The sequence below is a fragment of the Capra hircus genome, chromosome 8 (genome assembly GCF_001704415.2).
Source record: "Capra hircus breed San Clemente chromosome 8, ASM170441v1, whole genome shotgun sequence".
In the NCBI taxonomy this organism is placed as follows: Eukaryota; Metazoa; Chordata; class Mammalia; order Artiodactyla; family Bovidae; genus Capra; species Capra hircus.
Genome location: NC_030815.1, coordinates 27,196,413 through 27,268,501, shown reverse-complemented (window position 1 = coordinate 27,268,501; position 72,089 = coordinate 27,196,413).

Genomic DNA, 72,089 nt, shown 5'->3' with positions numbered 1-72,089 from the left:
GAACTAGGCTCTTGATTAATTAAAAATGGGAAACTGATCAAACTGCTGAAAGTCACTTTTAGGGACTTACAAGGGGACATTAGTTATAATTAGAGCCACAGACACTGAACATTGGGTATACTGGATTGGTAAAAATTCTCACAGGCTTTCAGGCTTTACTGACTAGTTAGAATCATCCTTTCAGAAGAATTAGAGATTCCAATTCTAGTTGCCAAATCTACCAACAATTTCCTTTGTGACAATCCATATTCACTCACCTCCATTTTTCCCTCAGACTAATAATTTATGTCAGTTGGAGCTCAGTGTTTTATGAACCAAGGGTGAAATTATTAAATTTTACTGTTTGTGATTCCTTCCTTAAGTTATATTCCTATAATAGCAAACTGACTGCATTCCCCAACCTCTATTTTGAATTTATTACTAGCCTTCTTACTGCCTTTTTAAATCTCAGAAGTAAACTTCAAATATTTACAAATCTCGATTTCATGTTTTCCCTTTCATAAATCTGTGGGCAAATTCAGTACTGGAGACAGAGAGTAATAAATCTGGATATTTATGTATTGTGCCAGCAGGCACTACACAAACTTTCCCGTGTAGGTTGGTCAATGAGCTTCAGTCTTGACCTGTAACACTGGTTCTAGTCTAATCCTGAGGCTCATATTAACAGAATCATTATAAAACATCTGGTGACTTGTATATACAAAAACCTCTCCCTCATTCCTTCAGTCATAATTTGTAATTAGACAAGTTTAGTGAGTACATATGTTCTCTGTGTTGACAGAAGAAAGGGAATAAGGGCGTTTATATCATTTACTACAGTTATCTTTTAAGGTAGGGATATAATGATGACCCACCCTAGTTTTAAGGTTATGACCAAACCTGCAAGACTCAAGAAAAGCTATTATTTTTGAAGATCTCTTATTCCAAGCATACTTAATGTGCTTGGAGAAATGAAATTTGGAAGTTCTAGAAGCAAACACAGTGGAATTAAAAATAAATTGTATAGTGGAGGAGGTTTTACTATACAGGACAAGAATCCAGAAGTCATAAATAAAAGGCTTCTAAACTTTACTACAGAAAAAAATAATATTTATATGACAACAACACTCCAAACAAAGTAAAAGACAAGTGACAAACTTAGGGAAAATATATACATCCCATAGAGCAAAGGGCTATTTTTAATACACAAAAAGATCTTATAAATGAATACAAAAAGATGAATAACTCAAGTATAAATGCAGATAAAGAACATGAATAGGAAACTTACTATAAACAAATACAGATAGTGAAAAGAGAATGTAAACAGGTCTAACATTATTAATAATTCAAGAAATGAAGATACAAACAGTAAGATTTTTTAAAAACATCAGATTGGCAAAAATTAGAAAGTTGTGATAATACCCAGTGTTGGCAAGGGTGTGCTCAATAGGACCTTTCCTGTATTGTTGGGAGGAGGATAAATTAGTGAAACTAAAGGGGGCAATTTGGTAGAATTCAGCAAAATGAAGAATATAATAGTACCTTTTGTCTTGGCAACTCCCTTTTTTTAAAAAAATCTACTTTTCTTGTCTTGCATACAAATAATATATATATGTACGGATGTTTATTTCAGCATTGTTTGTACTTTCACAAAGCCTTAAACCCCTTTCCTGTTTATCAATAAGGCACTGGATAAACAGTGATGCTGCTAAGTCACTTCAGTCGTGTCTGACTCTGTGTGACCCCACAGATTGCAACCCACCAGGCTCCCCCATCCCTGGGATTCTCCAGGCAAGAACACTGGAGTGGGTTGCCATTTCCTTCTCCAATGCGTGAAAGTGAAGTTGCTCAGTCGTGTCCGACTCTTCGCGACCCCATGGACTGCAGCCCACCAGGCTCCTCCATCCATGGGATTTTCCAGGCAAGAGCACTGGAGTGGGGTGCCATTGCCTTCTCCAAAACAGTGATGGAACACTCCTATAGTAGAAAGTAGGAAATTTATGTAGCTCATTAAAAAGATTGTAAGCTGTATATGTCCAAGACTAGAGGGAATTCTCTTTAATCATTACCTGCATATTCATGTAGTGACAAAATGGTGAAACAAAACAAAAATCATTATAACATGAAAATATTCACTAAATAACTGGCTACTCAAATATCCTTCCTTGCTATCTCTGCCCATCAAATGATGAAAACAGCTCGAACCATAGCTGCATCAAATATTGACCTGATAGTCTTAGACTAATCAACCAAAGAAGACAAAAACAAGAATTAATTGAGATCCTTGGGAAGGCTGATAAAACTTAGGAATATGTTTGTACAAATGATCATCCTTTGGATAAGGTTGTGAAAATTAAATATGGGTGGAAAGAAGTTATATTAAACTATCATAAAATTTGAGGGGGAAAAAGACACACCCCCTCACTTCCAGCCAAGAACATTTGATTTATTTTCTCCTTCTAAGAAATACCATAAGGTTGCAATTATAATATAAATTCATTTTTTTAATGAGAAATAATATTTCAGGATTTTGGGGGTTTTCTAAAGTTTAAGTCTCAATCTAATTTTCTCACTGTTAACTATTATATTTTGGTCTCAGTTTGGGAGATCTTTTTGCAACTCTGGTTATGCTGATACAACCTCCTGTATATTGTTAAACGAACAGAATAGACTACCAAGGTTTTCCTCCTGCTTGGGTAAAAATGATAACGTACATATAAGTATATATATATATAGATACACACATATATATACACAAACATATATATAAGTACATATATGTATACTTGTATATATAGAGAGCATTTCTGGCAAGCTACACAAGAAACAGGTACAAGAAACCTCTGAAGCAAGAAGCATGGGGGATTGCATGACAGAGGAAATATTTACATTTTTCCATGATGTCTTTGCGTAATTTCTGTGTGAGCATTTATTAATTTTATCATTTAATAAATCTAGCTAACAATGAATTAAAACCACAATCAAAATATGAGTCAGAACTAATTCTACCAACAGGAGTTTTCAATTATTATCGAAGATCATCTTATATTGAATAGGAATTCACATAGGGTGAATGAGAAAGCAAATATTTCACTAAAACAGTCCTGTAGCTTTAATAAAAACTCCCCCAATTGTGAGGATGGGGTCAATCATTCATGTAAAATGTCCCACAGCCATGGTGAAATTTATGAGGGGATCTATACCCCTATAATTTTTCTATAGTTTTTATTTCCTACATCTCATAAATTAGTCATCTAAAACTTCCCGGTTTGAAAATGACCCCCTCCCAGAGTAAATTAGGTCTGTTTTAGAGTTCCCCAAGCTCCTTCTGGAGATGTAAGCTGTGTCTACACAGCCCTTAAGGTCAAGAACAGACACTACACTTGTTCGTGGAGGACCCTCTGCCCTTCCCTCCCACCCTCCTCACAGCAGGTGTCTGGTTTGTCATCACTGGCCTTGCCAGCCCTCCCAGTACCCAGGTTCCTGAGCCAGTCCTGAACTTGAGCTGACTTTGCAACCTGGTCCAGGTCATGTGTATAGAGAGCTTCTGTTGTTCCCTAATGAATTGGCTTGTTAATGACTAGGACAGATCGTCTTTACTGAATAATGTGCTAGGCAAGATGCTGAGTGAATTTGTTGAGATGACTTCTCAAAAATCATTCCCATTTTCCAGATGAAGAAGCTACCACAATGTGGTTCTCATCCAAGACAACAGGGGATAACTGAAGCTACTCAAAAAGCATCCCACATCTCATCAGTCCATCTGCAAATTTTGCCTAGAATCCAGACATTTCTCTTTACCCACCCTGTTGTCACACTGCTCCCTGCTGCCATCATGTCTTCCCTGAATTATTCAAAAGGAAGGGCCTCCTCCAACTGGCCTTTCGTGTTCCCTTATCTGCTTCCTTAAAAATCTTTAAATGTGAGCCAGGGCTCATGACTCCTCTGCTTCCCATCTTACCCTTAGAAGAAACAAAACGTTTACAATAGCCTATAAGGCTCAGACTGACTCTCTCTAACTTTCTGAAATCTACTACTGTTTGTCCTCCTAGTGAGACACTTTGGTCCACCCACACTACTTTTACAATGCTCAATTTATGAATTTTAGAAAACAAATTAATTCCATTTCTGTGATATGCCCAAATAACTTTAGTTTTGAAATAGACTGGAACCAGTGTTACACTGTGAATTTGCTTACTTTCTCTCTACCCTCAACTAGAATGTACTTTCCAAGGTCAGAAACTATCTGTTTTATTCACTGTTGTTTCTGGTGACTAGAATGATACCTGACACATAGTATATGTTGAAGTATTTGTTGATTTATGAGTAAGTGTGGAAAACACATGCTTGGGAATCAGATAGCAATGGGTTCAGATTCCAGCGTTATGAATTATTCTATGTGTGTCCTTGTATAATGTTTTCTGTTTGCTGAACATCAGCTTCACACTTTAGAAAACTAGAATACAGATACAGATCTCATAGGTTTGGGGGACTATTTAGTGATATCACAGATTTCAAGTGGCTGATAGAAAATAGGGTTTCAATCAGTTCAGTTCAGTTCAGTTCAGTCGCTCAGTCGCATCCAACCCATGAACCACAGCACGCCAGGCCTCCTTGTCCATCACCAACTCCCAAAGTCCACCCAAACCCGTGTCCATTGAGTCGGTGATGCCATCCAACCATCTCATCCTCTGTCGTCCCCTTCTCCTGCTCTCAATCTTTCCCAGCATCAGGGTCTTTTCAAATGAGTCAGCTCTTTGTATCAGGTGGCCAAAGTATTGGAGTTTCAGCTTCAACATCAGTCCTTCCAATGAACACCCAGGACTGATTTCCTTTAGGATGGACTGGTTGGATCTCCTTGCAATCCAAGGGACTCTCAAGAGTCTTCTTCAACACCACAGTTCAAAAGCATCAATTCTTTGGCGCTCAGCTTTCTTTATAGTCCAGCTCTCACATCCATACATGACCACTGAAAAAACCATAGCCTTGACTAGATGGACCTTTGTTGACAAAGTAATGTCTCTGCTTTTTAATATGCTGTCTAGGTTGGTCATAACTTTTCTTCCAAGGAGTAAGCATCTCTTAATTTCATGGCTGCAATCACCATCTGCAGTGATTTTGGAGCCCAGAAAAATAAAGTCAATTTTATCTAACTCTAGTCTCTTCTTTCCTCTTCCAATTTTCCCTCAAAGGAGGAGATGGGGAGAAAGGAATATTTAAAGGCAAACTGGTATTCATTGAAATCATTCAATAAATGTTTCTTGAGCATCTACTACAGTTAGACCGTGGAGATACAAAGATGAATGAGTTATTATGCATACCCTCAAGGAACTCATTTCAATATAATGGTTCATTTATTAAACCAAGAATAATAAGACCTGCAGCAGTGAAAAGTTTTCTTCATAGAGTATGAAAATATTAATCCTGCATTGACCACTATTCTCCCTTGCACCTGTGAAAATTATTACCTTAATATTCTTAGCTTTTATATTTTCAATTATGCTTTAAATATATAGCCAAATATTGAGATAAACCCAGCACTCTATATCCATTTAGCTTCAATTAGTATCATTAAATATTCAGGCTTTCTTTTTTCTTTCTAGTAATATCATATTAAATTTGAAGTTTTAAAACAAATACTATAAAGACAGCATGAAAATGTTTATCTTTAGGACTGTTGATTTATTTAATTTACAATGTTGGGTTTAATTTCTAAAGTATAGCAAAATGAGATAGCTATACATACATATATATATTCTATTTCATATTTTTTCCATTATGGTTTATCCCAGGATATTGAATATAGTTACCTGTGCTATACAGTGAGACCATGTTGTAGGACTGTTGATTTTAATGGACAAATGATGAAGGGTGCTTTTCAGTGCAATGAATTAAAAACAGATTTTATCCATCTGAAAAAAATGTTGCTTTTTAATTTACCACTGTGTATTCATTAAACAGGAAATCATGGCTCTGCACAGTCAGGAAAGTAAGTATCAGGGAAATACAGTGCACACAACAGTTGAATGGTCCCTAAATTGTTATTACTATCATTTCAATTATTTATGCAGTAAACTGTATAATATAACAATAACATTAAAAGATAAATACAGACCTTAGGTCCCTGATGCGCTACTTTTTCCTCCAGATCATATTTACAATTAACCAGAAGCCCAAATTCCAGGTCTTATGGAGAAATATTTCACTTGGTTTTAAATCGTACCAACTCCTTCTCTGTGTCTCCCTACTGTACTCTACATCCGATGAAACATTTATTTGAACAAACAAAATGCATATGTACAAATAAATACAAATGTCAGGAGCTGACACATAAATGCAAACACATGTCTTTATCCATACTCTCCATTTGACAGCATGACAGGCTAAAGAGCATTTTGAATGGAAACTACGCATAAAACTCTAAAACAAATGACCAGACAAAAGTGCTGTAATCAATTTACCATCTTTAGAAAATCTGCTTTCCTGTAAAAGAGTGATTCTTTGATGACTCATAGTGGCAGGACAGGTAAAGAAGGAATGGATGCTTGGCAGCCATGAACGGCAAGGGAGAAACTGAAAACAGCCACCCTCCAACCCTGTCACCTAACCACCATCACTTGATTGTGTTAGAATTAAGGGCACATTTCTGAATCTTCCTGCACCTGGATGCCAGGAAACCAATCATCGCCCTCCCACTTTGTTGGACCATTAACAGAGCCTCAAACTCTGTCTCTGTCCAAATGAAAGCACAAAGAAAATAATTTTTCATCTTAAGAATCATCTTTAAGATCCCCAAATGGAAAGTAAGAGGAGCAGTAAACCTCTTAAACTCCTGTTTGGCAGCTCTAACACAGGGCATTAAGGTAAGAGGGTTATTTACGGCAGCAGAAGAAAGGAAAGAGAAAAATTCCAAAGCGAGAGATCGATGGGCAAAAAGAGGATGGGAGACCAAGCTGCTTTATCCCCTGCACCATTCAAAGGAGCAGGAAAATCATCTTAAGGTCTAGGTGCCACACTCAAAGGCAAAACCTTCACTTTGAACTCAGCCACCTAGATAATGCAAGCAGAGTGTACATTTTTTTTCTTCCCAAACAGAAAATGACTGCCTTAGAATGCTCCTTACTTCTGCCTGCAAGATTTTCTCTGGGGATATCTGAAGCCTCTGTCCTTCTGCTCATTGTGCCCTCAGACCCTCATCAGCCTTTTTCTACCCACAATCCGGGATCTCAGGGCTTCCTCTTGTGCTTTCGGTTGCGAGGGTCTGACTTCCGGTTCCCTGCCTGACTGGAATTTGGGATTCGCTTTACTGGCTGATCTCTCAGATTTGAAGCAGAAAGTAGAGTAAGGAAGAATCTCTTTCAGGGCGCTATTCTTTCTCTTTCCCTTGGGAAAGTGAAAGTTATTCAGTAGTGTTCGACCCTGTGACCCCATGGACTATACTGTCGGGGGGACGCAATTGAATCTTCTTTTTGCCAAGACGCTTTCCCCTAGTGTAGTGGTCATCACAGTCGCCTAACACGGAAGAGGTCCTCCTCTCCAAACCCAGTGGAAACAACTGCTACTTTGGGGCTTCCCAGGAGTCTAGTGGTAAAGAACCCACCCGTCAATGCAGGGGATGCAAGAGACCCCGGTTCTATCCCTGGGTCGGAAGATTCCTTGGAAGAGGGCATGGCAACCGCTCCAGTACTCTTACCTGGAGAATCCCATGGACAGAGGAGCCTAGTGGGCTACAGTCCATCAGGTCGCAGAGTGGGACTCTACTGAAGGGGCTTGTGGGATTCTCGTTCCTCGACCAGCGAGGGAACCTGGCCCCCAGCAATAAAAGCGCGGAGTTTTCAAAGAGTGAGTCTTGATGGGATTATTCTGAGTTTCCTGGGTTCCCTCAGGACTGAATCTCCTCCCAGGCCTGGGAGGGCGCCTGACCTTTTCTCCTTGCCTGTGCCCCAGTCAGAATCCTTCGAATTCTCAGCCAGGCCAGCACTTTCTGCTGAATAGAGATTCTTCTAGACCCCGAATGAGGAGAATCTGGGCTGTTTCTGAGCAAATGATGGCCGTAATCATTTTCAAAGGCATCGTTTTCACCTGGGAAGGGACTTGAGGAGGCATCACGGCACTCCATGAATATTTATGACGGAGCAGAGACGCTCTCTTCGCTGGATGTGTCAGAAGGTGGCTGAAAGCTGAACTTCTGAGTTAATTAACCCCAGCCTGGGAGGAGGGAAGGGCCGGGCGCAAAGAGAGGGACAAAGAGAGGGGAGGGGGCACGTACCAGCCAGCCTGGCTCTCCTGGGAGGAGTGGCAGTGAAACCTCCCTCAGATTCGATCTTCTCAGAAGCTGGGAAAGAAGAGATGTCCTCTAACTGCTGGTGTTGGGGGTTGGGGTGGGGAGGGGGCGGAGTTTCATCAGGAGGAATCTAAGAACTTCTCTCAGACGCTTGGCTGCTAGTACCGCCCAACTCCAAACTTTGTCTGCTTTAAATACATCTTGTCTTGTAATTCAAGGGCAAATATCTAGAGGTGGGAAACTGGCCTCCATAACCTGCCGCCTCCCAGCATGGTGAGGATGACCTCTCCACTGGGGCCCTTTACTTGACAAGGGAAGAGTTGTTATAAAACACAGGAGGGAAAATGGCTTTTTATACTATTGCTGCCGGAGAAGGCAATGGCACCCCACTCCAGTACTCTTGCCTGGAAAATCCCTTGGATGGAGGAGGCTGGTAGGCTGCAGTCCATGGGGTGGCTAGGAGTTAGACACAACTGAGCGACTTCACTTTCACTTTTCACTTTCATGCATTGGAGAAGGAAATGGCAACCCACTCCAGTGTTCTTGCCTGGAGAATCCCAGGGATGGGGGAGCTTGGTGGGCTGCCTTCTCTGGGGTTGCACAGAGTCGGACACGATTGAAGTGACTTAGCAGCAGCAGCAGCAGCATACTCTTGCTGCAGATCGCCGTTGTTGTTGTAGTTCAGTTGCTAAGTCCTGTTTGACTGTTTTACGACCCCATGGAGTGTAGCCTACCAGGCTCCTCTGTCCATGGGATTCTCTAGGCAAGAATACTGGAGTGGGTTGCCATTTCCTTCTCCATGGGATCTTCCTGACCCGGGGATAGAACCGGAGTCTCCTCTCATTGCCAGGCAGGTTCTTTACTGGTGAGCCACAGGGGAAGCCTAGAGATCCACGTGGTGTTGGATTAACTTAATTATTCCAGAGGAGTGAGAGATGTGTGAGGAAAACGGGGGCTAAGAAGCTGGAACTCAGTGGTCCTTAATCCACCTACTGGAATTTTGGAACCGCTCCTTTCTCCATCCCCAGTAGTTCCCAGACTTTTGTGGGAAAATATGCAATTCTTTCTGTAAAGGTAATGGTCTCAGGAACCTTAGTATATAGACATATCAAAGCAGAGCTGCCTCAGTGGAAGGCACTGGGGGAGGTGAAGCCCTGGAGCCCCAACTCTTTTTCCCCTCTGCCTGAGGAGGAGCTAGAGAGAAATACCAACCCTAGACTCCTCTGGGAGATGCTGGAGCTCTTCAGAACAGTTTGAAAGCCAATAGACTAGATGATCTCGAAGGTAACTTTCAATATTCTCGATCTCTTAAAGTTTCTTCCTTCTAAAGTGTCCAGATTGGGACTTTCCTGGCCATCCAGTAGTTAAAGACTCAGTGTTTTCACTGCAGGGAGGATCGGTTCCATCACTGGCCAGGGAAGTAAGATCACAAATGCGGCCAAAAAAAAAAAAAAAAAAGTGCCTGGATTGATAACTGATATATTTAGGAGTGGAAGGGAAATGGAGGAGAAAGGGAAGAGAGGACTGTCCTTGTTGATTTGGGTCTCACAAGGCAGGAGTCCCAGACAGAATGAAAGTCAGGTTTCAGCAGTGTTCACCATGCTGGGTCACGATTTGTTTTGGCCTTGTTCATCTGTGTGTAGCAGCGGGGTAAATAAACGTGCTTCATTTCCTCCACAATGGGTCCCCCTTTGTCCCCTCCCCAAATGAGCAAGTAGAATGTCGCAGTGTTTCCAGGGACAGGCTGACAGTAGTACCAAATTAGGGAAAGAACCGACTGAGGATCCTGGCCAGACTGCATCCCCGACTCTCAGCCAGCAAAATCAGTGGAAGTGTGTGTAATCCTGTATAGACGAGGATGGTATGTGCTCGGCCAGCAGTGCAGGAAAAAGGATAATCAAGCGGGACAGGGTTCTTTAATAACTGTAAAACTAAACATCATTAAAATGCTGCAACACAATACCAGGGGCTGGAAGTGGTTAGGGTTGTGATTACAAAAGGGCATCAGTATAGGATGTCATTTCTTGCAAAGATCCAAGAAAATGTCTAGCATTCATTTTTATAAACAAAGCCATAGCACACTGGAGTCATTTCTATTTCAAACATATAGTCATACCACCTTTATTTAGAACACGGGCGAGGGAATTGGAATGGTATATAAATCTGGGACAAGTCTCGATATTGTTAGTTACTCCTCCAAAGAGCAAAATACAAGACCCATTCTAAACAACTACAGGGCTATTCAGCTCCAAAGCATTGTTAATCTTTTCATTAAAAGGCAGAATCGTTATGTTCCAAATCCTTCTCTCAAAGATCAGATCCAGATTTTCCAGCTCATGAAAACAATGGAGTCATTTCTACAAAAAACAGAAGAGAGATAGATACTAGACAAATATTGCAGACCAGATCCCTGTAGTCATAAAGACCAAGAGATTTGAGTGGAACACACACACACACACACACACACACACACACACACACACACACACACAGATGTAGACAATGCATTACATGGAAAATATTAGAAACAAAGTGATACACTAGCCTATGAATAAAAGGCAACATGAATCAAATATCTCCTGTAGTGCCAAACACTCCGGCTGCTTCTACAACACAGTAGAGATTTCTGTGTGTGTGTGTGTTTGTTTCCTTTCCATTTCTGGCATTGGTTTAAAAATAAAATTGTGGCTTGTGACTGTGTCCCAACATGCCAATCTAGGGTGTTGCTATTTAGAATAGTTAGCCTATTGGGAACAAAAGGTATTTGATCTCTCCTCTCTTGAAGCTCAAACTACCTAAATGTGTAGTTGGCTTGGCTTTGTGGTGAAAAACAGGCTGAACAGTTGGAAATATCAACTGAGTTAAAATCTATGGGTGCCAATTCATTGTTGGCGACCAGTTCATTGTTGGCGACTTCCCTTGGAGCAAAAGTTTTACAGACAATAGTAAGTCTGCGTTTCCAGATGCAGGTTCCCTTTGAAGGAGTTCCCTGAGGATAGAAGGTGGGGGAAAGAATATGAAGGGGTGGCCTCTGTTATAAAAACGGATGGCCTGCTCTCTTTTTCTGTTTCCTCTACTGAGCATGTGAACCCAGGAATAGTGGGAATGAAACGTTCCTACTCACAGAATTGTGAGGTGGTCAGAGGCAGAAGGAAAGTTCATTGCCAATGCGTACTTTTTGGCACCAGCAAATGCTTTTTGATGAAGTTCTAAGTGCTAGGCCTACAAGTCCCCTGGCTTTTTTGAATGGTGTCAGAGCCTTTCTCACATGTGCTGATGAAAACTATATTGAACCAGAAACTCTTGAGCATTTCCTGTGCCTCTGGGGCATAGTCCATGAGCGGAAGTAATGTGGAACTTGGGAAAATTTGGTTTTCAACCTCTCGGAGAACCAATGGTACATGAATGAAGTGTTTCATTGATCTGGCACCTATCTGGAGAGAAAAAGTGAACTTACAGAATGTCATCAATCAGTGTGCGATATATCGTAATTTCCTTGAGGTACATTGGCTTTAGGTGACATAAGTAGGGAAAAGTGAGTTGCCCTAGGTTCAATAGCAAACTCATCACAAGAAATAAGTGTATATTTCCTTTTTAAATGGTGGAAGAGGCTACAATGCTAATCTTAAACATTAAGGCCTTGCCTATAAATATTGAGAATCAAATATGAGACTGATGGGTATAAATCTGTGGACCAATTTGCCATCACATAAACTTGGCCAGTAGTGAAAGTAAGCCCCCACAAACATTCATCTGATCAGCATTTAATCCAAAACACCCTCGCTCTGCTTCCTCTGCAAATGCAGCTTCAGAATAGCTCCCCCAAACCCTTTACTTTCCAACCAGCTTTCTGTTCCTTTCTCATTTAGACATTTTGGCACCCAAACTAATCTTGTCCTTATTGGGAAAAATGATGCAACCTTGTCAAACTGGAGTGGAAAAGAGATGGATTTTTGTTATTATTATACAGGTCAGGGTCCTGACAGGAAACAGGTGGCACATTCAGTTTGGTAATTTGAGGAAAGTTTAATACAGGGAATACTTACAAAGGTGTTGGCAGGTTCTAAGGAAACTGTAAGAAATGGTGCAGAATCTCAGAGCTGTTAACAACTGGGTGAGCACCTCTAGCCTGAGCAGGTGAGGGGAAGGAGTAGCTGCTGGAACCAGAAGGGAAATCACTGTGTAAAAAGGGCTATGGGTAAGAGGATGTGCGAAGCTTCACTGGACAAGCATAGCAAACTTTTGGGTGACTCCAAAGGAATTCTTACAGGAAACAAACTATGAGAATGAATACAGCAACCTCACACTCCTCCCTCCATCCCACCTCCTACTGGTGCTTCTCATTGGCCAAATATAGTGGAAAACCAATGGTAAACTTAGACAAGTAACACAGTCCTAATAGGTTAGCCTGCAAGGCTTAGGGCAGGGTAGAAAGTGGAAAGTGGATGTGGAGAAGCAAATGAGTGCTATCCAGCATGATTAGGCCTGAATTCAAATCTATGCCTATTGATGAACTGTTCATCTTGGGCAGGTTATTTAATTTGTATTAGCCTCATTCTAAGTTGTGCATTGTATCCTTGTGGTTTATTTATTGTATATGTGGTAGTTTTTCTTCTTAATCCCCTATCTTTATCTTGCTCCTTCCTTTTACCTCTCCACTCTGGTTATTTTTTTCTAAATCTTTGAGCCTGTTTCCTTTTTATTATATTTACGAATTTGTTTTAATTTTTTAATCCTACATGTAAATGATATACAGTATTTATCTTTCACTGTCTAACTTATTTCACTTAGCATGATGCTTTCTGAGTCTATCCGTGTTCTTGCAAATGGCAAAATTTCATTCTTTAAAATGGCTGAGTAATATTCCATTGTGTGTATATGTGTATATATGTGTATACACCACATCTTCTTTTAATAGATGAATCTTGAGCACAGTATTGTAAGTGAAATGGGTCAGTTCAGTTCAGTTGCTCAGTTGTGTCTGACTCTTTGCGACCCCATGAATCACAGCACGCCAGGCCTCCCAGTCCATCACCAACTCCCAGAGTTCACTCAGATTCACATCCATCGAGTCCGTGATGCCATCCAGCCATCTCATCCTCGGTCATCCCCTTCTCCTCCTGCCCCCAATCCCTCCCAGCATCAGAGTCTTTTCCAATGAGTCAGCTCTTCACATGAGGTGGCCAAAGTACTGGAGTTTCAGCTTTAGCATCATTCCTTCCAAAGAAATCCCAGGGCTGATCTCCTTCAGAATGGACTGGTTGGATCTCCTTGCAGTCCAAGGGACTCTCAAGAGTCTTCTCCAACACCACAGTTCAAAAGCATCAATTCTTCGGCGCTCAGCCTTCTTCACAGTCCAACTCTCACATCCATACATGACCACTGGAAAAACCATAGCCTGACTAGATGGACCTTTGTTGGCAAAGTAATGTCTCTGCTTTTGAATATGCTATCTAGGTTGGTCACAACTTTTCTTCCGAGGAGTAAGTGTCTTTTAATTTCATGGCTGCAGTCACCATCTGTAGTGATTTTGGAGCCCCCCAAAATAAAGTCTGGCACTGTTTCCACTATTTCTCCATCTATCTCCCATGAAGTGATGGGACCAGATGCCATGATCATCATTTTCTGAATGTTGAGCTTTAAGCCAACATTTTCACTCTCCACTTTCACTTTCATCAAGAGGCTTTTTAGCTCCTCTTCACTTTCTGCCATAAGAGTGATGTCATCTGCATATCTGAGGTTATCGATATTTCTCCTGGCAATTTTGATTCCAGCTTGTGCTTCTTCCAGCCCAGCGTTTCTCATGATGTACTCTGCATATAAGTTAAATAAGCAGGCTGACAATATACAGCCTTGACGTATTCCTTTTCCTATTTGGAACCAGTCTGTTGTTCCGTGTCCATTTCTAACTGTTGCTTCCTAACATACATATTGGTTTCTCAAGAGGCAGGTCAGGTGGTATGGTATTCCCATCTCTTTTAGAATTTTCCACAGTTTATTGTGATCCACACAGTCAAAGTCTTTGGCATAGTCAATAAAGCATAAATATATTTTTTTTTGGAACTCTCTTGCTTTTTTGATGATCCAGCGGGTGTTGGCAATTTGATCTCTGGTTCCTCTGCCTTTTCTAAAACCAGCTTGAACATCTGGAAGTTCACGGTTCACGTATTGCTGAAGCCTGGCTTGGAGAATTTTGAGCATTACTTTACTGTTGTGTGAGATGAGTGCAATTGTGCGGTAGTTTGAGCATTCTTTGACATTGCCTTTCTTTGGGATTGGAATGAAAACTGACCGTTTCCAGTTCTGTGGCCACTGCTGAGTTTTCCAAATTTGCTGGCATATTGAGTGCAGCACTTTCACAGCATCATCTTTCAGGATTTGAAATAGCTCAAATGGAATTCCATCACCTCCACTAGCTTTAAAGCCAGCTGCAAAAGCAAATACTACATGATTCCACATATATATATATATATACATTGAATAGTCAAGTTAATAAGGACAGAAAGTAGCATGATAGTTGTTAGAAACTGGGAAGAGAGAGGGATGGGGAGTGGTTTAATGCAAGTAGTTTTAGTTGTGCAAGGTGAAAATAGTTCTGGAGATGGATGGAGGTGATGTGTATATAACCATGTAAATGTCAACACTACTGAACTGTACACTTAGAAGTGATTAAGATGGTAAAGTTTATGTTGAGTCCATTTTACCACAATAAAAATAAAACAATATAAAATAGAAAATTTTTAAATTGCAGAGAAAATGAGTAGCCATAGTTATGGGAGGAAACCCAAGCATCACTGAAGCCATATACTTAATCCTTGATGTCAGTTGCTGACATATGGGTAGAAACTTAAGGTTTCAACTTACTTCAGGTTACTCAACATAGCGTACATACCCACAAGGGTTAAGAGTGTGCCAAGAATATTAAGATAAAAGTAAAGAAATTGTCTTATCAGCAAGACTTTGTGGAGTATTCTAAAAAGTAACACAAAATAATATAATGTCCAAATGTCAATAAAGACGAAGTAGCAGAAACGAAAAAAAGCAAAACCAAACCAAACCAGACTTGACCTCTCCAGCTTTGACTGCGGCTCTTCCCTTGATGTGTTTCCCTGATTCTGTCCTTTCAGTTATCACTCTACGCTGCTTCTGTGGGAAAGACCTTGCCTCCCAACAAAGTCAAAGTTCTCTCCCTCTGTCTACACACACACACACACACACACACACACACACACACACACACACACATACACGCTCTTCCTGGCAGTTCCCCAAACATTGCTAGTAGGCTCAGCAAATACTGTTCCTTTCATCAAAAATACACTTCCCCAGTCTGTCCCATGAAGATACAGCTGGTCCTTCTATACTCAGCTGAAACATCTTCTCTTCTGTGAAAGGTATGTTTTGGTCATGTAACTAATTCATAAGAAGCTGTACATCTGTAAAACATTTACAGAATAGTTTTTTTTTAAGTATATAATTTTGAAATACTTGGATTTGCAGAATTTAAAGAATCAGTTCAGTTCAGTTCAGTTCAGTCACTCAGTTGTGTCCGACTCTTTGCAACCCCATGAATCGCAGCATGCCAGGCCTCTCTGTCTATCACCAACTCCCAGAGTTTACTCAAACTCATGTCCATCAAGTCGGTGATGCCATCCAGCCATCTCATCCTCTGCCGTCCCCTTCTCCTCCTGCCCCCAATCCCTCCCAGCATCAGGGTCTTTTCCAATGAGTCAACTCTTTGCATGAGGTGGCCAAAGTGAAGCATCCGTCCTTCCAATGAACACCCAGGGCTGATCTCCTTTAGAATGGACTGGTTGGATCTCCTTGCAGTCCAAGGGACTCTCAAGAGTCTTCTCCAACACCAGAGTTCAAAAGCATAAAAAAAAGCACAATTTAAATATATTTCTCCAATAAAATATTTGGTTTTAGGAGATTTTTTAAAGATTCTTAGAAGAAAGCTGTCTCTGAAATCATTGTCCCTCAATAATGTAGACAAATCCATGTACAGTGGAAAAAGTCACTTAAAATCCTCAAATAGCTAACACGACATAAAAATTAGTAGACAAAACCCTGTTCACAGATTAGAGCTGTTTAAAAGAATTATGTTTGGACACTAAATATGCATTCTAAACACAATGAAACTCCCATGAAGGTAACTGGAAAATCAGAAGTCAAGTACTAATCATGTAGAAAATAAAATACTAGATTGAATTCATGTTTTTTTTTTTGCATACCTCTATTCAATATTATTCTTCTCAAGTATTTGATTTGACTTATCAAATTTTTTTCATCATACTAGCCTAGAAGAATAAAAATTTTCAATGGCCAGACTTGGAAGATGGGAGAATTGTACGGAGAATGTGGCCAAATAAAGGTATGTGAGATACTTTGTCACTTTGCATGTAATATGTTCTCATTAAAGAGCTGTTGAATTTCTTCTTCCCTCTGTGGCTTACCCCAGATTTAACTGATTTATCCCCAGGGTGTGACTAAATTAGAGCACTCTTCCTTAGGTGTGGTTTTCTTTCTCTGGATGAATTTCAAAAGGAGCAAGTGGTAAGAGCCTAGGGTTGAATCTTTGCATAACCATGACACTTCGGAACAAAGAAACCCAGCACTTTCAACCGCTACAACTCCTGGAAACATAAGGATTAGCAGTTAATGTTATTTAAAGAATGGTTATCAAGAAAATTGATGAATTCTGCCTGAGTGTTTAGGATACTGTTATTTAAATAACATTGAAAATCACAGGAGCTTTTAAAACCTTTAGGAGTGACCCCAAATAAAATTAATAGACAATTCACTATCATTAGTTGAACTACCATCAAGTGCCAGCCTTTGTATTAATACATTTCTTATTTCATTCAATCCTCCACATTTATGAAAGGTAGATACTATAATATTATTCTGCTTTTGTAGGAAAGTAATTCTCAGAAACTCAGGTGAGTTACTCCAATTAGTGGCAGAAGGGTAACTTTAATCAAGCCTCTATGTAGTTCTAGTGTTTTTCTACTTCACCATGATGCCTCATCTTCCAAATGTTTGTTGAGGGTTCTATGAATTTGTGTATCTTTTAAAGTTCCCATGGTGATTGTAATGTGTAGTTGGGTTTGCGTGCTCATGTCCGACTTTCGTGACTGATTCTTTCACTCTTTGCAACCTCATGGACCATAGCCTGCCAGGCTCCTCTGTCCATGGGATTTCCCAGGCAAGAATACTGGAGTGGGTTGTCATTTCCTACTCTAGGGGATCTTCCTGACCCAGGGATAAAGCCCATGTCTCTTATGTCTCCTGCATTGGCAGGTGGATTCTTTACCACTGAGCCACCTGGTTATATACACATTTATACACACACATATGGCCTCAAGTGGTGAGTTGGATTTGAAGACACTCATTTAATAAAGGTATGAGGGTTTTACTGTGTTAATTCTGCAAGGAATATGGTACAGAGATATTATTTCAAAAGGCAAACACTGAGGAATTAACAGTGTTTAACATAAATTCGGTCCCATCACTTCATGGGAAATAGATGGGGAACCAGTGGAAACAGTATCAGACTTTATTTTTGGGGGCTCCAAAATCACTACAGATGGTGACTGCAGCCATGAAATTAAAAGACGCTTACTCCTTGGAAGAAAAGTTGTGATCAACCTAGATAGCATATTGAAAAGCAGAGACATTACTTTGCTGACTAAAGTCCGTCTAGTCAAGGCTATAGTTTTTCCAGTGGTCATGTATGGATGTGAGAGTTGGACTGTGAAGAAGGCTGAGCGCCGAAGAATTGATGCTTTTGAACTGTGGTGTTGGAGAAGACTCTTGAGAGTCCCTTGGACTGCAAGGAGATCCAACCAGTCCATTCTGAAGGAGATCAGCCCTGGGATTTCTTTGGAAGGAATGATGCTAAAGCTGAAACTCCAGTACTTTGGCCACCTCATGTGAAGAGTTGACTCATAGGAAAAGACTCTGATGCTGGGAGGGATTGGGGGCAGGAGGAGAAGGGGATGACAGAGGATGAGATGGCTGGATGGCATCACAGACTCGATGGACATGAATCTGAATGAACTCTGGGAATTGGTGATGGACAGGGAGGCCTGGCGTGCTGTGATTCATGGGGTCACAAAGAGTCGGACACAACTGAGCGACTGAACTGAACTGAACATAAAGGAGTTTAAGTGGTTAGTGACTTTCATTCACTTCAGAGGTATTCCTGCTGCTGCTACCAAGTCGCTTCAGTTATGTCCGACTCTGTGCCACCCCATAGATGGCCTCCTACCCGGCTTCTCTGTCCCTGGGATTCTCCAGGCAAGAACACTGGAGTGGGGTGCCATTGCCTTTTCTGGAGATATTCCTGGGGAACACGCAAAGGATCTTAATGCAATCCTTGAATTATAGTAGAAAGGCAGATTTCTCTATCCTTCCCTGCCTTACAGTGCTTGTTTGTTCCATTCTGTAGCTGTGGCTTCTCAAACTCTATTTCTCAATCCACTATCAACTTGCTAAACTTCTGATAAATATTGCTTCAAAATGAAATATCTTAGTTCCTAAAAATTCTCTTTAGTTTTTGTCATGAAAAGCAGTAAAATCACGAGTCTTTTTAGGTACATTTCTGAATTGGGCGTATTTTAAGTTTTTCAGTGGGAAGATCTCCAAGTTTTCTCCTTAGGCTTGGAGTTCAGCAAGTCCAGCAGTTTGTGTCTACAAATGTCTTCTACCAAATGTGTAGGTTGGAGCCAGGCCTGCCTGGCATTTGGAATTCTCTATTTTTCCTTCAGGGCTTCCCTGGTGGTGCAGAGGTTAAAGCGTCTGCCTGCAATGTGGGAGACCTGGGTTTGATCCCTGGGTTGGGAAGATCCCCTGGAGAAGGAAATGGCAACCCATTCCAGTATTCAATTCAGAGAAATGGATCTTTTCCTATTGTTTTAGATTATTTCTTCTTTCCCATTTTGTTCTTTCTGAGACATCTTTTAGGTGGATTATAGAATCTCTGGGACTATTGTTCTATATTTGTTTTTGTTTTTGGACCTAGCTTCACTGAGATATACTTGACATATGACATTGTATTAGTTTAAGGTATATAACATAGTGATCTGATGTATGTACATACATTATAAACTGATTGCCACAATAAATTTAGTTAAAATACATCAGCTGACATAGTTACAGAATTTTTTCTTGTGATAAGAACTTTTAAGATCTACTCTCAGCAATTTTCAAATGTACAATGTAGTATTGTTAACTATAGTCACCTACTATACATTATATCCCCAGAAGTAGAAGTTTGTACCTGTGACCACCTTCACCCATTCCTCCAACCCTCACCTCTGGAAAGCATCAATCTGTTTTCTGTTTCTATGAGTTTGGTTTATTTTAGATACCACATTTAAATTATACAGTTTTTGCCTTTCTGATTTATTTCACATTTCACTTAGCATAATGCCCCAAGGTCCATCCATGTTGTTACAAATGGCAGAGTTTTCTTTTTAGTAGCTGAGTAATACTCTGGTATATATGTGTGCTCAGTTGCTTCAGTCATGTCCAACTCTTTGCCACCCTATGCACTGTAGCACGCCAGACTCCTCTGTTCTTGGGATTCTCCAGACAAGAATATTGGAGTGGGTTGCCATTTTCTCCTCCAGGGGATCTTCCTGACCCAGGGATCAAACCCGCATCTCTAGCACCTCCTACATTGCCGGTGGATTCTTTACTGCTAAGCCACCAGGGAAGCACCTTGTATATATGTATACACACACACATACATGTCTGTATGTATATACATCTATGTCTATAATATATCTATAGATCACGTTTTGTTTATCCATTCATCTGTTGGTGAGCATCTAGTTTTCCCCATGTCTTGGCTATGATAGATAATGCTGCAATGGAAATGGAGATTTAGATATGTCTGTGACAGTGATTTTTTTTCCTTCAAATACACACCTAGAAGTGCAGTCACATGGTGTTCCATTTTCAATTTCTTGAGGAGTATCCACACTGTTTCCCATAGTGGATGTTGGGGTTTACATTACCAACAAGAGTGCACAGGGTTCCCTATTTTGGACAACTTTGTCAACACTCACCTCTTGTCTTTTTGATAATAGCTATTCTAACAGGTATGATGTGCTATCTCATTGTGGTTTGATTTGCATTTCCCTGTTGATTAGTGATGTTGAACATGTTTTCATGTACTTGTTGGCTATCTATATATCTTTCTTGGAAAAATGTTCAGGTCTTTTGCCCATTTTAAAATAGAACTGTTTGGAGGTTTTGTTTTGTTTTGTTTTGTTTTCTACTCGGATATATGAATTCTTTTCATATTTCAGATATTAACTACTTATCAGATATATGACTTATAGATGTTTTCTCTCAGTCCATCATTTGCCATCTCATTTTATTGATGGTTTCCTTTGCTTTGGCTGGCAGTAGAAGTCATAGAAACTCAGAATGTGAGGACTCTACACCACTGTTACTTTAGAGATGGAGAGACCCACATGGGAAGGAACATGGTGGCCTGGAAATGCTGACTGATAGGCAGAAAGGAGATAGGGACGTCAGACTTAAACCTCAAGGAGGCAGATTCTGCCAACAACCTGGATGAACCTGGGAATTGTTCCCCAGAATTTCCGAGCTGGCACCTTTTCCTGGCCTTATGAAACCCTGAGCAGAGAAGCCAGTTGAGCCATGCTGGACCTCTGACCTACAGAACTATGGTCTAATGAGTGGATACTGTTTAAGACACTAAGTCTGAGGAAATACATAGCACAGAATACTGATACAGGGCCCATGCTATTAACCCTGATGGTTATAATGTCCTCTCCCTCCATGAGATCCCCTGTGAAGTGCCCCTGACCTCATCTTGTTCACTCTCCTCTGGGCTCCTTCTGGTTACTGGGAATTCCAGTTGTTTCCAGCTGCACTGGGCTTTTTCCAGTTGTTGATATACTTCATCCCTTCTTCACTCAGGACCAATCTCTTTGCCTGGAAGGTACTCTTACCAATTCACTCCCTCTTCTTGCCAAAAACTATTCAACCTTCACAATGGACTTAAAAATATCAATTTTCCAGGAGAAGCCTTCTCTGATGCCTCAGACTAGGCTGAGTGCTCCCACAAGACCCTCTATTTTGCTTTCTTAGCTCTTGCATCATTTGTAATATTTGTGTGATATTTTGATATATGTTTCAATTGGTCTCTTATTCTCAATTACAACACCATTTTATTCTCAGTTACAACCATCAAAGCAATTTTCTCAGTTTTTATTTTTCTGATCACTTGTTTGCTTTGCCCTTTGTCAAAGGTCGTCTCTACTTAGACTAAGTTTGCTGAGGACAGACACCAAGTGCACATGCTCACCTTTGCATCCTCAGAGCTTAGCTCAGTGCCAGCCAGAGCCAGCACTGGATAACCCATTTTAACCAATGAACAAGGAAACTACAAACTGCATTGTCCCCTTGGCTTATCCTGCTTCCCTTCCCCCACCCCGCTCCCTTTCCCCCCTGTCTCCCTCCCTCCCTCCCGCCCTCTCTCTCTCCCCTAGGCGTACTACGCACTGTTGCAACACTGTTATGGAGCCAAGCATGGGTCCATCTTGTGCATTTACTCTTTACTTTGAATTGTTTTGCTGGCGATTAAAAAAATGTTTTAAAACGTGGCTACAAACAGTTAAAATATTAAGACCATGTACAGGATTCCTGCATAAGGTATCTGAATCATGCTCATTTTAATTCAGCCATCCAGCTATTCACAAAACCAATAAGTTATCTTCTAAAACATCTAGAAAAATGTATAAATTGCAACTGGGGGAAAATCTGAAAGAAGATAAAATATGTACTGTGTTAGAAACTAGAAAAACTGAGTTTGAACTTTGGCTGGGCTGAAACTATTACTAACCTCTTAGGGTCTGTTTGTCATATAAGAGTTTGAGATGATGTATATGAGATCCATTTTCTAAATATAATTTTCTGAAGTTGTGTACCTATTACTGCTTACTTTGACAGTGCGATTTTGAAGTTATTATTTGATGGAAGTAACTTGTATATGATTTTAAAAAGTCTATAAGACAAATGATTTTTATAGACATACTGCACTTAATAGCAAGGAATAGATGAGTTCCAACAATGCTGTCATTAAAGTGAATTTTTATTAAGTAACTCTGCTTTTCCTTGATCTCTACCAGCCAATTGTAGATATGACTTACCAGAAACACTATCCTAAATAATGTTATAGATAATACTAAAATATTCATAAATACTGAGTATGCAGAAATAAAAATAAGATACAATAGAATGAAACATGGAAAAATGCAATAATAGTTTTTACATAAAAGTTAACACTTAAAGAAGTTACAATTCCTTAGGCTCAATCAAGTTAGCCCATTTTTTTCACCAGTCTCAAGTTCCCTTACCACTTACTGCTTTAAACCAGTGTAATTGTCAATATTTTCCTGTAACAAACAATTTTTCCAGTCTCTTTTGTTCAACTTTATACAATAATCATGATCTGAATCTATTCACTCAGTTATGTATTTGACAGACATTTACCAAGGTTCCACTTTTTGCCAAGTTTGCTAAATTAAATCATATTGACCCTTTTATGAAATGTATTCTGAGACTTATCACTGTTTCCACCAAACTAATGTCTGATAGTTATCAAAAAATGTGTAAATTTATAAATATTACTGTATTTCCAACATTACCCCAACTAATAAAGTTTATGAGAAGGAATCCAGATATTTTGAGAAAGAAACCCACAAAAGCCATGGAGTAGGAGAAAGTCAGAGAACGGCTTTTGTTAGTAATACATGCCCTGCTAAGCCTGTAGACATTGTCTGTAACTAGTGCTGTTATAATCCTGATAGAGTGGGCAGGAATGATTGGAGATGGAAGAGTGAAGAGAGGCATGTTCAGACTCCTGATGCAGTGGGAGGATTTGATTGATTTAAAAGGAATGAGTCTGATGTGAAAAATAAAGGTGGGAATGGGAAGAAAGGACACCTTGCACAAACTCTAGTATTTCTTCTTCTCCTTACCCCTAAATAAATAGTGCCCCTACATTTGACGATATACATTCTGAATAGTAATTTAAAAGATTGTTTTGATGTGTATGTGTTTGTGTGACTATAAGTATAAAAGTGAAAATATACATCAAGCAGTTTCTTCAAGGAATTGTAGATTGCAGACTATGATCAGATTGCATGCTGTTTTAAAATTCTATATAACAACTTGCCTGTGGTTGCTCTTAACAAAGTGGTTGGTATCTCACTATTGTTCCTGTTCTTGTATTAATTTTAGAGGAAAGATTATTTAAGTGAAAATACATTCACTTTTGTATTTATATGAAACCTGTTAAGTTTCTTGTATCATTTCTTATCTTTATGCCAGACCCCTTTCCTAGACAGTATGAAATTTTTTGGAAAGTGTTAAACTTGTACTTAGCATATTACTTAGCCTATTGCAATTACATATTGCAAGTATAAGTGAAGAAAAATATAACTTTAAGAAGTCAGAATGTTTCAAATTTTTGTTACAAGTCAGCAGATGAAATTCAAGTGCATAATTCATAGAAAGTAACGTGAAACTGCTTCATTCTGATTTGGAATAGTCAATGGGGCTTATATTCTACAAGGAGGTAAGCTGCTATCAATGTTCACTGTGGCTTACTAAACTGAAAAATTATGGTTAGCATTTGTTCTCTCCCAAAAGAATGTATTAATGAAATATAAATGTGTTGGTTTGAAATACTCTTGGTCCGGCAATCTCTTCCATATCGAAATTATAATTGTTGTTTGGTATATAACGCTAATTCCAATATCACTCTAATTTTCCATTTTTAAGTAGAGGTAATTCTACAATATAAAAATCATGTACACTATTAAAATTCTGAGAGTATAGGAAAGTAAAAGAGAGGGAGGGAATCCCAGAAACTTTTTACATTTGGGTTCAACCTAGCTAGCCTGTCACATGTGAGATTTCATAAAAGCTGCAGCAAAAGCCAAATGGGATTGTAATTTGCATCATCTGTGAATCACTTATTGCAAGAAATACTTCTTTAAGGAATTGCAAACTACAGACTATGTCCGACTACGTTCTGTTTTCATTTTCTATTTGAAAACATGTGGCTGTTCTTTTTTCAGCTGCTATTACTTTCTGTGTTGTTCCTTCTCTCTATTAATTTTAGAGGAACGGTCCTTCAGATATTTAAACAAATGCAAAGAAATAGTCGTAAAATAAAATGCTATATAGTATGATAGGATATGAGAACAATCTGACTGTGAGAAACACCTTATGAGTTGCCTCACTTGATGGCTAAGATTTGACCCCCAAGAGTTGTCTGACCTGGCATGCAGAGCTGTGAAAGCTGGTGGAAGAGAAAAGCCTAGTGTTCCTGCACATTCCAAGTCATTCCCAGACGTGCTCCCTTGTTTTTCGGATGTTTGTTGAATATCCATGGAAAGCCCATATGTAAATTTCTCTTTATTCCCTTATATTGTAATTTAGGAGTAAATCTGATAGATGTCAAGCTGAAGTTATTATTCTTATAGCAATTAGAGTATGTTTTTTAGATTTGGCTTCTCCTTTTATGTTGGTTTGATAATAAAACCAAAAATCAGTAATTAACACACAGTATTAATAAATCCCATGGTTAATATGCCTTCAAATTCAAAGAAATACCGAAAGAAAATGAACTTTGGATTTTGGCATGTTTCTATCCCCAAAGTAGCTGAACTACAGATTTTTAAATTGTCTTTTGGAAATAATTGACTCTAAGCTAGAGATTTTGTTGGCTAAATTTTGTCCCAAAGCCATTTTTTAAACTACCGATTTTATAACTACTGAAAACAAAGAGTAATAAGGAAAGTGCTGATGACAGTGTAATTTACAAGAGCCATGTTTGGAGGCTTTTTAAATGACAACATTGGACTGGGAGTTAGGAATCATGGGTTTTCTGATTGATCTTCTTACAGACTCCCTTTGTAACCTTGGGTGAGTCACTTGGCCTCTGTGGCTTGACTCCATCGGTGCCCTCCAAAAGAGCACAGCATTAAACTAACAAGATGGAAGGTGTATCATAGCCTTTCCACAACTCTCTGGTTTTACTTTTCATGAAGATTATTAACATTTGGCAAAGAGTCGTTACTTGACAATTTATTATCCTGTTCAAATCCAGGTAGGTTAAAAGTTTAAACTTTTTACACCAAAAGTCAAACCTCTTGTGCTTTATAGAAACCCCAGATACCACATGGTAAAAAAAAAAAAAAAATCATGAATTTCATTGGAAAAGCCTCATTTCTGGCACACAGGCTCTGCATTATAATGAAATATTCCATTGAAACGTCTGCTCTGGCACCGTGAACGGAGAAAAGTCTTGTGTTTGTATATTCTGCGAAGTTGAACAACAATTTCCAACATATGTTAGGAGAGGCTGCCCTCTTTGGAGATGGGAAAATGGATAGCTCCAGAGGGAAAAGAGAACTGAGCGCTGAAAAGTTTTTGTTAATCTTTTACTGGTGAAACATGGCTGGGAACAGAGCAGCCTGTTGGCTGCGGGAAGGCTGGAGCCAAAAGGCCCAACCCACAGGAAATGAACGCTGTCCTCCTCAGTGAGGCTACTTAAGCAGAGAGAAAACATTTACAGTACTTGTAATTACGATGGTTTTCGGCACCTAAATTGTCATAAATCACATTTATAAAAGCCATCTTCACACCAGTCAAATTTTGAAAGCTGCAAAATATATTCAGCTGGTGAGTAGTTTGAAACGGTGGTACATATGTTTGGAATAAATACATGTTATAATTATGGTTTTTAATACTGGGAGGTTTCTTATGAGGATTTATACTCACATACTGATGATAATGGAGTACATTGTGAACATAATAAAGTGGTGATGGGCGGTATTTGTTCCGGCGTTTCTACAAAATACTGCTTCCAACTCTAAGGGGTATGTTCCTATGTAAATCCCCATACATCAAGATAAAAATATACTTCTCTGTGTATTTCCTGGAGCAAACTACCTAGAGAGAAAATACCTGCATTTTCACAACCAATTCATGGATCTTAAAACATAATTATGTCTTATTGCATTGTTGATCCCAGAGCAGTATTTGAATTAAAAAGGAGTGCCAATAGAATTGGTAGAAAGTAAAAGAGCTCTATTTTATAGCCATGAGCATGGTGGAGTGAAATCTAGTTTTAATAAAAGACTAGTATCATAATAAGCAGATGAGTCTAACTGGTAATTAGAGTTTTTATTATATATGTGTTGCTGCTCCTGCTGTTGCTGCTAAGTCGCTTTAGTCATGTCTGACTCTGTGCGACCCCATAGATGGCACCCCACCAGGCTCCGCTGTCCCCGGGATTCTCCAGGCAAGAACAATGGAATAGGTTGCCATTTCCTTCTCTAGTGCATGAAAGTGAAGAGTGAAAAGTGAAAGTGAAGTCACGCAGTCGTGTCCGACTCTTCATGACCCCAAGGACTGTAGCCCACCAGGCTCCTCCGTCCATGGGGTTTTCTAGGCAAAAGTACTGGAATGGGTTGCCATTGCCTTCTCTGAGAAAATGAAGAGAAGAGGTGGTAATAGATTATGTAGCTTGGCAGGGTCAGGGAGAAATCTGAATAAACTCTTTACACAGTTGTAACACATTGGACAACTGTATTTGTGAGAACCTGGCCTGAGCTATAGCTCTCTAATAATCTTTCATTCAATTATTTACTCATTCAACAAATATTTGCTAAGCACTACTTATATGCCAGGCACTTACCTAGTCCCTGGGGCCAGAGTATGAGTAAGTTGGCATCTAGTCTTTGAGGAGTTCCTGATTTTGAGAGAAATAAAGCCAAAAATGATTACAATATATTCTGTGCACTGATAGAAGTGTGAATATCATTTTTGTCTCGACATGCATTTCCATTATAAACCCTGCAGTACATGACGTGCACTATGGGTTTATTGCTGCTGGGGACTGGTCAGAGATTATAGCAGTCTAGGTAATGAATCTATTTAAGATTGAACTTGGTCAGCAGATTCAGAATGATATCCTATAGCTCTTGGTCTTGCTTCATTTCCATAAACATTTAAAAAAACGTGGGTCTCTTATTGCCAATGTGTGTATTTCACGGGATCCCTTTCCTATTTTGAAAGTTTGTGTCTTAGACCAGAAAATGTGATTAGACTGCCAAGTTAATGGGCTGCTCTGGGAATGCAGTGCCTCATCATAGAAAAAGAGACAGTAATCAGGTATATCAGGATTTTGCTGTCTCTCCAAGTACATGTCTGCTTCTGCCTCCATGCCCCCACCATGTCAAAATTCAATTGTAGATATTTTGTTCCATTTTTCACTTCTGTCTAGCTGTAAATCATTTGCCACCTAGTGTGACTGAACTTCAAGTCATTTTTTTGAAGCAGAATGAAGTTTCCTTGAGAATGAAGGAAGGGTGTATAGAAGGAGAAGGAGATGATGCTCAAGTGGAAGCCTGGGAGGATACCAGACTGGAGGTTCTAGAGACAAGCCCCACCTTCACATTGGCTTTAAGGTGGCTTGTGGGTATGTGTGCACCTTGTTCAGCTAGCTAGGCCCAAGGTACACTGTGATGTTGATGGCAACACCCCCTGTTTGGGTTAGAGGTCTATCTTTCTCCTTGCTTTTTTTTTTTTTTTTTCTCCTTGCTTTTTTAGCAAAGTTACATACGTGGGTTTTGGAGTAGCACATGTCTTCAACAGTTATTAGAAAAATATTTGAGGGTAAGAATGAGACAGGCACTGTGCTAGGAGCTAGAAATAAAACAGTGAGTGAAACAGTGTGTGATTTCATGCAGAGCTCCTGAATGGGGAGCGTATTGTGGCTGATGGCTGATTGCTGCTCATTTGGATCCATCCCCGCATTAACACCAAGACTATATGTTCCAAGGACTGCTGCCAACCAATGGATGAGCACACTGGGGTATGAATGCAAGCCTATTCCTGCAACATATAAAATGGCTTGCTCTTTGAACTCCTCTGTTGTGGTTAGTTGCTCAGTCATGTCTGACTCTTTGCGACCCCATGGACGGTAGCCTGCCAGGCTCCTCTGTCCATGGGGATTCTCCAGGCAGGAATACTGAAGTGGGTTGCCATGCCCTCTGCCGTTCGATCCTAACCCAGGGATCGAAGCCAGGTCTCCCACACTGTAGGTGGATTCTTTACCATCTGAGCCACCAGAGAAGCCCAAGAGTACTGGAGTGGGTAGCCTATCCCTTTTCCACGGGAATCTTCCCAAACCAGAAATCGAACTGGAGTCTCCTGCATTACAGGCGGATTCTTTACCAGCTGAACTACCAGGGAAGCCCCTTTGAATCCATAGACAGAGTCAAATGGCAGTTGCAAGGGGCTGAAGAGTGGGAGAACTGGGTAGATGTAGGTCAAAAGGTATAAATGTATAGTTATAAGTAAGTTCTGGGATATAATGAACAACATGGTGACTGTAGTTAACAATACTGCATTGAATACTTGAAAGATGCCAGGAGAGTAGAGCTTTAATGTTCTCCCCATAGCAAAAACAACAATAAAGAAATGGTAATTATGTGGGGTGAAGTATGTGTTAACCAACCTAATTGTGGGAAATGCTTCCCAATATATATACATATACCAAATCATCACATGGTACACCTTAAATTTACACAATGTTGTATGTCAGTTATATTCACATTAAGCTGGGAAAAAAAGAAAACTAGAGGAAATCAACTTGACTGAAACTCTCTTAGATCTTAACTGAGGTTTGTGGCTCTTCCTGCCCCTCCTTAGCTTCCTCCCCTTCATCTTACACAAGCATCTCTTACACAGCTAATCCTTTGGGTCTGCTTTTCAGAGGATTTGAACTAACAAGTGGTATCCTGAGTCATCTGAGAAAACAGGCAGCAGGATGGGGACTGGTGACTGCTCACAGGCCAAAAAACACCATCCGGAGTGGCATATGGGATACAGATAATCCCTAAGGCAAAGTGGTGGCCCAACTGTTCCATATTTCCCTAGTGGTGGGAGCTGAGAAAATGTCCTGGTGATGGTGCTCATCAGTGAGGGTACAAAATGGGAAGAAGGAAAGGCAAGGCCTCCAAGGGCAACGGAATTGACTCCATGCTGCTAAATTGTTTTGACACCCTGCAGAAGGCTAATGAGTGGATGAGGGCTGTTATCTAAGTTAAAGGCCACGTGTAAGAGTCAGAAGCCCTCTTGAGTAGCTTTCGGAGAGGCTCTTATCTCCTTCAGAGGCAGAGCTGACTTGACTGAGTGGCAGATGTGGGATCTGATACAGTCCCAGAGCTTCTGAGAGGTGTTTGGTGAATGACTGCTCAGCCAAGGCAGGTCTGTTATGCTAAAGTCAGGGCCCTGATCAGAAACCTGGGCTCATAAGCATCGTCGGTGGACATCTGGATGATGTCCCGCATTCTGAGATGCTGGCTCTGCAGACCTCCTGGTACCTTTAGAGACTGCAGAGGTGCCCATGCATCTCTAGTCAGAGCTGGCATTTTCATGGTGTTTGAAGACACAAAACATCATTCCTGAAAGGGCACAGGTTTTCATTCCCCTGAGGAGTTGCTTCCACCTCCTCTTTTTATTATCAGATCAAAAACTGGAATTAAGTTCCAGCATAATCCACTGGGGATATGATAGTCTTATAAGGGACAGAGGAGATGATATGCTGAAGAAGTGGTGGGAACTAGCTGCTATGTTTCACCAGTGACTAGGGAAGCATCTCTGGGATTGTATTTTGAAGACGTTGGACCAAGGGAGCCAGAATGTATGACTGAATAAGCAAAAATTCTTTAGGACACTGGATCTAACCTGCTGCAAAGGCCCACAGTGGATAGGACAGTTTGCTGTTGGCACACTTAGAAGTGTAGTTAAAGTGATGGTGAGTACTAAGTGAAACAGAAATGCCTGGGTCTTCCCAGCACAAGATATAGGAAGGAATAGAGTCTGGGGAAAGCTGTCATGCTAGAATGGATATATTATATCAGGTCAAAAGACTTACTGGGAGATTATGCTCAACAAGAGGGCCCAGAGGACACACCATTTACCAAGGCCATTAGAAATGAGCTGGTGAAAGGGGAACCAGTGTCACTAAATGTTCAGTGATGACAAACCCCAGTGTGAGAATTGCAATGTAGATCCCTGGGACATTGGAACACTGGAATGCCTTCTGCAGCAGAGAATTAAATGCCTTTTGATTAACTGTCCCTGGCATGTTACTGTGTCCTGGTAGAGATGTAAACACCTGATAATGGGACATCAACTGACTCTGAACCTAGCTGCCTAGAATTGGCTATATTCTTCCAGGACCGCCAAGTCACAAAGTCAGACTGACCCACCAACAGTGACAGTCTGTCTCAAGCTGGAAATTGTGTGGCCAGGCTAAACTGTGTGGGCAGGGAGCTCAGATCCCCTTGTCACCCACCATAGTCACACCAGCACCTTTCACAGCCCCTGTGGCTATGTGGGAAGGGAGTAATTGTGTATCCTATACATCTGAAGGAGGAAGGAGAAAATGTGGATTTGGCTCATAGATGAGCTGGTTCAGTAGGTGGAAACAACCCCAAAATGAGTTAGTGCCTGCATGACAGCCACATTCAGCATTGTTCTTGAAAGAGTGAAGGGGGACTATTTTTCCAAAGGGTGGATCTGCAGTCAGTTGACTTGTTCATCCATCTGCTGCTGCTGCTGCTAAGTCGCGTCAATCGTGTCTGACTCTGTGCCACCCCAGAGACGGCAGCCCACCGGGCTCTCCCATCCCTGGGATTCTCCAGGCAAGAATATTGGAGTGGGTTGCCATTTCCTTCTCCAGTGCATGAAAGTGAAAAGTGAAAGTGAAGTCGCTCAGTCGTGTACGACTCTTAGCGACCCCATGGACTGCAGCCTACCAGGCTCCTCCGTCCATGGGATTTTCCGGGCAAGAGTACTGGAGTGGGGTGCCATTGCCTTCTCCATCATCCATCTGCAATAAATACTTATTTGATGTTTAGTGAATGAATGAACCAATGAGTAAACACAGAGTGTAGGAGATATTCAACTCCACATGATAATAATTTCCATCAGCAAGCAAGGGATCAAATTATTGCAGAAGGTGAGCCTCTAGGACTTGTAGTCTCTAGTAGTCAGAATACGTGACTTAGACAGCAAGGAAAGTTTTGCCCAAACTCTATTAGGAAATTCCAGAAAGAGAGGACTTCATCTAGATTATCGGAATATTACCTTGAACATAAAGTGCCTTCTGTTAACATGAAGTATTCAATAAGGTCTTTCTTTACCTCAGTGTATAAAGTAGACCAAGTTGTGGCAAAAATAAAGGTTATGAAAAGCTTGAGTAGGAAGTGCATTTTGTGGGAACCTACTTTCCTATAACTCAGAGCAAGGACTGAAGGGAACAATTTTAAAAAGGAGATGAGAGAAGTCCTTTTGGATTAAAAAAAAATCTACCTGCCTCAAAATTACTTTGCAAAGTACGTACAAATGTGCAGAACAAAGACACCTTTATCTCAGCAACACTATGAAATACTATTGGTCAACTGGCACCATTTAAAACCAGTTTGTACTCAGCATTAGTCAAACTCTATCCTCATCCTTCAAAATAAATGCTGTTACAAGAAGAATATTAACAAATATGATGCTGATTCACTTGTAAATCTATCCATGTGATAAAGGGAGAGAAATCTGTCTTTAAAAGGTACTAAACTAAGAAAAAATATTCAGGCTTACATATATCATCATGAATTATAATGCTGATATTTTATCATTTCATTTTTATTTTTCATGTAGTTTACCCACATATTAGAATAAGAAATATGACAAATATATACTAAAGAAAGTAGCATTGTAAAATCTATTTTGTCCTATAATAAAAACCAGTGACATTTCTGGTTGGATTATTGGCATAGACTTTTTAAAAATATCACTGGTTAGACTATTCCTGAGTTCTCAGACCAAAAACATTCCATAGGAAGCCAAGAAATATAATTTTAGTTGCAGTATAATTTTCCAGCTATTACACATAGCCATATTTTGGCATGTTTAAAAACTAGTAAAAATGTAAGGAAATATAAACCATCTGATGATTGAATCCATTTTTGTGTTTAACAACTGGGCGAGAAGTTTTACAAGCCACTGATTCTTATCTTATTTCACAGTACCTTTGTCACAAATAAAGCCAAAACTTGGTTTATAAAATCCTAATGACTCTCCAAGATCCCTGGGACATGTGCATATTAAAATGACCCTGACAGACCTGGATATAGCTCCCTGTTTTTCACTTCGCTTGGGAGATCAAGAAAAGATGAAACACAAGGTTTGATTTTCATTTTGCGTTTCAAGGAAACAGCTCATCAAATAGGTAACAGCTAAGTATCAGCTAAAATCAACTGCAAGTCCAAACTGATCATTTTTGAAGAAAACAGTCCCAACTTAGATCCATCTTAATAATGATCACATCAACTCACATCCCCAGTCAACCGAAACTTTGTGCACTTCCTGGTGGCTGACAGTAACACCATTAGCAGAGGGTAGAAAAACCCATTTGGATGTTGGGTGAAGTTTCAGGACCTCTTCTCAGAAGAAGGCTCTAAATTCTCATAGAAAACATGTTTTTAAAGAGTAAAAGAAAACGGAACATGTGGCATCAGAAAGGAAATCAATTACTGAAATACAACTGTCAAAATATTTAAAACAATTTTATGAGGTAGTAATTCATATGCTTCTTCATTAATGCATTAAATAACACGATCTTGCAGCAGGTTTGGTAACTACTATTATTTCAAAATAGTGATGAGTGCAAACAATATTTTTGGATTATCTGTAGTAGCTGTACTAGGTTATGAAAATAGCTGTGATTTCTATTAGTGTCAACATCACAGGTGCTGGATATGCTGATATTGTTCACATGCATGATTTAAGAAATGCTACTTTGCAGTTAGAGGTTAGTGAAGATAAAGATGCAGTGATCTTTCTGTCTGAATTCACTGAAGCCCTGAATTTTAGCCCTCGTGTAGGAAAAAGATCTAATATTTCAGTTATTATCTGTGTGTTGGGCATCTGCAGTGTCGGGTATGTTCACTCATCTTATCTCACTGTGCCACTCAGAGGGGATTACTGGTGCTGTGTTACAAAAGAGAACTCTGATATCCAGAGGGTTTCTTGTGCAAAGTCTGGGGTTCCAACCCAAGTGTGGCTGATCCCAAAGCTGACTGATCCTCTGATCTTTTTGCTTTAATATCCTTTTCCCAATAGAAAATCTGTTTCTGGTTAATAAACTGAGGCAAAAGTTTTCACTCCCCTATAGCAATCACCTAGCTCTTTGTTTTATCGAAATGAAGCATGTGTGTGTTTATTCTAAATAAGTTCAAAACCTCTGTGGGAGTAAGTGAAGTATAAATGATAAGCTAGTCATCTGTTTATCAATGTTCTGACTAAACCAAGTTCAAGCTCATTCCTTGGCTACCACATTTAATTTCCCTCTTCTCTAGTTCTAGTCCCCACATTATCTAAATAGAAATGAAAGTTGGCATTTACTTTCCCCTAAATGATGAACTTCAGTACATTATACTGACAAAAGGCTCTTTCATTTCATTCTCTTTTAATAACCAGCTCCCCACTTGTGAAGTAAGTGGGTAGCTTGGTCCCAAAAAGACCTCTACCTTCCCCAAGTCAAAAAGGGAGCCAACAGCTGCAGCTTGATCCTCCCAGAGTTTCCAACCTCAGCCTTGCCAGAGAGAGACAGTGCTCCTTCTAATAAGAGGTCATTCCGTCCCCCTGGGCTCATTACAAACTCCTCCTGATCAGAGGCTGCTGGTTCTAAACAGTGCCAAATTATGTGAGGTGGTTTTTCTTACCATGTACTACTGTCCACCAGGGATGGAATTGAAACCACTAAAATAATTCTATGTGGTAGTTTAGGTCTAACTCATATTTAAGAGAAATATTTGGATACTTGGTATATTTTAACTTCAGGATAAACTCCTAGCAATTCCCAGATGCAATAGTTTGTGTAACTTAGAAGAATCCTAAACATGATAAATGTATCAGACACATGTCTTGATGTCAAGGATAGAATTTATCCAATATAAGATCAGACAGGTTTAATAGACCACTTAAGTGTTATAAGGCATGCTTCATACTAGGATGAATTATGTCCCTATCTGTTATTCAATGTGTATGTTCTATCATTTTCAGTATTGAATAAAAAAACCTTATATAAATAATGTGAAATGTCTGATTTAAAGCAATAAATGCTAATAAAGCCAAATTGAAGGCTGACAGACCTTCAGTAACTCATATAGATTGCTTAGGAAAGGTATAATAGGGACAGTTTTAAAGATGGAGTCCTAGAATACTTTACTTTAATAAGTCTGTTGAAAATCATCTTGAGTACCCTAAATTATTCAAAGGCAAATCCATTAAATTGGCAGAATTTTAAATGTTGACAATTATAATATTTGGTTTACAGCATCTGTTTTAGTGACTAATTTGCCATGCCTGTTTCCCTGACAATATATTTCTAAAAGACTGATGCTTTAGTTGTGTTTCAGTATGTCCACTCTAGAGATATTCCTTATGCTTACAATGGGTTGTGTTTCTGCTGGATGTTCCTTTAAGAAAAAATGATTAAACCAAACAAATCTGACTTGTTTCCTGTTATAACAATAGCACAGCAGTGTGTTATATTGGTCGAGAACCTGAAGCCCAGCTTTTTATAGAAGCAAATTCAGGTAAATCTTAATTGTGGTATGCCTAAGAAAACACATAGTCATACAGAATTTGAAAAAAAAAATTCTTTCCTTATGAAAATTATCACAAGCAACTTTGAGAATCTTTTTGAGACAAGGATCATTTGATGAATGTTACAGAAATCAGTTCAGCAATGTCAGTTTTATTTCTCTCCAGTTTCTATCACAAATGATGTGGCAGCTTTGCACAGGTACTGGGCCAAAAAGTTCTTTTATTCCCTTCTGGACAGAAAACCTTTCTGCTTTCCAGAACTTATATCTCAGCCATCCTAGCTTCATCTTGCACCCTGATATTATGTAAGGCATCACTACCTTAAAAATGCATGAACTGGGACTTCCCTGGCAGGCCAGTGGTTAAGATTCTGTGCTTCTAATGTAGGGTGTGCAGGTTCAATCCCTGGTTGGGGAACAGATTCTTCATGTCTAGTGGGATGGCCAAAACAAAACAAGAAAAAAAAAATGCTATGAACCAACCCTTATTTGCACTGAATTTTTCATCCTTTGATCCTTGTTACAATGTTCTTTCACTATGTCCAAAAGCTTCAAAGCTTTGGCTTGAGTGGTAGCCAAACTCAAAGCTGAATTAGATCCTGATTTCACAAATCTAAAATCTTTTCCATCTTAGCCATATATCTGACAACTTTATTTGAATCAGTGGACAACAACCGTTACTAAACTGCTTTCAGTCATTCTAAGGACCAGGTTTGTAGTATGAAGACTGGTTTGAGCTAATGAAACTAACATTTTTAAGTTAAAGGGCCAAACGAGTACTTATAGAAAGGAGCATTGCACTATAAAGTAATCCTTTGGGAAGTCATATACTTAGTCCAATGATGATGTTATTTCTCAAAACAATTTTGGAGATTTTCCTTTGGCCTTCAGAGAGAGCGTACTGGTTGCAAAGGTAAACAAGTTTTATTTCTTTATGGCCAAGGAGGTACAAGTCTCAGACTGCAAAATCAGCTGTGCAAAAAAAACAACCACCTTATTTTCTCTAACTGAACTTAATTTCAATCTTCCTCAACTCAGGTTAACTTTAATCACTGATTCAACCAGTTCAGGATTTTTTCCCACCCTTTTCTCCTTGAGTTCCCTCTCAGTTTGAAAGCTTTAAGTCATGACGTCCATGAGGTAGGAGAGGACAACTGGTCTTCAGAAATGGTGGCATTTAGTGCTGTCCAGGGCTTCCTAGGTGGCATTAGTAGTGAAGAACCCACTTGCCAATGCAGGAGACATGAGACATGGGTTCGGTCACTGGGTTGGGAAGATCCCCTGGAGGAGGGCATGGCAACCCTCTCCAGTATTCTTGCCTGGAGAACCCATGGACAGAGGAGCCCGTCAGGCTACACACCATAGGGTCACAAAGAGCTGGACACGACTGAAGTGACTTAGCACACACTGTGGTGTCCAGGCACAGGTGCCCATCCCTGAAGACATCCTCAAGGTGGCCTTGGTCTCCTCTGGACTCACAACTTTTAGTCTACACTCCTGACATGACTGGTAGGCTGCTTGAGGCCCCTGAGCCTATCTTTTGCACCTATCTTTGAATGAACCAGACTTCCCTTGTGGCTCAGACGGTAAAGCACCTGTCTACAATGTGGGAGACCTGAGTTTGATCCCTGGGTCGGGAAGATTCCCCTGGAGAAGGAAATGACAACCCACTCCAGTACTATTGCCTGGAAAATCCCATGGACAGAGGAGCTACAGTCCATGGGGTCGCAAAGAGTCAGACACAACTGAGAGACTTCACTTTCCTTTGAATGAGAGGACAAGGAAGCCCGGGAAATGTTTGGATGCCCTCCTGTGCTGCTCTGGGGCTCCATGCCACTCTGACATGGTCACCAGCTCCCACCTTTACTTTCTCTGCTCTTGTGGAAGAGGTGGGCGGGAAGCAGTGAGAGGCTTACTGCCTCCTCAGGTTCCACTTAGGAATCAAGGCACAAGTCTTCCTTTGCTCTGACTCCCACCCTACTTGGGGAATTTGACATTTTTGGTGGGTGTGGCAAACTTCATACTTCGGTCATCACAACATTATTTTCTCTAAATCTGTTGCTTAAAGCATTAACCTCATGCTCAGAGTCAGGACTGTGACTTTTTGCCCTCTAAAAAATTTCTGTCCAACTGCTAACTGCTGTGAGTTTCAAGGTGTCACAGTGTAGAGATTAGGAGGATAGACTCTTCAGCCAGGCTTGTTGGGACTGAATACTGGCTCCACCTCACACTAGTTTTAGTGCCCTGGGACGCTCTCTTCCTCCATGTTCTCATCTTTAAAAATAGGGATGATGATAATAATGCCTACCTTGTGGAGTTGTTTTGGGGATTCAGTTCAGTTCAGTTCAGTCGCTCAGTCGTGTCCAACTCTTTGCGACCCCATGAATCACAGCGCGCCAGGCCTCCCCCTGTCCATCACCATCTCCCGGAGTTCACCGTTTTGGGGATTAAGGAGTTAATATTTATAAAGCACTTAGAACAATACCTGCACATAGTAAACCTTATGTATTATTAGTTATATTTGAAAAATAAGTTCATAAATCTCAACAGCTGAGCATTAGCTCTGTTTTTGTTTGGTGCCTGATGCTGTCTGAGTGGGATGAAGGAGAGGGGAAGGAAGGAAATTTGGAGAGATGCTGTGATTGTTAATTTTATGCGTCACCTTAAACTCATCATGGGGTGCCCTGATATTTGGTTAAACATTATTCTGGATGTGTTTGTGAGAGTGTTTCTGGGTGAAATTAGCATTTGCATCAGTAGATTGAGTAAAGCATAGCTCTCCCCAATGTGGGTGGGCCTCATCCAATCCATTGGAGGCCTTTTTCGTACAGAAAGGTATAGGAAGGGATAATTCACCCTCTCTGCCTGACTACCTTTAAGCTGAGATGTTTGTTTTCTCCTGCCTTTGCACTTGAGCTTAAACTGGAGCTTACACCATTGAATATTCTGGTCCTCAAACCTTGCAATCACACTGGAATGATACCACCCACTCTCTCGGGTCTCCAACTGGCCAACTGTAGATTGTGGGACATCTCAGCCTCTGTCTGTTTATGTGCCAATTCCATTTAATGACTTCTTTCTCCTTCTCTTTTTGTATGTGTGTATTCCTATTGATTCTGTTTTTCTAACAAAACCATACCAATATAGATGCGTAGACTAATATTTCAAAATATTATCCAGCCAAAATCATCTCAAAATTTTCTTTCTCTCTGTTTATTTTTTCCCCATTTTGTTTCATTTCCTTCTTTGCTCAGCTTAGTCTAGCTGACTCAGCTTCAGGTTAGTTCAGTTGCTCAGTTGTGTTCAACTCTTTGCGACCTCATGGACTGCAGCACACGAGGCTTCCCATTCATCACCAACTCCTGGAGCTTGCTCAAACTCATGTCCATCGAGTTGGTGGTGCCATCCAACCATCTCATCCTCTGTCGTCCCCTTCTCTTCCTGCCTTCAATCTTTTTCAGTATCAGAGTCTTTTCCAGTGAGTCAGTTCTTCTCATAGTGGCCGAAGTATCGGAGTTTCAGCTTCAGTATCAATCCTTCCAATGAATATTCAGGACTGATTTCCTTTAGGATTGACTGCCTTGATCTCCTTGCAGTCCAAGAGACTCTCAAGAGTCTTCTCCAACATCATAGTTCAAAAGCATCAATTCTTTGGTGCTCAGCTTTCTTTATAGTCCAAGTCTAACATCCATACATGACTACTGAAAAAATTATAGCTCTGACTAGATGGACCTTTGTCAGCAATGTCTCTGCTTTTTAATATGCTGTGTAGCTCAGTCATAGCTTTTCTTCCAAGGAGCAAGCGTTTTTTAGTTTCATGGCTACAGTCACCATCTGCAGTGATTTTGGAGCTCCAAAAGTAAAGTCTTTCACTTTATTGGAAACAATGGACATGTGACATGTTTCCATTGTTTCCCCATTTACTTGTCATGAAGAGATGGAACTGGATGCCATTCTCTTAGTTTTCTGGATGTTGAGTTTTAAGCCAGCATTTTCACTCTCCTCTTTCACTTTCATCAAGAGGCTCTTTAGTTCTTTGCTTTCTGCCATAAGTGTGGTGTCATCTGTATATCTGAGGTTATTGATATTTCCCCCAGCAATCTTGATTCCAGCTTGTGCTTCATCCAGCTTGGCATTTTGCATGATGTCCTCTGCATAAAAGTTAAATAAGCAGGGTGACAATATACAGCCTTGACATACTCCTTTCCCAATTTGGAACCAGTCTGTTGCTTCATGTCTGGTTCTAACTGTTGCTTCTTGACCTGAATACAGATTTCTCAGGAGGCAGGTAAGGTGGTCTGGTATTCTCATGTCTTGAAGAATTTTTCAAACTTTGTTATGATCTACACAGTCAAAGGCTTTGGCATAGTCAATAAAGCAGAAATAGATGTTTTTCTGGAACTGTCTTGCTTTTTCTGTGATCCAAAGGATATTGGTCATTTGATCTCTGGTTCTTTGCCTTTTCTAAATCCAGCTTAAACATCTGGAAGTTCACCATTCATGTACTATTAAAACGTGGCTTAGAGAATTTTGAGTATTACTTTGCTAGTGTGTGAGATGAGTGCAATTGTGTGGTAGTTTGAACACTCTTTGGCACTACCCTTCTTTGGGATTGGAATGAAAACTGACCTTTTCCAGTCCTGTGGCCACTGCTGACTTTTCCAAATTTGCTGGCATATTGAGTGCAGCACTTTCACAGCATCATCTTTTAGGATTGAAATAGCTCAACTGGAATTCCACCACCTCCCCTAGCTTTGTTCATAGTGATGCTTCCTAAGGCCTTGACTTGACTTCACATTCCAGGATGTCTGGCTCTAGGTGAGTGATTACACCATCGTGGTTATCTGAGTCATAAAGATTTTTTTTGTTTTTTGTACAGTTCTTCTGTATATTCTTGTCACCTCTTCTTGATATGTTCTGTTTCTGTTAGGTCCATACCATTTCTGTCCTTTATTGTGCCCGTCTTCGCATGAAATGTTCCCTTGGTATCTCTGATTTTCTTGAAGAGATCTCTAGTCTTTTCCATTCTATTGTTTCCTCTATTTCTTTGCATTGATCTCTGAGGAAGGCTTTCTTATGTCTCTGTGCTATTCCTTGGAACTCTGCATTCAAATGGGTATATCTTTCCTTTTCTCCTTTGCCTTTTGTTTCTCTTCTTTTCTCAGCTATTTGTAAGGCCTCCTCAGACAGCCATTTAGTCTTTTTGCATTTATTTTTTCTTGGGGATGGTCTTGCTCCCTGTCTCCTGTACAACGTCACAAACCTCTGTTCATAGTTCTTAGGTACTGAGTCTAATTCCTTGAATCTATTTGTTACTTCCACTGTATAATCATAAAGGATTTGATTATAGGTCATACCTGACTGGTCTAGTGGTTTTCGCTGCTTTTTTCAATTTAAGTCTGAATTTGGCAATAAGGAGTTCATGATCTGAGCCACAGTCAGCTCCCAGTCTTGTTTTTACTGTTGGTATAGAGCTTCTCCATCTTTGGCTGCAAAGAATATAATCAATCTGATGTTGGTATTTACCGTCTGGTGATGCCCATGTGTAGAGTCTTCTCTTGTGTTGTTGGGAGAGGGTGTTTGGTACAACCAGTGTGTTCTCTTGGCAAAACTCTGTTAGCCTTTGCCCTGTTCATTTTGTACTCCAAGGCCAAAGTTGCCTGTTACTCCAGTTATCTCTTGACTTCCTACTGTTGCATTCCAGTCCCCTATGATGAAAAGGGCATCTTTTTGGGATGTTAGTTCTAGAAGGTCTTGTAGGTCTTCATAGAACCATTCAACTTCAGCTTCTTCAGCATTACTGGTTGGGGTATCAACTTGGATTACTATGATATTGAATGGCTTGTCTTGGAAATGAATAGAGATCATTGTGTTGTTTATGAGGTTGCATTCAAGTACTGCATTTTGGACTCTTTTGTTGACTATGATGGCTACTCCATTTCTTCTAAGGGAGTCTTGCCCACAGTAGTAGATTTAATGGTCATCTGAAAATAAATTCACCCATTCCAGTCCATTTTAGTTTACTGATTCCTAAAATGTTGATGTTCACTCTTGCCATCTCCTGTTTGACCACTTCTAATTTACCTTGATTCATGGACCTAACATTCCAAGTTCCTATGCAATATTGCTCTTTACAGCATGGGACTTAACTTCCATTACCAGTCATATGCACAACTGGGCACTGTTTTTGCTTCGGCTCTGTCTCTTCATTCTTTCTGGATTTATTTCTTCACTCTTCTCCAGTAGCATATTGGGCACCTATTGACCTGGGGAGTTCATCTTTCAGTGTAATATCTTCTTGTCTTTTCATACTGTTCATACTGATTCAGCTTAGGAGTAGGAATAAATGAAGGAAAGCCCATGGGAGCAGACTAAGTTGGGCGTTTGAGGTCACTTGTGATATCTATCTGGACATGGCCTGACATGACATGTCTGGACATAGCTTGATGGGATCTTATCCTTGAGAAGTGTAGATGTCATGAGTTTATGACAGGAGACTATGCTTACTGAATGGGCTATGCCTATTCAGGGCTACCTCCATATGTAGTATGCTGAGAATTGATTGTGTCAGGCATATGTTAATTTCTGATTTTTAAATTACATTTTTTTAACTGGAAGATTTATTTTCAACAGAGATGCCATAAATTGTGTGATTTATTTAATATAGACATTTTTATTAGCAATATCAAAATTGCTCACATTAGAAGCTTCAGGTTCATGACATGTTATTTGTCAAAAAAAGTCTGTTGTCCTATATTTTATCTTGCTTCTGTGATTTCTGATGAGAATTGAAAATCAGAATCTTCTGCGTCCTAATTCTCTTTCTAAAACTTTGCCTTATTACAGTCATCAGCATGTCATTTAATCTCTCCTTGACTCAGATTCTCCATTGGTAAAATGAAACCATTAATAATATTTTCCTCTTATAGAATTATTGTAAAGATTAGTTAGCTAATGTTTTTAAAAATTCTTTCACCATGGAAAAAGCTATCATCCTGTGGACTCTTAAGATGGGTACTGCCCACATTTTCCCTTTATAGAATAGCCAGTCTTTAAAATGTCCTTCCAGTGAATTTTGCAGATCGATAGATTTATTGGTTGTGCATTGTCTGTGTTTTTTGTTGATCCATTTGAGAATTCAGGGAGTTGCAGTATATTGTTGTGATTATCCTCTTTTTAAGATAATTTTTTGTGGTTCTATCTAAGCACACAGTCATGTACACACATACACAGACACCTATCCTATCCAAATATTATCTCAGTAGATGATTTTCTGATAATATTTGCAATGTATAATGTGGCTCTGTATAGCTTAGTAATTTTAATTTTTCATCTTCCATGTGAGGTGACATGTTTTTCCAGAATATATGGGGGACTGCTAATCTGAACTTTTTGTCTCTTTTTTTTTTGAGGAGCATGAGTTCAGTTCAGTTGCTCAGTTGTGTCCGACCATTTGTGACCCCATGGACTGCAGCATGACAGGCTTCTGTGTCCATCACTAATTCCCGGAGCTTGCTCAAGGTCATATCCATTGAGTTGGTGATGCCATCTGACCATCTCATTCTCTGTTGTCCCTCTCTCCTCCTGCCTTCAATCTTTCCCAGCATCAGGGTCTTTTTCAGTGAGTCACCTCTTCACATCAGGTGGCCAAAGTATTGGACTTTCAGCTTCAGCACTAGTCCTTCCAATGAATATTCAGGACTGATTTCCTTTAGAATTGAGGAGGATACACAGGGAGAAAGGAAAAATCATATGTTTAGAGCTTTGATTTAGGAAAAAAATGGCATGGTGTCTACTCTTCTGTCTTCTGTATTTAAAAGTAATAATATGGATGAAATACTCTAAGACAAGTTTTGTACTTGGATTTTTGTATTCCACTCAAAGATTTTGCTAGATTTCAGTGGGCAATGTGTAGTGGGCAATCAATTTTCTTATTCCACAGAGATTTTGGGGTATATGGAGGAAGAGTGAAAAGACAAATAGGCCCGATATTTTCTCTAATTCCATTATTTATTGCTTTTCTAGTTCACTATATCAAAGCATGCCATGTAGTATATGCCCATCTCCTAATCAAGGAAGTAACAGGGGAACACTGTGTTTTCAAGTTATAAATTTATTGTGATTATTCAGTATTCATTGGAAGGAAAATTTGCAATAAAATGTCAAATAATATTAACAAGTGGTTGTAAATGTCTTGAATCCCTGAATGAAGAAATCTGGGTAGAAAAAATATTTAGTACCACTTTACTGCTAAGGACATCTTTTAAGGCAAATAAGAAGTAGTTGGAAGTTATAAATGAATACTAAAAAGACTGGAAGGCATTCACTGGATAGATGGATGTGGAATGGAGAATAAGGACAGAGTCAGTGACTTGGAATATAGGTGTAGGATGGGAGGGACAGGGTGCTAAGTGGCCCTCTTTCCTGGGTGACCAGTTAAGTAGGAATTACTTATGTGAACATAGCAATCTACAGAATTTCAACATTTGTATATTTTGTCACTGTATTGTGCTATGCTTAGTTGCTTAGTAGTGTCTGACTCTTTGTGACCCCATGGACTGTAGCCTGCCAGACTCCTCTGTCCATGAGAATTCTCCAGGTAAGTATATTGGAGTGGGTTGCCATGCCCTCCTCCAGGGGATCTTCCCAACCCAGGAATCGAACCCAGGTCTCCTGTATTGCAGGTAGATTCTTTACCATCTGAGCCACCAGGAAAGCCCTTGTGTGTTTCTAGGAAATGTTAAAAGATAACAATATCGAAACCATTTTCATCCAACTAAAAGCCCTGGAAATATTGGGAAAGAACATGGAAAGAAAATATTTGGAATCATCACTTTTGGAGAGACTGTTGATCATCCTCTGAGTGCTTCTTTTCTCTCTGAGTTTCCATTTTCAGGAAGGTTCAGTTCAGTTCAGTTTAATTGCTCAGTCATGTCCGACCCTTCACAACCCCATGGACTGCAGCACACCAGGCTTCCCTGTCCATCACAACTCCCGGAGTGTACCCAAACTCATGCCCATTGAGTCGGTGATGCCATCCAACCATCTCATCCTCTGTCGTCCCCTTCTCCACCTGCCCTCAATCTTTCCCAGCATCAGGGTCTTTTCAAATGAGTCAGCTCTTTGCATTAGGTGGCCAAAGTACTGGAGTTTCAGCTTCAACGTCAAACCTTCCAATGAACACACAGGACTGATCTCCTTTAAGATGGACTGGTTGGATCTCCTTGCAGTCCAAGGGACTCTCAAGAGTCTTCTGCAATACCACAGTTCAAAAGCATCAATTCTTCGGCATTCAGCTTTCTTCACAGTCCAACTCTCCCATCTACATGGTAATTGAGGTATAAAGAACTATGCCTATTATCAGATGTTTCTTTTCTTGCCTAACCCACTTTCCCCACAAATTATTTTTTTCCTTTCTATCTGTCTTTCTTTTTCTTCTTTTCTTTTAAATCACTATTATTAATTTGGGCAGATACATGTTAATATCCTGGAATCTGCCATATCACAGCTTACATGTTTCTTGCATCTCCCATCTTGAAAGACAGTCTATAGAACTAAAATTTACTTAGTTGTCAGAGTGTTTTTAAAAGCTCAACCTTTGAACTTCTTATTTCTACCCTTCTTGAAGTAAGGATTTTCTGCTTAAAAATCCATCCCCAAACTTTTGAAACTCAAAAATGCTATGACCTTGAGCTGATGCAGTGCTTCTACAACATATGAACTTTTTAGCTGAAAGACTGAAATAAGGAAGATATCGTTGCTAGGTTGAGTAGAACTTTGGATGAAAGGATTCATTTAGTGAGTTATACTCATTTCAAAGATACACAAAACTCATAAGTGAAATCTGTCAGGAGAACTCAGGGGCACAGAGTAGTCCTTCCCTCAACATGGTTTCTATGAATTGTGATTTCCTATTGGAGATTAGCTTACTCTTCTTACCTGAAGTTTTAAACATGTAAAGTAAACAGAAGATCATACTCTCTCAAAAAAAATTACCTGACACTGATTGTTGTTGCTTTTCTGAAATATAAGTCTGTAGAGGGGTTAAAAATGCTGTTCTTAAATCTCAATTATAAAAAAAAGTCTCAGAGTTAGCTTGGAATTCTGTAAACCCAGTGTTCTCCAGGCTACACGGAAACAGGAGGCTTCAAATATTTCTAGAGGTAGCTGGGATCTTAGCAGTCAAATAAGTCTCTCAGAAGTGGAATAATTTGGAGCAAGTACTTTGAAAGCCCATTCACATCTTTTATCACTTAGAGGTAACTATTCCTTTTCAGAACCATCCTTTTTCTTCTCCAGGACACCTACCTAACATTTATTAGGACAAGAAAGTTTAAAATCTGTTCCTGAATGAATAGTGGTTCAGAATTCAGGAAAGGAGACCGGCTCTCACAGAAATATGCTGATTGTTTAGTTGTAAAATAACGAGGCAAGGGAACAGGGACATACACTGTTCAGTCCAGCTCCTAGCGTGTGGCTGCCAGCTCACCAAAAGAGATCACATAATTTGGCTGAGCAAAGGACCAGACCACAGCCAGGGACTGTAGGGGTAGCAAGGAAGGCACATCGCGGAAGTACACCCGGCTTGATCTCTACGGAGCCCAGCACTGGGATCTGGTGGTCTCAGCAGGACAAAGGCTATCCAATACCTTCCAGCCAAACCACTCTGTGCTCCTCTGAGCCAGCCTGCTTTTGACCAAGGCCCTTAACACCCCCTCTTGCTGAGTTGCCTCTGCTCTCCCTGGAATCTCTTGGCTTAGCACCTCTCTGGCCCCTCCCAACGGGACCACTCCTGGGACAGCATGTGCTCTGCGTGGAATAACAAGGTTAACTGAACAAGGTTGAATAACCCTGTGACGGCAGTGCCTTCAAGCCACATGACAGAAGTGAAACAGGGCCACATACGTCATAAGGGCCATGCTGGAGGAGAATCAGATTCTTCACAAGAGTTCCAGTCCTGACCTGGTTCTCTGAGATACCCTGACTCCTCCTTTCTTTCTCTCCTCTTAACGGCAGAAACACAGAATAACATCCCTCAAAAGTGGTCAGAGAGGAGGAATGAAGTGTAGGAATAGTTATTTTTACAACAGTTTATCTCTAAATCTCATCCTGACCAAAAGTTTTGGGAAAAGTGAAATCACTCAACCTAGGGGATGCCTGAGGAAGTGTAAAGAAGTCTTGGAAATCCCCTGAGGAAAAAGAAAAAGATCAACTAAAGTTTGATTTTGTGCTTGTTGTCAATTTTTTGGCTCAGTCATTTGCAGCAACATAAGAGGTTCCAGGCAGAAAGCAGCAGCAGGTGTTAGGAAATGACTTTTTTTGCACATGGTAAAACCCGGTACATAAGGCTGAAAAAGCAGAGCAGTGCTTCCTGAGTGCAGCCTAGGGGCCACATAAGTCAGGGTAGAGCTGTAGTGTTGAGTGATGAGACTGGAGTTTTCAGAAGCAGGGGAATGAGACCAGCAGAGTGGCTGAGCAGCCTACGTGTTGGTGGAATCAGCCTGCAGGCAGGCGGCCTGGGTACCAGAAGGCAAGACAATGCAGTGGGGCAAGGTAAACTCCAGAGAATTAAGATGCAGAGTCGGACACGACTGAAGCGACTTAGCAGCAGCAGCAGCAGGAAGAACAAAGCGGTAAGTCAAAGACTCCACAACCATGATAAACTAGGTGATCTGCAAGAACTAAAATCCTGAGCCAGATGTCAGGCCTGGATGCAGGGAGTGGCTGAAGTGAGACCTGAGGCAGGCAATCTAAGTCACATATTGGTGATTCCCAGCAATGGGAGGATCTAGATCCTGAAGTTAGACTCACTCCAACCAGGAAAACTCTTATGCAGGATAAGACAACTGTTTTTTAAAAAACAGACATGCAAAACAAATCAGTTTTTGGAAATGATACATTATTCCCCATCACCTCTCACCAGGAAGGTGCACTGGCTTATCTTGTCTTCCTACCTTTGGTCTTTCCTGACAGTCTGTTCCTCATACAGCTGCCAAAGCAATTCTAAAATGCAAGTCTGATCATATCTCCCTTTGCCTAAATTCTTGCACTGACTGCTTATTGCTCAAGCAAGATTCTCCAAAATGTTTTGGTGAATATTAGTTCTGTGAGGTGACTAGCCAAAGAAAGGTGTGTAGTCAAATAACCTGGAAATCTTTCAGTCCCTTCTTAGAGATTCCCAATGGAGAGATGCATTTTAAAGGCTCTGAGAAGTCCTGCATCAACTTGTTGAAGGTTGATTAACCAATACCTTCCTGTTTTCTAACCATGGGTACTTTTCTTTCTTTGTTTTCTTTCATCAAATCTCTCAACATTGATTTAAAATGCTCTAAGAAGAACTGACCTATAGGAGAAGAAAATCCATCTTGCTTGGCTTGAATTTTCTAAGGCTCCTTTTGTCTGCTGGTCCCCTCCCACCCCATTTCCTGCTTTCTGCCTATGTTGCTCATCTCCCAGTGATCCTTCTCTTGGGTCTTATGCTTTGGCAAGACAATGCAGACCATTATTTTCACATGTAGCACTATGGTTTGGAAATCTAGTTTGTTTAACCAAAATATTTTCTCTGCATCTTCCCTAACCCCTAACTTGAAAATGTTGCTTATTATTCAAAATCTTGCCCATATATCAACTCCAGAGGAGGTTGTCTCTTTAGCTTAGGGCAAAGGTCAATCAACTTTTTCTGTAAAAAGTCAGACATAGAAAATCTGTAAATAATGGGCATGATTATGTTCCAATAAAACTTTATTTACAAACATAGAAAGCAGACTGAATTTGGCTCATGAGGTATAGATTGCTGACCTCTGTTTTAGAGTCACACTTTATATAGTTCTTACTGAAGCAAAAATTAAATCTCTAGATATGGAAAATCCAAGGCCTGTACAGATAAGAAGCAGTATATCCATGTATTTGGTTAGAATAGACACAAAGGCAGAGATAAGGCTCAGTCTAATTAATGAAGCATTGGACACGCTTAAAGTTTTTATTTTAGACTTTTGTCATCACTCTGTGAAAGGTAACATAAATTTAGAGACACTTCTATAATGTCAGTTTAGGAATCAGCCTTTGAAAAATATTACCAGAGGCAAAATATCTATTAAAAACTGACTGAGACACTGTTATAAAAAACAATTTATACCTAAAGAGCTATGCACTCATTAGCTGGTTAAAAAGCACCTCTACTCCCCTAAACAGCTGCTGTCTGGAAAAGAAAGTGAACTAGTACACCAGCAAAAGAGAAATGTGATGGACCAGGTGAAGCTTATTACCCTGCACTGCAGAATTGGCTGTGGGGGACTTTGGGTGTTTGGATTACCAGAAAGGGAGTACATCAGAAAATTGGAAGGTCCAGTATTCTTGCCTGGAAAATCCCACGGGCAGAGCAGCCTGGCAGGCTATAGTCCATAGGGTCACAAAAAAGGAGGACACAACTTAGCACGCATGCATGTATGCTGCAAAACGGTAAGTATCTTAAGGACTTCAATGAAAATCCAAACCTGCCTCCACCTGTTCATAAGGAAAAGGGCCAGTTTCAACCATAACAAGGGAAAAGCTAGAAAATTTAAAACTTAATCCTCAATGTAATTTAAATTTGAAGAGCAAAAAAACAAAACCTCAATAAATGGAGAGAGATCCATTGTTTATAGATGAGAAGATTCAGTTCTGTAAGATGTCAAACCTCACCCCCAATTAAAAAAAAATAAAGTTGGAAGGGAGAGGGAGACCTGCCCTGGAAAGGGAGTAACCAGAGGGGCATGACCCGGGGCTGCTGCTGGTCATGGTAGGCAGGAATCTCCGGTTATGAGATGCAGGGGATGAAATTCATGAGGCTTCTGAGATTAAAAACTGACAGAAAAAAAATAGACTATAGTAAGGATGAAACAGAGGGGATTGAGAATAACTTCACTGGACCCTTTTGAATAGTTCCAGTTCCAAAAATGCCCCCTCCTGTCTTAAAGTTGCAACACTCTGTGTCCAGCTTGGTAACCATGAACATTGTGAATGTTCATTATTAAATGTTCAAGCTCAGGACTTCCCTGGTGGTCCAGTGGTTAAGAATCTGCCTTGCAACCCAGGGGACACAGGTTCAGTCCCTGGATGAGGAAATAAGATCCTACATACTGCAGGGCAACTAAGCCTGCAAGCCACAATGAAAGATTCCACATGATGCAATGAAGATCCTTAGTGTGCCACAACTAAGACTCAGTGCAGCTAAATAAATAAATATTCTTTTCAAAAAACATGTTCAGGCTCCCTGTCCATGAAACTGAATTATTACAGGGATGTCATTTCTGAGCCCCCTACCCCCTTTGCTTGTAGGTGGAGGCATGAGACTGAGTTCAGGCCAATGGAATCTGAGTGGAAATGATTTACATCACTTCTGGGCTTGGCTCATAAAATCTTCCACTGGATCCTCTGCTCTTTGTCTACCCTATCTGCTGACTAGATTTGAGCAACTTCAGATACCATGTGTTGAAGGCAGCAGAGCTTCTATCAGTTTAAGTCTCTGATGGACTCTTTGGAACAGAATGTATCTCCTCCTCATTCAAACACACAGTACTACCAGCATAAACTTACACCATGTTAAGCCACTGAGATTTCAGAGTTTACCTACTATGAAAAGCAGCACTTACTTGACAAGTACAAGCAGAAAATGAGCATTGCTTTAATAAGCGAAAAGGTTCTATAATATAAAGCAATTCTAGAAAAGTATATGGGATTCACCGAACCAGAAAACATAGTAAAGACTCTACAATTTATAGATAAGCCATTATTTTCAATTTCAAATAAATGCTACTTCCTTTAACAAATCATGTTTTTGGAAATAAATTTGTATGTGTGTCACAATCTATATTGTCAAATCAATCAACTAAAAAATCCCACTTCTTTTAGGAGCTTTAGGAAAACAAAAACACCCAAAGGAGTAAAAGTAAAAAGAAATAAAACCTAAAAACCAAACAAACATGAGCATTGCTTAAAAACAAACTGAAAATGAAGTTCAGCCTTTTCCAGAGAAAAAATATTGAAAAGAAGAAAATTGAACAAAATGGGAACATAATTAGCAATATCAATTATTATCTAGTGAGGGCATTGTCAATAGATTTGAAAGTACTCAGTTTGGCTACCTGTCTTCCTCAGATCATGGTGGAACCCATTTCAAAAGCTGTTCAGATTTCTTCTTTTTTTTTCCCATAAAGTGATAGCTAAACAGTATTACTTTCCCCTCAGTTTTACTGAAGTGTAATTTACATTTAACATCATATTAGCCCAAAGTATACAACATAATGATTTGATATATGTGTATATTATGAAATGATTACCACAGTAAATTTAATTAATATCTATCATCTCACATAGTTACAGTTCTTTTCTTGTAATAAGAACTTTAAAGATCTACTTTCTTAGCAACTTGGAAATATATGAGTATTCTTAGCTATAGTCACCATGCTGTACGTTACATCTGTAGGCCTTATTTAGCTGATAGCTAGAAAGTTTTACTTTTTGACCGCTTTCACCCATTTCCCCTGCATCTTAAGGAGTCTTTTTCCTAGGTGAGATTATGTTTGTATCTTTATGACAACAACGACAAAAAAACCCAAAGCATGTAATTATTGATAGATATTCTAGGCGAGATAAAGTTCAGTTTGGTCATTACAGTATGTTCAGTTACAAATAACCAATCGCAATCTGTTGGGCTACGCCGGAGAAATACAACTTTGAAATGTCAATTAATTAGAAGACTTCCTAAGATATCCATTATATTGGACTAGCCAAAAAGTTTATTTGGATTTTCTTATATGGTCTTATGTAAAAACCCAAAAACCTTTTTGGAAAATATTATCATGACACTTAAAATTACTGTCCTTTTCTAGATTGAAGCAGATTAGTGTAGCAGTTAAGAACATAAGCACTATGTTCAAAGTACTATTACAAAAGTGAAAAGACAAAGAGTAAGAGGTGCTAATCGTAATACATATTTGGACAAAGTATCATATTCTTAGTGTATAAATACTTCTCAAAATCATTGAACAAAAGATGAGCAACCTAATAGAAAAATGGGCAAAAGACTTGAACAGGTACTCAATGGTTTGTTCAACATTATTATTAGAGAAATGCAGATTCAAACCACAGTAAGATACCATTACACATCCAGCAAAATGACCAAAAATTAAAAGCCAGACAATACCAAGTGTTGGTGATGATATGGAATAACTGGAACTCTCATGCACTGCTGGTGAAAGAGTAAATTGGTACAAGCACTTTGAAAATTGTTTGAAGATTTCATTTGAAGCGAGCATAAATGTCCTGTAACCCAGCAATTGCATTTCATTATATATATATAATATGATGTAATATATATCATAATATATCATCATATATATATCATACATATGATATAATATAATATATATAATGATATGTATATATGCTGTGCTGTGCTTAATCCCTCAGTCTTGTCTGACTCTTTGAGCCCCATGGACTGTCGTCCACCAGGTTCCTCTGTCCATGGGGATTCTCCAGGCAAGAATACTGGAGTGGTTTGCCATGCCCTCCTCCAGGGGATCTTCCCAACTGAAGGGTTGAACCCAGGTCTCCCACATTGCAGGCAGATTCTTTACTATCTGAGCCACCACGGACGCCCATATATATACTATATGCCACATAAAAGTGTACATATGTGCCCAAAATAATGAGAATGAGAATCTTAAGAATAGCATTTTTTTTTAGTAGCCCCAAACTGGGAGCTGTTCTTATTTCCCACAATAGTAGTATGGGCAAATAAATTGCGATGTAGTCATACGTTAGAACGCTATACAACAATAAAGCTAACTGCCTCTCTCCACAGTAACAAGGATCATTTTTACAATCCTGTTATATGATTCCATTCATAGGAAATTCATAAAGAAACAAAACAAATCTCTGGTGTTAGGAGTCAGGATATTAGTTATCTATGGAAAGAGAATAAGAGGGAGGAGGAACAAAGAAGGACTTCTAGGGTTCTTGGTCATGCTTCATTTCTTGATTTGGGTGGTATTGCCCAAATGTGTTTTCTTTGTGAAAATTCACTGAGTTGCACATGATTTATGTACTTTTCTCCACGATATACTTTAGTACAAAGTTTACTAGAAAAGGAGGAAAGAGTGTAGACTCTGATTCAAATTCCCAGTTTCACATTACAACTCTACTCTTCACTAGTCAAGATCCTTGGAAAAGTTGTCTAACCTTTCTTTGTCTCAGGTTACTCATCTGTGAAAGGGAGATTATACAATTACCTTCCTCACAGACTATTAGGAGGATAAATCTGACAATGCATACCAAGCTCATAGAACAGTACCAGGCACGTGTTTCACATTCAATAAATGTCAGATGTTGTCATTCTTATCATTAACTCTCGGGACGACCAACTGATAAATATTATCTTAAAATGTCACTGGATCCAAGGTAAGAATAATTAGAATAACACAGAAAACCATCTGATATTTTTATTTACCTTCATTATTTTTTGACTTCTTGACCTTCAAACCAGGGAGTTTCTCAGAAAAACCAACAAGGACAACTCCCAAAGCAAAAAAAAAAAAAACAACTTCATTTGAAAACCATGATGTAGTCCCAACTAATATAAATATTATTGCTATGAAGGACATCTGTAAGTAGGTAAAGTGCTTGAGAAGGAAAAAAGATCAGGTTACAATTATATAAGGCATGAATTCTTACTTTAAAAAGGTTAGTAATACAATGCTCACACCTCAAGATGGAAGGAATTAGTCAATTTATCCTTGTATGCAATGGGACATGGTTTTTTTACAGTGTAGATTTTTTTTTATTCATTAACAACGTTTAAAATTTTACCCCTCTGGCTACTAGGTTTTCTACTTCAGTATATGATCCAATATTTAAAATGGTTTCTACTATACTTTCATGTTAACACTTTATCTCATTTATATACAAATTTGTCCTGTGTTTGCTTTTATTTCTGAAATTAGGTCAGAAAATTCAAACCCCAACTACCAATATTAGCTTAGGAAATTCAAACCAGAGCTTGGACCTTTATCAATATTGTACTCGATTTTGTACCTTTAAACTAACAGATCCAACCATAGAGCTCTTGAAATACTGACATCCTTATTCAAAATTTGTAAGTTTAGTGTTATGTTTCTACACTTCCATGAGAATCTTAGAATAGAGCTTTCAGTTTTATGCAGGTTCATCTTCCATCATTTGCACTGTGTGACAGCTGTGTTGGCTTCAAAACAGCTTATTTTTATGTGCTTCTTATTCAGTCAGTTCTTACTTTCCAAGCTGAAAAATTCAAGAGAATGGGACCATGTCTGCCTTGTCAATTATTATATTACCAGTGTTCCAGACAGTGCCTGGAATATAAGTGTTGACAAGTTTCTTGTATCAGCAAATGAATTTAAGAATGCAAACCTTTGGATATAAATTCTTAAGCAGCACATGACTCAGAAATAATAAAAATATAAAAGCAATAATTAGAATTTTGAGTTATTAAGATTGATTCATATGGTCTGGGCTTTAATTGTAGGAAAAACAAACAAATTACTCCAAACAGTTCACAGATGTGGGGTTTTCTTCATGCTCTGATCTCTTTAATGTGACCCAAATGAGAGACTTGATATGAAATGATCCACTAAAAGCAGATGACCTTGGCTCGCCATGGAGAAGAGCTTAGGGCACCTTTTGCCTTCTGTCCCAAGTGTGCTTGTGTGAGTGTGGACAGATAAAGGAAGGATGGCTTTTTGAAGAATGATTCCCCCACGTGGGCTCTGACAGCATGGGGCAGGGAGTGGCTGGGACCTTCTCTGTGAGAGTCCTTTGGAATTATCACTTAGAGAGCAGGAAAAAGTAGTCATGCTCTTCAGAATGATTTTCTGAACTAGTGCTGTAAAGGAAGGTTACAAGATCTGTAAGGAAAAAAGTTTTTATTTTTTTAATGCATGAGGATGTCTTAACCATTCCAATTCTGGGCTATTTTGTTTAATCGGGTTTTCTTGTAATAATGACTCTGAAATTAGGTAATGCATAGGTGCTTCTGATGTCCCAGATATATTCTCAGCTTTTCTAAAAACATGACAGCAGTTGCTTATGACCATTCAGCCCCTCCCTTTTCTTTCCCATTTCTCTCTCCATTTTGAAGAGAAAATGAAGCTCTTTTCAGAAATATGAAAAAAATTTACTTCAAAGGGCAGGTGTCTTTTTAAATTTGTTGACTCTTTTTTTTTTTTGGCTTGGCTGATATTTTAGATCCTCAAGTCCAACCCACACCTTGTTGAATCCATTTTTAAGGGACATAAGAACAAGAAAAATTATGTAACTAATGATTAATTTTAATTATTTTTCATTAATTTAAGTCAAGTAATACAGAGGCATATAAAGAATTGTCAATCTTCTCTCTTGCTACCTCTTACTACCACTGCCTGTGAGCTAAACATAGTTAACAGTTTAGTATTTATACATCCTTCTATATGTTTCTCCATGCTCAGAAAATATATTTATTATATAGTTCTCTTTTAAAAAATGAGATGACCCTGTTTACATTCCTTTGCAAAAATTTTTTTTTTTACTTTATTTTACTTTACAATACTTTACTGGTTTTGCCATACATTGACATGAATCCACCATGGGTGTACATGCGTTCCCAAACATGAACCCCCCTCCCACCTCCCTCCCCATAACATCTCTCTGGGTCATCACCGTGCACCAGCCCCAAGCATGCTGTATCCTGCGTCGGACATAGACTGGTGATTCGATTCTTACATGATAGTATACATGTTACAATGCCATTCTCCCAAATCATCCCACCCTCTCCCTCTCCCTCTGAGTCCAAAAGTCCGTTATACACAACTGTGTCTTTTTTGCTGTCTTGCATACAGGTTCGTCATTGCCATCTTTCTAAATTCCATATATATGTGTTAGTATACTGTATTGGTGTTTTTCTTTCTGGCTTACTTCACTCTGTATAATCAGCTCCAGTTTCATCCATCTCATCAGAACTGATTCAAATGTATTCTTTCTAATGGCTGAGTAATACTCATTGTGTATATGTACCACAGCTTTCTTATCCATTCATCTGCTGATGGACATCTAGGTTGTTTCCATGTCCTGGCTATTATAAACAGTGCTGCGATGAACATTGGGGTACATGTGTCTCTTTCAATTCTGGTTTCCTCGGTGTGTATGCCCAGCAGTGGGATTGCTGGGTCACAAGGTAGTTCTATTTGCAATTTTTTAAGGAATCTCCACACTGTTCTCCAAAGTGGCTGTACTAGTTTGCATTCCCACCAACAGTGTAGGAGGGTTTCATTTTCTCCACACCCTCTCCAGCATTTATTGCTTGCAGATTTTTGGATCGCAGACATTCTGACTGGTGTGAAGTGGTACCTCATTGTGGTTTTGATTTGCATTTCTCTAATAATGAGTGATGTTGAGCATCTTTTCATGTGTTTGTTAGCCATCCGTATGTCTTCTTTGGAGAAATGTCTATTTAGTTCTTTGGCCCATTTTTTGAATGGGTCGTTTATTTTTCTGGAATTGAGCTGCATAAGTTGCTTGTATATTTTTGAGATTAGTTGTTTGTCAGTTGCTTCATTTGCTATTATTTTCTCCCATTCAGAAGGCTGTCTTTTCACTTTGCTTATATTTTCCTTTGTTGTGCAGAAGCTTTTAATTTTAATTAGATCCCATTTGTTTATTTTTGCTTTTATTTCCAGAATTCTGGGAGGTGGATCATAGAGGATCCTGCTGTGATTTATGTTGGAGAGTGTTTTGCTTATATTCTCCTCTAGGAGTTTTATAGTTTCTGGTCTTACATTTAGATCTTTAATCCATTTTGAGTTTATTTTTGTGTGCAGTGTTAGAAAGTGATCTAGTTTCATCCTTTTACAAGTGGTTGACCAGTTTTCCCAGCACCACTTGTTAAAGAGATTGTCTTTACTCCATTGTATATTCTTGCCTCCTTTGTCAAAGATAAGGTGTCCATATGTGTGTGGATTTATCTCTGGGCTTTCTATTTTGTTCCATTGATCTATATTTCTGTCTTTGTGCCAGTACCATACTGTCTTGATGACTGTGGCTTTGTAGTAGAGCCTGAAGTCAGGCAAGTTGATTCCTCCAGTTCCATTCTTCTTTCTCAAGATTGCTTTGGCTATTCGAGGGTTTTTGTATTTCCATACAAATCTTGAAATTATTTGTTCTAGTTCTGTGAAAAATATGGCTGGTAGCTTAATAGGGATTGCATTGAATTTGTAAATTGCTTTGGGTAGTATACTCATTTTCACTATATTGATTCTTCCAATCCATGAACATGGTATATTTCTCCATCTATTAGTGTCCTCTTTGATTTCTTTCACCAGTGTTTTATAGTTTTCTATATATAGGTCTTTAGTTTCTTTAGGTAGATATATTCCTAAGTATTTTATTCTTTTCGTTGCAATGGTGAATGGAATTGTTTCCTTAATTTCTTTTTCTACTTTCTCATTCTTAGTGTATAGGAATGCAAGGGATTTCTGTGTGTTGATTTTATATCCTGCAACTTTACTATATTCATTGATTACTCCTGGTTAATATATAAAATTGTAGCAATATTTTAATAGCCAAATAAACTACATAGTATGGCCGTACCATGATTTATTCAATCATTCTCCTATTAATGGATAGTTTGGTTGATTCCAGATTTTGATCACTTTCAATGATGTTGTAATAACTCCACACATGTGCTCCAGCATACGTACAGCTGGTCACGTGTAGGAAGGCGTTCCCCTTTTCAGGATCGATTCCCAGTGTGACATTGCTGGATCAAAAATAAAGTGCATTTTGCATTTCACGGATGCTATTACATTACTTTATAAAAAGATTATAGCAATTCACCTACCCATCAGCAATTAATAAAAGTGTTACTGATCATTCAAGGGGGAAAATGATATCTCATTATTGTTTATTTTTTAATGTGAAATATACCATATATTCCAAAATATAAAATACCATACCTGCAAAAGAAAATTTATAGTACATGTATGTGCTTTTAGAAGGATTACTATTTTAAACACCTATGTGACTGCTATGGCACTCATTAGTAATATTTTATTTAATAAATAAGTGATACAACAAATAGTTTACTACCAACATTTTAACATCCCAGATGTGCTCGAGCACCATGCCCCATTTGCCCTGGTGTGGGTAGCACTACTCTGATTTGTATTTTATTCCTTTGTATTTCTTCATATTTTACCATATGCATATATCCACACATAGTGTATTACTTAGTTTTGCATGATTTTGAATTTAATACACATGGAAGAAGTTTGTATGCATTCTATGACTTGCTTATTCTACTCAGCATTATGTTTATGATACTAATTCCTGCTGATGTGTGCAACTAGTTCACTGATTTTTGCTGTTTTTTTCCATTGAATGAATATACCACAATTTATCCTTTCCCAAATCAGTAGACATTTTGGCTGTTTATACATTTTTTTTGCCATTATAAACATAGGCACTGAGAACAATTTTGCCAGTGTTTCCTGCTATGTGTATGCAAGAATATTTCTACAGTAATGGTTCTCAAACTTTTTGGTCAGGAAACCTCCATACCTGTAAAAATTATTGAAAACCTCAAGTTGACACGTGTTTATGTCATAATACTTACAGATATTTACTGCATTAGAAATTAAAACAGGAATTTTAAAATATTTATTAATTCATTTAAAATGACAATAATAAACACATTCCATGTGAACATAAACCCTTTTTTTTATTTGCAAAAATATATATTTTCCAAAATAAAAATACTTAGCAACAAGAGTGGCATAGTTATACAGTTTTGTGAAAGTTTTTAATGTCTGATTAATTAAATAACAGTTAGTTTCTCTTCTCTGCTTTTGCATCAGTTTTTTGCTATACATTGTTTTTATTGATGTGTATGAAGGAAGTCTAATCTCACACAGATATGAAGTTGGAAAAGAGAGCAGTAATTGAATAGCCTTTTCAGATACTTGTAGATAGGTTTGTTGGGATGGTACACCATAACTTGACAAGTAGTGGCTTCTTAAAAGTTAGTTGTTTAATAGAATTTGAAATTGTAGAAATGAACATTCTATACGCTTTTACATTAAAACCCACTGTCTGTCTTCTACTTTGAATGAGTATTTCACTCATGCAAGGTTTTATATTATATATTGGTCAAAATATTGGTTAACTGTGGGTTCTTCTAATATGAAATTCTTTTTTAATGCATGTAAGAATTAAAGATTTTAAAATTAAAAAAAAATAAAAAATTTAAAAAATAAAAATAAAAAATAAATAATAAAAAGTAAATGCTGATATAAGGAAAAAATAAAATAAAAAAATAAAAAGTTTATTTATTTATTTGAATGGAGGCTAATTACTTTATAATATTGTAGTGGGTTTTGCCATACATTGACATGAATCGGCCATGGATATGCATGTGTTCCCCATCCTGAAACCCCTTCCCACCTCCCTCCCCAACCCATCCCTCAGGGTCATCCCAGTGCACTAACCCTGAGCACCCTGTCTCATGCATCTAACTTGGACTGGCGGTCTGTTTCATATATGGTAATATACATGTTCCAATGCTAGTCTCTCAAATCATCCCACCCTCGCCTTCTCCCACAGAGTCCAAAAGTCTGTTCTTTACATCTGTGTCTCTTTTGCTGTCTTGCATATAGGGTCATCATTACCATCTTTGTAAATTCCATATATATGCATTAATATACTATATTGATGTTTGTCTTTCTGACTTACTTCACTTTATATAATAGGCTCCAGTTTCATACACCTCATTAGAACTTATTCAAATGCATTCTTTTAAATAGCTGAGTTCCACTGTGTATATGTACCACAGCTTTCTTATCCATTTATCTACTGATGGACATCTAGGTTGCTTCCATGTCCTGGCTATTATAAACAGTGCTGCGATGAACATTGAGGTACATGTGTCTCTTTCAGTTCTGGTTTCCTCAGTGTGTATGCCCAGCAATGGGCCTGCTGGGTCATATGGCAGTTCTATTTCCAGTTTTTTAAGGGATCTCCACACTTCTCCATAGTGGCTATTCTAGTTTGCATTTCCACAAACAGGTTATGAGGGTTCCCTTTTCTCCAGACCCTCTCCAGCATTTATTGTTTGTACACTTTTTGATAGCCATTCTGACCAGTGTGAGATGGTACCTCACTGTGGTTTTGATTTACATTTCTCTGATAATGAATGATGTTGAGCATATTTTAATGTGTTTCTTAGCCATCTGTATGTCTTCTTTGGAGAAATATCTGTTTAGTTCTTTGGCCCAGTTTTTGATTGGGTGGTTTATTTTTCTGCAATTGAGCTGCATGAGCTGCTTGTATATTCTTGAGATTAATTCTTTGTCAGTTGCTTCGTTTGCTATTAATTCTCCCATTCTGAAGCCTGTCTTTTTACCTTGCTTACAGTTTCCTTTGTTGTGCAAAAGCTTTTAAGTTTAATTAGGTCCCATTTGTTTATTTTTGATTTTATTTCCATTACTTTGGGAGGTGGGTCATAGAGGATCCTGCTGTGATTTATGTCGGATAGTGTTCTGCCTGTGTTTTCCTCTAGGAGTTTTATAGTTTCTGGTCTTACATTTAGATCTTTAATCCATTTTGAGTTTATTTTTGTGTATGGTGTTAGAAAGTGTTCTAGTTTTATTCTTTTACAAGTGGTTGACCAGTTTTCCCCACACCACTTGTTAAAGAGGTTGTCTTTTCTCCATTGTATATTCTTGCCTCCTTTGTCAAAGATAAGATATCCATATGTGTGTAGATTTATCTCTGGGCTTTCTATTTTGTTCCATTGAGCTATATTTCTGTCTTTGTGTCAGTATATACTATCTTAATGACTATAGCTTTGTAGTATAGTCTAAAGTCAGGCAGGTTGATTCTTCCAGCTCCATTCTTCTTTCTCAAGATTGCTTTGGCTATTCAAGGTTTTTTGTATTTCCATACAAATTGTGAAATTATTTGTTCTAGTTCTCTGAAAAATTGGTAGCTTGATGGGGATTGCATTGAATCTATAGATTGCTTTGGGTAGTATACTCATTTTCACTATATTGATTCTTGCAATCCACGAACACGGTATATTTCTCCATCTATTTGTGTCATGTTTGATGTCTTGCATCAGTGTTTTATAGTTTTCTATATATAGGTCTTTTGTTTAGGTAGATTTATTCCTAAGTATTTTATTCTTTTCAATGCAATGATGAATGGAATTGTTTCCTTAATTTCTCTGTTTTCTCATTGTTAGTGTATAGGAATGCAAGGGATTTCTGTGTGTTGACTTTATAGCCTGCAGCTTTACTATATTCATTGATTAGCTCTAGTAATTTTCTGGTGGTGGATGACACATTTCATTATACAAAATTTAAAAATCATATTTTTAATATTACTATCAATCTCTTGAGCAGGGATGCAACTGGGGTGAGGGAAATGAGGCATCTGGGGTGCAAAATTAAGGAGAAAGTCACTCTCAGGGTTGTGCACCCCTGTATTTGCCTGACCCTAAAAGTGAGTACCTCCTTGAGAGTGAGGTGCCTCGCTGCAAGTGAGTGTCTCTTTACATTTTGTGCCCTAGGCACCTCACTTGCTTCACACTGGTCTTCATTCTACTCACCAGAAAAAGTCTTTTAAGCTGTTATGGTCACGATGGTTGAGACATTTACCAAATTCTAAAGTTTCTTTAAGGCTGAATTTTACCATTATTGACAAATACTGTCAGATGTTTTCCTTAAACAGATAAGTTCATTTTGTTCATTTTTGAGATGTTTGCTAAATCCCTGTCTGAATTCTATAGCTTGTCATGAGTCACACTTTCAAGTAAAAGTGGTATTCCATGAAAAAAAGTGGCTAAGTCAGTTTATAATAGAAATCATCCCTTAAGTACTTTTCCTTGGGATAGTCATCCTGCTTTAGTATTCTGAGGAAGTGCTTTTTGCTTGCTTTCTCTTTTGTCACACAGCCTATTTAAAAGACATACACTCAAAGGTTAAGTTTAGTAACACTAATAATTTTTATTTATTTGTCAAGGGCATTCTTTAATAAAACTGCTTTTGTGTTTTTATTTTATTTTTATTGAGATAATATTGATTTCTAACATTATATAAGGAACAAGTATATATTATATTTCTACTTCTGTATACACTACAGCATGATCACCTCCAAAAATGTAGTTTCCATTCATCACCATACAACTGGGGACTTCCCTGGTGGTCTAGTGTTTAAGACATTGCATTTCCATTGTAGGGGGCACAAGTTTGAACCTTAGTCCAGGAACTAACATCCAACATGCCAAGTGGAATGGCAAAACAAACCCCTCAAAACTGTGAGTCATACAGTTGATCTTCTTATACTCATTTAAGTGTACAGTTCAGTGGTGTTAGGTACATTCACATTGTTATACAACCATTATCACCATCCGTCTCAGAACTCTTTTCATCTTGCAAAACTGAAATTACTACCCATTAAACATAACTCCCTATGCACTCTGCACACCATAGCCACTGGTACCACCATTCCACTTTCTACCTCAATGAATGTGACTAATTTAGGTATCTCATATAGATGGACTCACACAGTACTGATCTTTTTTGTGACTGATTTACTTTACTTAACATAAAGTCCTCAAAGTTCATGCATGTTGTAGCATGTGTCCGACTTTCTTCCCTTTTAAGGTGGAATGGTATTCCATTGTACAGATAGTTCGTTCAGTTCAGTCACTCAGTCGTGTCCGACTCTGCAACCCATGAACCTCAGCATGGCAGGCCTCCCTGTCCATCACCAACTCCCGAAGTCCACCCAAACCCATGTCCATCGAGTAAGAGACGCCGTCGAAGCATCTCATCCTCTGTCGTCCCCTTCTCCTCCTGCCCTCAATCTTCCCCAGCATCAGGGTCTTTTCAAATGCGTCAGCTCTTCGCATCAGGTGGCCAAAGTATTGGAGTTTCAGCTTCAACATCAGTCCTTCCAATGAACACCCAGGACTGATTTCCTTTAGGATGGACTAGTTGGATCTCCTTACAGTCCAAGGGACTCTCAAGAGTCTTCTCCAACACCACAGTTCAAAAGCATCAATTCTTTGGCGCTCAGCTTTCTTTATAGTCCAACTCCCACATCCATACATGACCACTGGAAAAACTATAGCCTTGACTAGACAGACCTTTGTTGGCAAAGTAATGTCTCTGCTTTTTAATATGCTGTCTAGATTGGTCATAACTTTACTTCCAAGGAGTAAGCGTCTTTTAATTTCATGGCTGCAATCACCATCTGCAGTGATTTGGAGCCCCCCAAAATAAAGTCAGCCATTGTTTCCACTGTTTCCCCATCTATTTGCCATGAAGTGATTTTGGAGCCCCCCAAAATAAAGTCTGACACTCTTTCTACTGTTTCCCCATCCATTTCCCATGAAGTGACGGGACCAGATGCCATGATCTTCGTTTTCTGAATGTTGAGCTTTAAGCCAACTTTTTCCCTCTCCTCTTCACTTTCATCAAGAGGCTTTTTAACTCCTCTTCACTTTCTGCCATAAGGGTGGTGTCATCTGTATATCTGACATTATTGATATTTCTCCTGGCAATCTTGATTCCAGTTTGTGTTTCTTCCAGTCCAGTGTTTCTCATGATGTACTCTGCATATAAGTTAAATAAGCAGGGTGACAATATACAGCCTTGACATACTCCTTTTCCTATTTGGAACCAGTCTGTTGTTCCATGTCCAGTTCTAACTGTTGCTTCCTGACCTGCATACAGATTTCTCAAGAGGCAGGTCAGGGGGTCTGGTATTCCCATCTCTTTCAGAATTTTCCACAGTTTATTGTGATCCACACAGTCAAAGGCTTTGGCATAGTCAATGAAGCAGAAAAAGATGTTTTTCTGGAACTCTCTTGCTTTTTCCATGATCCAGCGGATGTTGGCAATTTTATCTCTGGTTCCTCTGCCTTTTCTAAAATTAGCTTGAACATCTGGAAGTTCACGGTTCACATATTGCTGAAGCCTGGCTTGGAGAATTTTAAGCATTATTTTACCTGCGTGTGAGATGAGTGCAATTGTGTGGTAGTTTGAGCATTCTTTGGCATTGCCTTTCTTTGGGATTGAAAAAGCAAAATGGCTGTCTGAGGAGGCCTTACAGGTAGCTGTGAAAAGAAGGGAAGTGAAAAGCAAAGGAGAAAAGGAAAGATATACCCATTTGAATACAGAGTTCCAAAGAATAGTGAGGAGAGATAAGAAAGCCTTCCTCAGCAATCAATGCAAAGAAATAGAGGAAAACAATAGGACGGGAAAGACTAGAGATCTCTTCAAGAAAGTTAAAGATACCAAGGGAACATTTTATGCAAAGATGGGCTCAATAAAGGACAGAAATGGTATGGACCTAACAGAAGCAGAAGATATTAAGAACAGGTGGAAATAATACACAGAAGAACTGTACAAAAATGATCTTCATGACCTGGATAATCATGATGATGTGACCATTCACTTAGAGCCAGACATCCTGGAATGTGAAGTCAAGTGGGCCTTAAGAAACATCACTATGACCAAAGCTAGGGGAGGTGATGGAATTCCAGTTGAGCTGTTTCAAATCCTGAAAGATGATGCTGCAAAAGTGCTGCACTCAATATGCCAGCAAATTTGGAAAACTCAGCAGTGGCCACAGGACTGGAAAAGGTCAGGTTTCATTTCAATCCCAAAGAAAGGCAATGCCATTGTATAGTAATGCCACCTTTTATTTATCCATTTATGAATCAATGTACACATGTTGTTTCTATATTTTGGCTACTGTGAATAATGTTGCTATGAACGTGAGTGTGCAAAATTCTATATGAGACCTTGCTTTCAGTTCTTTTGGGTATATACCCAGAGTGGAATTGCTGGATCATACAATAGTTCAATTTTTAATTTTGGGGGGAACTGCTATACTGTTTTCTTGGGCTTCCCTGATAACTTTGGGGGTAAAGAATATGCCTGCAATGCAGGAGACATAGGAGACTCAGGTTCGATCCCTGAGTTGGGAAGATCCCCTGGAGGAGGAAATGGCAACTCACTTCAGTATTCTTGCCTGAAGAAGCCCATGGATAGAGGAGCCCAGTGGGCTACAGTCCAAAGTGATGAAAAGAGTCAGACATGACTGAGTGTACACACACACACACACACACACACACACACACACACACACACACACACACACTGTACTGTTTTCTAGAGCACCTATATCATTTTACATTCCCACCAGCAGTAAACAAATGTTTAAATTTCTCTACGTCCTTTCCAACAGTTTTTATTTCCTGTTTGTTTGGTGTTTTGCTCTTGACAGTAGTTATCCTAATGATTGTGAGGTGGTTTCTTGTTATGATTTTGATTTACATTTTCTTAATGATTAGTGATGTTGAGGATCATTTCAAAGGGGCCTTGGCAATTTGCATATTTTCTTTGGAGCAATGTCTATTCAGGTCCTTTGCCCATCAGGTGTTTATTTTTTCTTATTTCCCTTTTAAAGCCAATGATTCATTAGGAATAAATTTTATTTTAGAACAAACATTTAAAAATAACAGTTTTACATGAAATTTAAACATATTAAAAGTTTGTAAAATAAGACAGCAGGCTATACTTATTCTTGTTGTATCTCCAAAGGTGCTGGGAACATTTTGAAATTTCAGAATAATGATTTATTGGATTATAAAAGATAACCAAAGGTAACTTATAAGAGAAATTCAGGGATAATGTAAATTCAGGGATGCAGTAGAACTTCAAGGATGAAGTTGAGTTAGTCCCTGAAAATGCAAACTTTTATATCCTAAACCTTCTAGATTAGAAAATTTGGAAAATACAAGAATACACAAGCATGCATTCTATCCGTTATAAAAGCAACTGTGTCCTCACACATGATCAAGTCCCTTGAAAACACCACTGGACACTCATGAGAAATTAAAAGACATTTACTCCTTGGAAGAAAAGCTAGGACACAACTAGACAGCACATTAAAAAGCAGATACATCACTTTGTCGACTAATGGGCATGAGTTTGAGAGAGACAAACTCTGGGAGATAGTGAGGGACAGGTAAACCCTGCAAGCTGCAGTCCATGGGATTGCAAAGAGTCAGACACAACTGAGTGACTGAACAACAACCACACACTTGTGAGATAAGGGCAGTGATCATGGAAGTACTATTATAAAAACTGTTTTGAATTTACAGACCCTGCCAAAAGTTTTTAGAGACCTTCAAGTTTTCTCTGGAACACACCTTGAGAAATACTTTTCTAGATTATCTCCCTATAAATGGAGTTTATATTTTGTATACTCTGTGCCTCTTCATTTTCACTAAATAATGCCATTTTTTCCAAAGTTTTTTTTTTTTTTTTTTTTTTTACCAATTTATACTCCTACCACCAGCAACACAGAGTGAATATTTTCCCACCTCTCTCATTGTTTTTTTGTGTTAGTTTGGGTTTTTTAAAGCAGCTGTCAAAATAGGATTATAAGTTCAAGATATGCTAGGTAAATAACTATAAAACATAAAGGAGAAGGAAAAGGAGAAAGAAGAGATAGTCTTTGAACCATGATGCAGGTGTGGCACCTGTAAAGGGTTGGGGAGAGAATTGGGTAGGAAGAGTCTCATATTTCAGCATAGTTTGAAGAAAGCTTCTGCCAGTGTGAGTGAAAGTCACTCAGTCATGTCCGACTCTTTGTGACCCCATGGACTATACAGTCCATGGAATTCTCAAGGCCAGAATACTGGAGTGGGTAGCCTTTCCCTTCTCCAGTGGATCTTTCCGACCTAGGAATTGAACTGGGGTCTCCTGCAATGCAAGCAGATTCTTTACCAACTGAGATATCAGGGAAGCCCAACTGATGGTAAATCCCCAAGCCAATGACCAGAGAGTACTACTTGTCACAGGAATGAGCTTGCATTTGCACCTCCACTGTACACAGTCATTGACTGGCAGTTCCTTGGAAAGCTAGGCCTTTGTGGATCTAGCAAGACAACAGCTGGAGTCATCACTCAGTTACGATCTTCCCAGACAGGGATCTGACCATTCATGGGCTCCAAGCAAGTTATTTATCCTTGGATCTTATTGTATGACAAGTGTCTTTTTGAACTTAAATCCTAGAAATTTCTTATTAATTTCCACCCTAATTTCTATTGTTGTTACTATTCAGTCCCTAAGTCATGTCTGACTCTTTGAGACCCCCTGGATTGCAGCATCCCGGGACTCCCTGTTCTCAATCTCCTGGAGTTTGCTCCCACTCACATCAATTGAGATAGTGATGCCATCCAACCATCTCATCCTCTGTCACCCACTTCTTTTCCTGCCCTCAGTCTTTCCCAGCATCAGGGTCTTTTCCAATGAGTCAGCTCTTTGCATCAGGTGACCAAAGTACTGGAGCTTCAGCTTCAGCCTCAGTCCTTCCAATGAAAATTCAGGATTAATTTCCTTTAGGATTGACTGATGTGATCTCCAAGGGACTCTCAAGAATCTTCTCAAGCACCACATTTCAAAAGCATCAATTCGTCAGCACTTAGCCTTCTTTATGGTCCAACTCTCACATCTGTACATGACTACTGGAAAAACAATAGCTTTGGCTATAATGACCTATGTCAGCAAAGTGATGTCTCCGCTGTTTAATATGCTGTATAGGTTTTTCATACCTTTTCTTCCAAGGAGCAAGCATCTTTTAATTTCATGGGTGCAGTCACTATCTGCAGTGATTTTGGAGCCCAAGAAAGTAAAGTCTGTCACTGTTTCCATTTTTTCCCCATCTATTTGCCATGTAGTGATGGGACTGGATGCCATGATCTTAGTGTTTTTTGAATGCTGAGTTTTAAGCCAGCTTTTTCACTCTCCTCTTTCAACCTCATTAAGAGGCTCTTTAGTTCCTAGTTGCCTTCTTCCATTAGGGTGGTATCATCTGCATATCAAGAAGAGAAGGGAAAGGCAAAGGAGAAAAGGAAAGATATACCCATTTGAATGCAGAGTTCCAAAGAATAGCAAGAAGAGATAAGAAAGCCTTCCTCAGTGATCAGTGCAAAGAAATAGAGGAAAACAATAGGATGGGAAAGATTAGAGATCTCTTTAAGAAAACTAGAGATACCAAGAGAACATTTCATGCAAAGACAGGCGCAATAAAGGACAGAAATGGTATGGACCTAACAGAAGCAGAAGATATTAAGAAGAGGTGGCAAGAATACACAGAAGAACTGTACAAAAATGATCTTCATGACCCGGATAATCATGATGGTGTAATCACTCACCTAGAGCCAGACATCCTGGAATGTGGAGTCAAGTGGGCCATAGGAAGCATCACTACGAACAAAGCTAGGGGAGGTGATGGAATTCCAGTTGAGCTGTTTCAAATCCTGAAAGATGATGCTGTGAAAGTGCTACAATCAATATGCCGGCAAATTTGAAAAACTCAGCAGTGACCATAGGACTGGAAAAGGTCAGTTTTCATTGTAATCCCAAAGAAGGGCAATGCCAAAGAATGTTCAAACTACCGCACACTTGCACTCATCTCACACGCTAGTAAAGTAATGCTCAAAATTCAAAAGGCAGAGAAACCAGATATCAAATGGCCAACATCCTTTGGATCACTGAAAAAGCAAGAGAGTTCCAGAAAAACATCTGCTTTATTGACTACGCCAAAGCCTTTGATTGTGTGGATCACAACAAACTCTGGAAGATTCTTCAAGAGATGGGAATACCAGACCACCCGACCTGCCTCTTGGGAAATCTGTATGCAGGTCAGGAAGCAACAGTTAGAACTGGACACAGAACAACAGACTGGTTCCAAACAGGGAAAGGAATATGCCAAGGCTGTATATTGTCACCCTGCTTCTTTAACTTATATGCAGAGTACATCATGAGAAATGCTGGGCTGGATGAAACACAAGCTGGAATCAAGATTGCAGGGAGAAATATCAATAACTTCAGGTATGCAGATGACACCACACTTATGGCAGAAAGTGAAGAAGAACTCAAGAGCCTCTTGATGAAAGTGAAAAGAGAGAGTGAAAAAGTTGGTTTAAAACACAAAATTCATATGTGTATATGTAGCTGTGGTACATATACACAATGGAGTATTACTCAGCCGTTAAAAAGAATTCATTTGAATCAGTTCTGATGAGATGGATGAAACTGGAGCCAATTATACAGAGTGAAGTAAGCCAGAAAGAAAAACACCAATACAGTATACTAACACATATATATGGAATTTAGGAAGATGGCAATGACGACCCTGTATGCAAGACAGGAAAAAAGACACAGATGTGTATAACGGACTTTTGGACTCAGAGGGAGAGGGAGAGGGTGGGATGATTTGGGAGAATGGGAATTCTAACATGTATACTGTCATGTAAGAATTGAATCGCCAGTCCATGTCTGACGTAGGGTGCAGCATGCTTGGGGCTGGTGCATGGGGATGACCCAGAGAGATGTTGTGGGGAGGGAGGTGGGAGGGGGGTTCATGTTTGGGAACGCATGTAAGAATTAAAGATTTTAAAATTAAAAAAAAAAAAAAAAACAAAACACAAAATTCAGAAAACTAAGATCATGGCATCCGGTCCCATCACTTCATGGCAAATAGATGGGGAAACAATGCAAACAGTGACAGACTTCATTTTTTGCACTCCAAAATCACTGCAGATGGTGACTGGCCATGAAACTAAAAGATGCTTGTTCCTTGGAAGAAAAGCTATGATCAAGCTAAACAGGATATTAAAAAGCAGAGACATTACTTTGCCAACAAAGGTCCATCTAGTCAAAGCTATGGTTTTTCCAGTAGTCATGTATGGATGTGAGAGTTGGAGTATAAGGAAACCTGAGCACTGAAGAATTGATGCTTTTGAACTGTGGTGTTGGAGAAGACTCATGAGAGTCCCTTGCACAGCAAGGATATCCAACCAGTCAATCCTAAAGGAAATCAGTCTTGAATATTCACTGAAAGGACTGATGCTGAAGCTGAAACTTCAGTACTTTGGCCACCTGATGAGAAGAACTGTCTCTTTTGAAAAGGCCCTGATGCTGGGAAAGAATGAAGGCTGGAAGAGAAGGGGACCATAGAGGCTAAGATCGTTGGATGGCATCACTGAGTCAATTAACATGAGTTTGAGAAAACTCTAGGAGTTGGTGATTGACAGGGAGGCCTGGCTTGCTGCAGTCATGGGGTCGCAGAGTCAGACACAAATGAGTGACTGAATTGAACTGAACTGAACATCTGCATATCTGAGGTTGTTGATATTTCTCCCAGCAATCTTGGTTCCAACTTGTAATTCATCCAGCCCAGCACTGCTTGATGAACTCTGAATATAAGTTAAATAAGTAGGGTGACAGAATACAGCCTTGACGTATTCTTTTCTCAATTCTGAACCATTCCATTGTTCCATTTCCGGTTCTAACTGTTGCTTCTTGATCTGCATAAAGGTTTCTCAGGAGGCAGGTAAGGTGATCTAATATCCCCATTCCTTTAAGAGTTTTTCACAGTTTGTTGTAATCCACACAGTCAAAGGCTTTCATGTAATCAATGAAGCAGAAGTAGATGCTTTTTCTGGAATTCCCTTGTTTTTTCTATGATTCAGTGGCTGTTGGCAATTTGATCTCTGCCTCTGCCTTTTCTAAATCCAACTTGTACATCTGGACGTTCCTGGTTCATGTACTGGATTGTGTTTGTCTTCTAAATTGATAAGGTCTTTGTGTGTAAAAATTATTAGCTCATGTTTTGTCATATATAATTTCTCTTAGTTAACTATCTTTAGATTTTGAATGTGGTACTTTTTTTCATACAAATAATTTTAATTTTTGACACAGATAGATCTTTTGTTTTTTCTTTTATACTTGCTTAGTCTTTGAATTGTTAAAAAAACTTTCCCAACTCCTACATCCTATAAAGTAGTCTCCTAAATTTTCTTCTGTTGTCTAACAGGTTTTTTTTTTTTTGCATTTACATTTGTAATTCATTTGGATGTTTTTGTTGTATATTTATAATGAAGTAGAATAGCCAATTATGCAAGCATTATTTGTTAGAGTATCATTCATTTTCCATGGCATCGAAAGTCCACCTTTATTCTGTCTAATCTGAGATCTTAGAAACATGTAACTTCAATTTTCCTCAGTACATTCACTTCAGTACCTGGAAGAGAGTAAATCAGATCATTTTGGGAAAACAAATGATACTAAGCTGTATATGAGTAAAAGGTGCCAGTTCCCTGAAAGTATCATAAGATTGCCAGAGACTTAAGATGTACTTTTTTCTAGGAGGAAAAAGAGAAAGAAAAAAATCTGTCTCCCACTAGTGTCACAAACAATGATGATTTTAATGTTAACTTTTACTTTCAACGTTTTAGAAAGGAAGGAAAAAATTATAGTGAAAACATATGGAATGATACAAATCCTCAGCATAGTAGACTTTTTAATCTATTTGCTACTTTAAAGGGGAAATTGTCCAAAAAATTGGTTTTATGAGATTATGATAAAGAATCCTCCTGCCAGTGCAGGAGATGCAGTTGCAGTCCCTGGAAGGTCCCTGGAGAAGAGAATGGCAGCCCACTCCAGTATTCCTGCCTGGAGAATCCCAGGGACGGCGGAGCCTGGTGGGCTACAGTCCATGGGATTGCCATGAGTCAGACGTGATAAAGAGACTGAGCATGCACAGATATGCATATGTAAAGTTCTGTGTATATATAATTTCCCCATGATCTAGGTTCAACGATGTAGTCATGTGACTATATAAATTATTTAGCTTTCTTGAAACTCAAATTCTAATAGTCAGTTGTGATGAAAGCCAATTGTAATGCTTTCAGTAAAACCTGTCTGTGCTAAATCTTGTTATCATAAATGTTAGGTGACACCCTTAATTAAGCCATTCTTTAGAAATGCTCACTATCAGGCCTTTTAGTGCAACAATGAGTTAAGTATGCTACTTCCTGTACCAATGTGCAGAGACAAGTGAATGCTGACAGCTCTACCCACCAAATCCAAGGACAAGTCTCCAAATTGTTCAGCTACTACTAAAGAAGCAATTGTCTCACCAGTGGGGTGATCACTCTTGGAAGCAGCACACACTTAATTGATCCTGTATGAAGGAGCAATCCTTTCCAGGAAATCCCTAGGAACGGATTATTTTCTCAACAAGTAGAGACCAAGTAGTGGCGGTTTTTCAATGACTGAGAGACATTTGGCAGAACAAAAACTTGGAAATTGTGGTTTGCAAGGGTGTGTGCAAATCTCAACATAATGGGTCCTAGTCTAGGTATCTGGAGGTTAGCGTGACTGCAAGGATAATTGTTTTGTGGGTGAAAATACAAAGATATATATCTTAGCAACAAATAGGAGTTCTGGAGGGAAAATCAGGCTAAACCATGAAATGGCAGAACCCTGAATGTTGATGTCATTTGTAAAGAACACTTTAGTACTCTCTAAAAATACACATAAGTGCTTGCACAGTTTCATGAATGCAACTCTCTCTCATTTGCTCCTGGCATGTTATTGAACTAATGCCCCCATTTAGGAGCCTAAGTATCTTTGAATGTGTGACAAAATTAGAGATTTCCAAGTATTAGGAGGGAGAACTTAGCTTTCTGAAAGAGGCAATGACTGTTGTTTCACACTTAATTATTTCCATGCTTTGTCCGTTGTTAAATTTTGTTACAAACTGTGCAGTGGTAAAATGGAGAACAAAACTCAACAGCAGACTCCTTTAGGGCTGTGTTTAACTGTAGCCCGAGAAAAAATAATATTTACATGTTACATTATTCCAGTGTCATAGATTATCTCACAGGGATCACTTTTCATTTCTATCCTTTTCATTTTTGGTGTTACTTATAATTGGGAGGGGGGATCATTTGTGTATGGAAACTTGACTTTGTTTACACAGTCTCCTCAATTTTGCGTAGAGTAAAAGTATATTCCTGCCAATCATAACATTCTCTTCCCATCATTTAAATACTTTGCAATTTTCTATAAGCAGCTTCATATGTACTCTTACTTTGCGATTTAGTAAATTTTGCACATAGCAATTAGACCTGGCAGGCCATATTTATATAATAAAGTGTTACTTAGTACTTACAATAATAT